Here is a 72,089-nt window from a genome sequence, read left to right as displayed (position 1 = left end):
ATTAGGCCTGTGTGGTGATACAGAATCTTGACTTTGGTGCTGGAGGATAATCTTGCCATTTTCATGGCTATCTAGAAGCACACAAGCTGACAGAGAAAGCACAGTTTCCTGAACTTCAGATAAAGTAGCCTCACAGAAAACTCAGTGCCTTGTACAAGACTTAAACATAACCATTTGGTTAAAAGTAATTAATATGTTTCTTTTAAAGGCTCCATTATTGTCATACTGCAAGACCTGAAATTATTTAAGACACATTATACATATTACATTCTATAATTTCTATACTGAGTGCTATTCTGTGAAAAGGGAACAAAAATAAACAGGAATTGCTTCAGCATAAGAACAGTGAGCCTTATCTAATTAATATGCAGCTATTTAATTAGCCTAGATTTTTCATTAAAATTTGGCATAAGGGGGCTTCCTTGGTGGCTCAGACAGTAATGAATCTGCCTACAATGCAGGAGACCCAGCTTTGATCCATGGGTCAGGAAGATCTGCTGGAGAAGGGAATGGCAACTCACTCCAGCATTATTGCCTGAAGAATTCCATGGACAGAGGAGCATGGTTAATTACAGTCCATGGGGTCACAAGGAGTCGGACACCACCGAGTGACTAATACATGACCTCCCTCATGATTCAATTGCATAATCTCATACAATATCCAATTATACTTTTTCTATATTTAGAACATCGTAGTACTAGCCAGACACATAAAGAGGGAGGGCACACTTCATCTTAACAGGTTGGGAAGCTGAAGCTCAGACAGCTTAAAGGACTACAGCCTGGTCTCAGAGCCAGAGAGCTCTTGTCTGCAGCTGGGACTGGCCCTAAACCTGAGCTATTCATCTAAAAAAAATTTTATCACAACTCCTTCCCCATTATAGATACCTTTATAATGCTAATTAGTTGCTTAAAATGTCTGGGAGACAATGTGCTGTTCTATACAGAGCATAGGATTTGGTATTTGATGGATGAGGGGCTCCTATTTTAGCCCCACTTCCTGAGAACGCGGTGACCTAGATACCACTTACTTGCTCTCTATGGAGCCAGTTTTCCTTATTTGTCAAATTGGAGTAAATATCTGACATGGAGTTGGTGGAGTCCCAATGTGATGTGTGTGGAATACACAGACACAGTAGGTGGTTAACATGTGGCCCACCCACAGTGAGGCTGAAATTGTCTACTTTCTGAAGTACAGGATGCAGTAATGACAGCATCGAGTAATGGATCCGTGTTTTGACAGATTAACTAGATGCGTGAGGGAGGCTGGAAGGTGACTAATCCTTAGGGTTTCCTTACTATGACGGGAAAGGAACTGAGGGATGGCACTACAGATTTGCTGGACAGAAATCCAGATTTTAAGGAAGAGTGGATATTACCCTTTTATCTGTATAGCTGTCTTTGGAAAAATTTTAACTTATTTCTGGTATTGGAGAACACCAGAATAACAAGGTTGTCATGTTTTAGTGTGAGAGATCAACTCCTTGGAAAACGCCACACTTATAAAGCAATTATTCAGATTATTTAATAATCATTCTAAAAAGCTTTAAATTTAAATAATTTGATTTGAAAGTATGAAACCTTTCAAACACAACTGTAAAAAATAAGCATTTCTTAAACCTGGAGGTGCCATGTCAGTGTTTGAATATGGTAAAATAATTTAACTGGTAACTTGGTCAGCTCTACTCTCCAGGCTGAGAATACTGGTCACCTGGCTGGCCTTGCCCCAGCTAGTTAGGGCACAGGTTCCACATCAGGAGAGACAAAGACGAGAGGTTACTGTCTCTGCTGTTTGTAAAGTAGAGGTGTCATTCTGACATCCTGAGAGGGGTGGCTGAGAGATTTTTCCCAGGGACAAGAGACAGCTCTTAAGGGTAGAGTTCTGACATTATTTTAAAAAGAGTGAAGTTCAAGCCTAAGGTATTCTTGAAAATAATGGAGATTTTGATGGTAAGCAATTAAGAGGCTAGTAGCTCTAGCAGAGCAGCAAGATAATCCATAAACCAGCTAGTTTACCAAAAGGAACCAGAAGAGACAGCTAAGGAGTCCTCCCAGGAATCTCAAACACTGGCCTCAGAGACTAGCTAACCTCGCAAAGGGACCTAAATTTAATGGATCAGAGTGTGGAACAATTTATGTTCTACACAATGCAAATAAGGTTAAGTAATGGAAAATAGAACAGCTGGCTTGTAAAATAGCTTTGTGATTCTTTAGAAAGTTAGTTAGCAATTGACTCAGTAATTTTCCTCCTAGATATATAACCAGGTGAAATGAAAATAAAAAGAAATGAAAGTACTGATATATGTTTCAGGATGAATGCTAAGTAAAAGAAAGCACTAACAAAGCCCACATATTACACAAATATTTTTATGAAATATCCAGATTAGGCAAATTTAGACAGAAACTGCGCCTATAGTGCCACAGTGGCTGCCTATGGCATGGGGTGGCATAGGCTTGGAGTAATGGGGAGTGACTGGTAATGAGTGAGTTTGGGGGTGATGAAAATGTTCTAAAATTGACTGTGGTGATGGTACATGACTTTGAATATACTAAAAAATGGCTGAACGATACACTTTAAATGAACAAGTTGTACAGTTTGTGAGTTACTTATATCTCTCAATCTAGCTGTTTAAATGAAATGCATAGGCCTTACTTGGATACTGATACAGACATAAAAAGCTACTTATAGAGAACAAGATGGTGGAGGAGTAGGTGGACATGGAATACATCTCTCTCTGTGGATACATCAGGAATACGCCTTCAGACACAGAAATGCATGCAGAACACCAGCTGAGAGCGGACAGGAGTACCTGACCAGTGGAAAAGAATAGATAGAACCACGCAAAACTCAGTAGGACAAAGGAACTAGGGGGAAAACAGGAGTGTTAGTAGGACTGGCCCTGCCCTTGGCGGGTGGGGGAAATGAAGCAAGGGTCTGATCCCATCAGGGCAACTGTCTGAGTCAGAGGAGAAACATTGAAGGCTGAGAGTGAAACAGCTGACCTGTGGCAGCCTAAATGGAATGAGAATCAGACAGTCCTTGCCACAGCCTGGACAGTGATGCTTGCCTCCTGGAAGGCACCACAGCTGGGAAGTGGAGTTTAGGGGTTGTGGAGCAATCCCAGGGCAAGGGCTGCTGTTGACTGTGGAGAGACAGATGGAGGGGATGTGAGGGAGGAGACTGTGGTGGGAAATGCCTGTGGAGGAAAGCTGGGCATCCGTGGATGCAAGGCAACACTGCTGAGTCACGTGTAGGGGGTGGAGCCATCACCATAGCCTCTCTCTCCCCACACGCCAGCATCGCAGCTGAATAGGGGCTGACCCATCAAACGCCTGATGCACTGAACCACAGAGCAGGACCCTACCCAAGGTGCCCCTTTAAGTGCCTGACATGCAGATCTACAGAGTAGGACCCCAGCCAGGGGGGCCCCTCTATGTGCCTGACGCGCAAAACAACAGAGAAGAGCCCCAGGCAAGGGAGCCCTCTAAGTGCCTGAACAGGCAGAGCTACAGAGAAAGACTGGTCAAAGAGGCCTTCTGACCATCAGCTACAAGAGGCTCGAAGAAAGACTATGATAGGGCCATAACTCCTGCAGCAGAGGCAGTCTGTGTCTCTGCACACTTGGCGCCGCCAGGGTCCCCGCAAGCCAAGCACCTTCATGCTCAACTCTCACTGGGATAGAGCTGCTACAGGGAAAAAAGTCTTGCGTCTATGCACACAGGGCTGCTTCCGTAATGTCCTACTCTGCAACCCTGTAGACTGTGGCCTGCCAGGCTTCTCTGTCAGGGGGGTTCTCCAGGCAAGAATACTGGAGCTTATTGGCCAATACTGGTTGCCATACCCTCCTAGAGAACTGTATTTCCTGCTGCCCTAGCCGCCAACTCCCCTGAGTACGTGGTGCTGCTAGAACCCCTGCAACCCAAGCAGCTGCACCACTTCCACACCTGGTCCCCACAGGGGCAAATCCAAGTCCTCCAGGGCAGCTTCAGGAGTAAACCCCGGTGGACGACCCACATGCAGAGGTGAAAATAAAACTACAATTGAAAACCAGGGGCAGTGCAGCTAAGGAAGAAGACTTAAAACCATCCCACCAGTTGTACAAGCTACAGATTAAATTCACACAATCAACTAGGCATACTCTGTGTCTGTGGAAAATATAAAAGGTCATTGAGAGCGCTCACAAAAGAAATCGCACTAGTTCTGATAGCCATGGACATTAGAGGCAAGAACACACAGGAGTAGGACCAGATTAGAATCTGAGCTGCCCCCACAGAAGGTCCAGAGATCAGCACAGTGTTGAGGGAATCCTAGGGAGGTGAGGTGGGCTATGACTGCCAGCGAGGGAAAGGACTCTGGCAGCAGTGACTCAAGAAAAACATTTATTATTCTCATGTTTTGACTTGTTCTGTAGATTCTTTTGGATTTTTTTTCTTTTCTCCCCCTCCGTTGTAATTGTTGATTTTATTGGCACTATGAAATCTAATTAAGCTTTTGAGCTTTTTTTTTTTTTTTTGCTCAGTCACATTTTTTATTGTTATAAACCTCTGCCTCTATGCCGGGCTTTTGCAGTTCTGTGGAGTTTCGCTTTTTTTTTTTTTCTTCTTTCAATTTTTTAAACCTATTATTATTTTTTCTACATTTATTCCTTTGTAGTTTTATTTTCATTGCTTTATTCCCCAACTGGCACCTTGCTTTAGTTCTGTTTCCCAGTTTATGCTTTAGTTAGTTTTGTTCTGGTAGATATAATTTTTGGTTTCCTTTGTTCGCTGGATCAATCATTGTACTTTTTGTTGGGCTGTTTTGATTTTGTTTATGGGTGTGTATGTATAGGTGTATATTCAGTCTCTTTTCATTGTTGTTATAGACCTCTGCCTCTATATTGGACTTTTGCAGTTCTGTGGAGTTTTCCTTTTTAATTTTTTAAAACCTATTATATTTTTTATACAATTATTCCTTTGTTTGCTTTTCTGTTCTTTCCCCCTTGCAGTTAAACTTTAATGTATATAAATCTTCTTCATCTACTTCTACTTAACTCTGCATATCTATACTTTCTTTCCTCTCAACATTGTTAGTTTTGTTTTCATTGCTTTATTCCCCACTTGGCACCTTGCTTTAGTTTTGTTTTCCAGTTTGTGCTTTAGTTAGTTCTGGTCTTAACTGGTAAATACAATTTTTGATTTCCTTTGTTCACCTGGGGCAATCTACTACACTTTTTGTTGGACTGTTTTGACTTTGCTCATGGGTGTATATAAATATGCCATTATTTTAATTATTGTTTGCCTGCCTGATTTTGTAATTGCCGTTTGTTTGGGGTTCATCTTTAGTTTCTCATTTTTGGACATTTGTTTGAATCTCACTTAATGTCATAACAAATCACTTGTGGAATCTTCATTCCTGACCAAAGATCAAGCCCTGAGCCTTTGGAGTGGGAGCACTGACTCCAAAGACCCTAGACTACCAGAGAACTAACCCTGCTGCTGCTGCTAAGTCGCTCCAGTCGTGTCCGACTCTGCGTGACCCCATAGACGGCAGCCCCCCAGGCTCCTCAATCCCTGGGATTCTCCAGGCAAGAACACTGCAGTGGGTTGCCATTTCCTTCTCCAAAGCATGAAAGTGAAAAGTGAAGTCACCCAGTTGCGTCCGACTCTTCGCGACCCCATGGACTGCAGCCTACCAGGATTCTCCGTCCATGGGATTTTCCAGGCAAGAGTACTGGAGTGGGGTGCCATTGCCTTCTCCCCACCTACCAGTAGAGAGTCTATACACCATAACTACTGAAGCCCGAGGGTCACAACTTCTTAGCCTTCAAGCCACAACTGGAGCTTGAAGAGCTTCCATGCTCTGCAATGAAAGAGCCCCCATGCTGTAACTAAAACCCAGTGTAGCCAAATAAATGAATAAAAAATTTTTTGTTTAAAGAAATTTGATTAGGAAGGAGAAAAGAGAGATAGAGTGTGTGAAGTGGAGGTGGGGAAAAAGAGGGCATGGAAGGGAAAATGAAACAAAAATACTGCAGCAGCAACCCCAAACCCAGTGCTACCAGTAATTACATGTGTGTGAACTAAACCCGGTGCCTAGTGCAACCCCCTTAAGTCTCCAGGACTTTGGTGAGTGCTGGTAGAAGAGTTTTCCTGCTGGTTTGCTGAGTGGGGATATAAACCAGCCTTTGCCACCAGCATGGGGTGGAGAGACCCTTATCACCCAGGAAGGGAGGGCACTGAGGCTTGCCAGTGCAGCCAGACTCCAGGACCTGGCACTTACCTAAGCTGATAGATCAACCTGTTGTTTAAACCACTTGAGTTGAGCTGGCTCAAACCAAAAGATTTGCCTCCTTCAGGAAGCCCTCTCAGCCTCCCCGCACAGAGCTCTCTGGTCTCCTGACGTTTCCTCCATCCTTGCCTCGGGGAACAAAGATTCTCTCCCTGACCAAACTCCACTTGGGCTCCTCTGAGCTCTTTTTCATGTCGGTCTCAAATTCCAGGCTTCCGTGTTCATCTTGACACTGTCCAGCTGGAGCAAGAATCTGGCTAATAAGTTAATTTAGCCAGAACCCCATAGCCTCCATATCGATCCCTCTTGCTATCTGATTGGCTTCTTCATCCTGCCCTGCCCCTCCCCATCTCTCATGATCTCTCAATCAACCTGGCCTGCCACCAGCAAGAATAAGGTTCAGTCTCTTTAGCTAGAACATCCCCCCTCCACCCCCTATTGTTTCCTCTCAGTAACTTTCCATCCACTGACTCCCCTTCCTACTCCTTGGCTATGTTTACTATGCTTAGTTGCTCAGTAGTGTCGGACTCTTTGCAACCCCACAGACTGTAGCCTACCAGACTGCTCTGTCCATGGGGATGCTCCAGGCAAGAATACTAGAGTGGGTTGTCATGCCCTCCTCCAAGGGATCTTCCTAACCCAGGGATGAAACCCAGGTCTCCCACATTTCGGGCGGATTCTTCATCAGCTGAGCCACCAAGGAAGCCCAAGAATACCTCAGTGCATAGCCTATTCCTTCTCCAGGGGATCTTCTCGACCCAGGAATTAAACCAGGGTCTTCTGCACTGCAGGCAGATTCTTTACCAGCTGGGCCACCAGAGAAGTGCTCTTTGGCTATAAATCCCACACCCCGCCTTTTTTTTTTTTTTGTATTAGGTGTGTGTACTTAGTTGCTTTGCTTAGTCGAGTCCAGTTCTTCTTGACCCCATGGACTGTAGCCCACCAGGCTCCTCTGTCCATGGGATTCTCCAGGCAAGAATACTGGAGTGGGTTGCCATTCCCTTCTCCAGGGGATCTTTCCGACCCAGGGACTGAACCCAGGTCTCCTGCATTGCAGGCAGATTCTTTACCTTCTAAGCCAGTTGGGTACAATTTCAACCCCACTGCAAGACTCCATAGCACCCCCTCTTGAAAAAAAATTCCTTGCGTCGTGAATAACTTATTTAAAAGAGTGCACGCTTGCCAACACCAGCCTTGGCCTTGTACAGCTACGAGTATGACTTGGGTCCCCTGGACACTGGACACCTGGCAGCCGGCCATGAGTTGGTGGACTTGGATAAGGAAGCAGAGGACAGGTGAGAGCTGGATCTGCCCCCAGTCTCCCTCCGCTGTGGAACCTGGCAGGAAGTGGGAGTTACTGATGGAGGGTCGACCTGCAAGGTTTTGGGGGATGAAGTAGATAACCCGTTCTCCCTTGATCTGCATCCATTCAACGTATATCAGAGAGCAGCCTGTATGTGTAGGATGAGCTTAAGAAGCCCTCCCAAGGACTGGACCTCAGGACAGATCTTTCCCTGAGATCCACTCACTCTTTTAAATAAGAACTAACCCTAGGGAGTATCAAATAGTGAGAACTCACACAAAGGAAACCACTTGAATATAAGACCCGGCATCACCCAAACACCAGTAGCACCGTGTGCAGGACGCCTCACTTAAACAACAAAACAAACATACAAACCAAATCATCAGCAGACAGGATTACCACCTCACTCAGCCTTGCCCATCAGAGAGAAAACAAACAAACAAACAAAAACTGAGCACAAATCTCACCCTATACAAGCTTACATAAACCACTGCACCAACCTGCAGTTCAGGTCAGTTCAGTTCAGTTCACTTCAGTCGCTCAGTCGTGTCCGACTCTTAGCGACCCCATGAACCACAACACGAAAGGCCTCCCTGTCCATCACCAACTCCCGGAGTTCACTCAAACTCATGTCCATCGAGTCGGTGATGCCATCCAGCCATCTCGTTCTCTGTTGTCCCTGTCTCCTCCTACCCCCTTATCGCTCCCAGCATCAGTCTTTTCCAGTGAGTCAACTCGTCGCATGAGGTAGCCAAAGTATTGGAGTTTCAGCTTTAGCATCAGTCCTTCCAATGAACACCCAGGATTGATCTCTAGAATGGACTGGTTGGATCTCCTTGCAGTCCAAGGGACTCTCAAGAGTCTTCTCCAGCACCACAGTTCAAAAGCATCAATTCTTCGGCGATAAGCTTTCTTCACAGTCCAACTCTCACATCCATACATGACCACGGGAAAAACCATAGCCTTGACTAGACAGACCTTGGTTGGCAAAGTAATGTCTCTGCTTTTTAATATGCTATCTAGGCTGGTCATAACTTTCCTTCCAAGGAGTAAGCGTCTTTTAATTTCATGGCTGCAATCAGCATCTGCAGTGATTTTGGAGCCCAAAAAAATAAAGTCTGACACAGTTTCCACTGTTTCCCCATCTATTTCCCGAGAAGTGATGGGACCAGATGCCATGATCTTCGTTTTCTGAATGTTGAGCTTCAAACCAACCTTTCCACCCTCCTCTTTTACAACCTTAGGAGGGCAGAAACCAAAAGAAGAAAGAATTCAACCTTGAAGCCTGGGAAAAAGAGACCTCAAAAATAAATTTAAAAAATAATGAAAAGGCAGAGAAATACTACACAAATGAAGGAACAAAGCAGAAAAACAGAAATCCAAATAAATGAAGAGGAAATAAGCAAACTACCTGAAAAAGAATTCAGAATAATGATAGTAAAGATGATCAAAAACCTTGAAAACAACATGGAGAAAATGCAACAATCAATTAACAAAGATCTGGGAGAATTAAAAAACAAACATACAGAGACAAACACATTACTGAAATTAAAAATACTCTAGAGAGAATCAATAGCAGAATATCTGAAGCAGAAGAACGAATCAGTGAGCTGGAAGATAAGAATGGTGGAAATAACTTCTGAAGAACAGAATAAAGTGAAAAGAATGAAAAGAACTGAGGATAGCCTCAGAGACCTTTGGGGCAATATCAAATGCACCAACATTCAAAATTTAAGGGTCCCAGAGGAAAGAAAGGGTATGAGAAAAATTTTGAAGAGATTATAGTTGAAAATTTCCCCAATATAGAAAAGGAAATAGTCAATCAAGTCCAAGAGGCACAGAGAATCCAAGACAGGATAAACACAAGGAGAAACATGCCAAGGCACATACTAATCACACTAACAAAGACTAAACACAAAGAAAGAATATTAAAAGCAGCAAGGGAGAAGCAACAAGTAACATAAAAGGGAAACTCCATATGCTTAACAGCTGATCTTTCAGCAGAAACTGCAGGCCAGAAGGGAATGGCAGGATATATTTAAAGTACTGAAAGGGAAAAATCTATAACAAAGATTACTCTACCTGGCAAGGATCACATTCAAAACTGATGCAGAAATAAAAAGCTTTCAGACAAGCAAAAGTAAAGAGAATTCAGTACCACAAAACAAGATTTACAACAAATGTTAAAGGGACTTATATAGTCAAGAAATCCAAGAGGAGGAAAAAAGCTCTACAAAATGAATGCCAAACAATTAAGAAAATGGCAATAGAAACATATATATGAATAATTAGTTTAAATGTAAATGGATTAAATGCTGCAACCAAAGACACAGACTGGCTGAATGGATACAAAAACAAGACCCATATAAATGCTGTCTACAAGAAACCCACTTGGACCTAAAGACACATATAGACTGAAAGTGATAGGATGGAAAAATATATTCCATGCAAATGGAAAGCACAACTAAGCTGGAGTAGCAATCCTCAGTTCATTTCAGTTGCTCAGTCGTGTCTGACTCTTTGCGACCCCATAGACTGCAGAACGCCAGGCCTCTCTGTTCATTGTCAACTCCCAGAGTTTACTGAAAATCATGTCCAGTGAGTTGGCGATGCCATCCAACCATCTCATCTTTTGTCGCCCCTTCTCCTCCTACCTTCAATCTTTCCCAGCATCAGGGTCTTTTCAAATCAGTCAGTTCTTTGCATCAGGTGGACAAAATATTGGAGTTTTCAGCTTCAAAATCTATCCTTCCAATGAATATTCAGGACTCATTTCCTTTAGGACTGACTGGTTGATCTCCTTGCAGACCAATGGACTCTCAAGAGTCTTCTCCAACACCACAGTTCAAAAGCATCAATTGTTTGGTGCTCAGCTTTCTTTATAGTCCAACTCTTTACATCCATACATGACCACTGGAAAAACCATAGCTTTGACTAGATGGATCTTTGTTGGCAAAGTAATGTCTCTGGTTTTTAATATGCTGTCTAGGTTGGTCATAACTTTTCTTCCACGGAGAGAGCGTCTTCTTATTTCATGGCTGCAATCACCATCTGCGGTGACTTTGGAGCCCAAAAAAAAAGTCTGTCACTGTTTCCCCATCTATTTGCCATGAAGCGATGGGACCGGATGCCATGATCTTGGTTTTCTGAATATTGAGCTTTAAGCCAACTTTTTCACTCTCCTCTTTCATCAAGAAGCTCTTTAGTTCTTCACTTTCTGCATAAAGGGTGGTGTCATCTGCCTATCTGAGGTTATTGATATTTCTCCCAGCAATCTTGATTCCAGCTTGTGCTTCATCCAGCCCAGAGTTTCTCATGATGTAGTCTGCATATAAGTTAAATAAGCAGGGTGACAATATACAGCCTTGATGTACTCCTTTCCCTATTTGGAACCAGTCTGTGTTCCATGTCCAGTTCTAACTGTTGCTTCTAGACCTGCATAGATTTCTCAGGAGGCAGGTAAGGTGGTCTGGTATTCCCATCCTCTTGAAGAATTTTCCAGAGTTTGTTGTGGTCCAAATAATGAAAGGCTTTGATATAGTCAATAAAGCAGAAGTAGATATTTTTCTGGAACTCTTTTGCCTTTTTGATATCCAGCGGATGTTGACAATTTGATCTCTGGTTCCTCTGCCTTTAGTAAATCCAGCTTGAACATCTGGAAGTTCGCAGTTCATGTATTGTTGAAGCCTAGCTTGGAGAATTTTGAGCATTACTTTACTAGCACGTGAGTACAGTTGTGTGGTAGTTTGGGCATTGTTGGCATTGCCATTCTTTGGGATTGGGATGAAAACTGACCTTTCTCAGTCCTGTGGCCACTGCTGAGTTTTCCAAATTTGCTGGCATATTGAGTGTAGCACTTTCACAGCATCATCTTTTAGGATTTGAAATAGCTTTGCTGGAATTTCATCACCTCTACTAGCTTTGCTCATAGTGATGCCTCCTAAGGCTCACTTGACTTTGTATTCCAGAATGTATGGCCCTAGGTTGATGATCACACCATAATGATTATCTGGGTTGTGAAGATCTTTTTTGTATAGTTCTTCTGTGTATTCTTGCCACCTCTTCTTAATATCTTCTGCTTCTGTTAGGTCCATACCACTTCTGTCCATTATTGTGCCCATCTTTGCATGAAATGTTCCCTTGGTATCTCTAATTTTCTTGAAGAGATCTCTAGTCTTTCCCATTCTATGGTTTTCTTCTATTTCTTTGCACTGATCACTGAGGAAGCCTTTCTTATCTCTCCTTGCTATTCTTTGGAAGACTGCATTCAAATGGGTATATCTTTCCTTTTCTCCTTTGCTTTTTGCTTTTCTTCTATTCACAGCTAGTTGTAAGGCCTCAGACAACCATTTTGCCTTTTTACATTTTTCTTGGGGGTGGTCTTGATCTCTGCCTCCCTTACAACGTCATGAGCCTCTGTCCACAGTTCTTCAGGCACTCTATCAGATCTAATCCCTTGAATCTGTTTGTCCCTTCCACTGTATAATCGTAAGGGATTTGATATGGGTCATACCTGAGTGCTCTAGTGGTTTTTCCCTACTTTCTTCAATATAAGTCTGAATGTGGCAATAAAAGAATGATCTCTGTTCGCTTCCAAGGCAAACAATTCAATATCACGGTAATCCAAGTCTATGGCCCGACCAGTAATGCTGAAGAAGTTGAAGTTGAACAGTTCCATGAAGACCTACAAATGCTTCAAGAACCAACACCCAAAAATGATGTCTTTTTCATTTTAGGGGGCTGGAATGGAAAAGTAGACAGTCAAGAAATACCTGGAGTAAGAGGCAAATTGACCTTGGAGTACAGAATGAACCACAGCAAAGGCTAATAGAGTTTTGCCAAGAGAATGCACTGGTCATAGAAACTCCCTCTTCTAACAACACAAGAGAAGGCTCTACACATGGACATCACCAGATGGTCAACACTGAAATCAGATTGATTATTCTTTGCAGTCAAAGATGGAGAAGCTCTATACAGTCAGCAAAAACAAGACCAGGAGCTGACTGTGGCTCAGATCATGAACTCCTTATTGCCAAATTCAGCAATCCTTATATCAGACAAACTAGACCTTAAAATAAAGATTATAAGAGATAATGAAGGACACTACATAATAATCAAGGGATCATGCCAAGGGGAAGACATAAGAATTGTAAATAACCTCAGATATGCAGATGACACCACCCTTATGGCAGAAAGTGAAGAACTAAAAAGCCTCTTGATGAAAGTGAAAGAGGAGAGTGAAAAGGTTGACTGAAGCTCAACATTCAGAAAACAAAGATCATGGCATCTGGTCACATCACTTCTTGGGAAATAGATGGGGAAACAGTGGAAACAGTGTCAGACTTCATTTTTTTGGGCTCCAAAATCACTGCGGATGCTGAATGCAGCCATGAAATTAAAAGACGCTTACTCCTTGGAAGGAAAGTTATGACCAACCTAGATAGTATATTAAAAAGCAGAGACATTACTTTGCCAACCAAGGTCCGTCTAGTCAAGGCTCTGGTTTTTCCAGTGGTCATGTATGGATGTGAGAGTTGGACTGTGAAGAAAGCTGATCACCAAAGAATTGATGCTTTTGAACTGTGGTGCTGGAGAAGACTCTTGAGAGTCCCTTGGACTGCAAGGAGATCCAACCAGTCCATTCTAAAGGAGATCAATCCTGGTGTTCATTGGAAGGACTGATGCTAAAGCTGAAACTCCAATACTTTGGCCACCTCATGCGATGAGTTGACTCACTGGAAAAGACTCTGATGCTGGGAGGAATTGTGGGCAGGAGGAGAAGGGGACGACAGAGAATGAGATGGCTGGATGGCATCACCGACTCAATGGACATGAATTTGGGTGAACTCCGGGAGTTGGTGATGGACAGGGAGGCCTGGCGTGCTGTGATTCATGGGGCTGCAGAGAGTTGGACACGACTGAGCGACTGAACTAAACTGAACTGAACTGATGGACCCAACATACTAGCACCTCAATATGTAAGACAAACACTAACAGATATAAAAGCAGAAATTGACAGTAACATAATAATAGTAAGAGACTTTAACACCCCACTCATACCAATGGACAGTTTATCAAAACAGAAAATTAATTAAAAACCACAAGTCTTAAATGATACATTAGATGAGATGATTCTCACTGATATCTTCCGGACATTCTGTCCAAATGTAGAATACACCTTCTTCTCAAGTGCACATGGAACATACTGCAAGATAGACCACATCTTGGGCCACAAATCAAATCTCAGTAAATTTAAGAAAACTGAAATCGTGTCAAGCATCTTCTCTGACCACAGCGCTATGAGACTAGATATCAATTACAAGAAAAAAACTGTAAGAAACAAAAAAAGATGGAGATTAAACATGTTTCTAAGTAACCAAGAGGTTACTGAAGAAATCAAAAGGGAAATAAAATCTAGAAAAAATGACAATGAAAACACAACTCAAAACCTATGGGATGCAACAAAAGCAGGTGTAAGAGGGAAGTTTACAGCAATACAATCCCACCTAAGAAACAAGGAAAAACATTAAATAGACAAAGTAACTTCATACCTAAAACAACTGGAAAAAGAACCACAAAAATCCAAAAATTAGAAAAGAAATCATAAAGATCCGAGCAGAAGTATCTGAAAAAGAAATAAAAGAAACAATAATAAAGACAAATAAAACTAAAAGCTGATTCTTTGAGAAGATAAACGGAATTGACAAACCTTTAGCCAGACTTATGGAGAAAAAAAGAGAGAAGAATCAAATCAACAAAATCAGAAATGAAAAAGGAGAGTTTACAACAGTGATGCAGAAATACAAAGGATGATAAGAGACTATTATGAACAACATATGGCAATAAAATGGATAACCTGGAAGAAATGGACAGATTCTTAGAAAAGTTCAATCTTTCAAGACTAAACCAAGAAGAAATAGAAATTATGAACAACACAATTACAAACACTGAAATTGAAGCTGTGATAAAAAAAACCTCCCAAAAAACAAAAGCCTGGGACCAGATGGCTTCACAGGAGAATTCTATTAAACATTTAGAGAAGAGCTAATGCCTATCCTTCTAAAACTCTTTCAAAAAATTGCAGAGGAAGGAGCACGTCCAAACTCTATGAGACCACCATCACCCTGATACCCAACCAGACAAAGAGACACAGAAAACTACAGGCCAATATACTGATGAACAGAGACGCAAAATCCTCAACAGAATTCTAGCAAACAGAACTCAGCAACACATCAAAAAGCTCATACACCATGATCAAGTTGGGTTTACTCCAGGAATGCAAGGATTCTTCAATATACAGAAATCAGCCAATGTGATATACCATATTAACAAATTGAAACATATAAAACCGTATGATCATCTCTATAGATGCAGAAAGCCTTTGACAAGATTCAGCACCCATTTATGATTAAAACTCTTCAAAAAATGGGCATAGAAGGAACCTACCTCAACATAGTAAAGGCCATATATGATGAGCCTACAGCAAACATTAGTCTCAATGGCAAAAAACTGAAAGCATTCCGCCTAAGATCAGGAACAAGACAAGGGTGTCCACTTTCACCACTCATGTTTATTCAACATGGTTCTGGAAGTCCTAGCTACAGCAATCAGAGAAGAAAAAGAAAGAAAAGGAATCCAGATCAGAAAAGGAGATCTCACTGTTTGCAGATGACATGATACTGTACATAAAAAAAACCCTACAGATAGTATCAGAAAATTACTAGAGCTAATCAGTGAATTTAGCAAAATTGCAGGATACAAAATCAGTACACAGAAATCACTTGCATTTCTATATATTAACAATGAAAAATCAGAAAGAGCAATTAAGGAATCACTCCCATTCACCATGGCAACAAAAATAATTAAATATCTAGGAATAAACTTAAGGACACAATAGAACTGTATACAGAAAAGTATAAAACACTAATGAAAGAAATCAAAGACATAAACAGATGGAGAGATATTCCATGTTCCTGGGTAGGAAGAACCAATATTGTGAAACTGACTATACTATCAAAGGCAATTTACAGGTTCAATGAGACCCCTATCAAATTAGCAAGTAATGGCATTTTTCACAGAACAAAAAATTTCACAATTCACATGGAAACACAAAAGCCCAAGCCAAAGCCGCCTTGAGAAAGAAGAATGGTACTGGAGGTATCAACCTTCCTGACTTCACATTATACTACAAAGCTACAGTCATCAAGACAGTATGGTACTGGCACAAAACAGAAATACAGACCAATGGAACAAGATAGAAAGCCCAGATATAAACCCATGCACCTATGAGTACTTTATTTTTGACAAAGGAAGCAATAATATACAATGGGGCAAAGACAGCCTCTTCAATAAATGGTGCTGGGAAAACTGGACAGCTACATGTAAAATACTAGAGAAGGGCATGGCAACCCTCTCCAGTATTTTTGCCTGGAGAATCCCATGGACAGAGGAGGCTGGTGGGCTATAGTCCATGGGGTCGCAAAGAGTCAGACATGACTGAAGCGACTTAGCACACACACACGCACTTGTAAAATAATGAAATTAGAACACTTCCTAACACCATACACAATGATAAACTCAAAATGGATTAAAGACCTAAATGTGAGACCAGCTCTTAGAGGAAAACACAGGAAGAACACTCGATGACATAAATCAAAGCAAGATCCTCTATGACCCACCTCCTAGAGTAACAGAAATAAAAACAAAAGTAAACAAGTGGGACTTGATTAAACTTAAAAGCTTTTGCACAGCAAAGGAAACCATAAGCAAGGTGAAAAGACAACCCTCAGAATGGGAGAAAATAATAGCAAACGGAACAACTAACAAAACAAGCAGCTCATACAACTCAACACCAGAAAATCAAACAGGGGCTCTGCATCAACCTAGAGGGGTAGGATGGGAGGGAGATGGGAGGGAGGTTCAAAAGGGAGGGGATATATGTATACCTGTGGCTGATTCATGTTGAGGTTTGACAGAAACTAGCAAAATTCTGTAAAGCAATTATCATTCGATTAAAAAAAAAGAGGAAAAAAAAGAATATAATAAGTTAAAGCACAATAAAAAAAAAAGACTTAACAATGCTAATTGTTTTGAATAAAATAAACATTTGCCTGAATCTGGAAAGCCACATTCAGTTGGAACAGAGATCAGAGAGAAAACAGAGCAGAGGCTCTAAGGTAGTGTGAATGGCTAGGAGTAAAATGTTCAAGGATACTCCATTTCCTATGTTCTTTCCTAGTAGCTCCTTGACCACAGACCTCAGTTCTGCCATTTTCTGCATCATTTGACTAGAAGAAGTGATGTATTCAATGAAGCTAATGAATTAAATGAGAGAAAAAATTAAGAAAATATAAAGGCAATTTTAAGATCACAAGCTATACCCTCAAGAAGTTGAACTGAACCTCAAAATAGAATTTTCAACAAAATTACAAGAGGATAAGTACAGGGATCAAATCTGTAATCATCATTTTTCCACAACCCTATCTGAAAAGAACTGAGCAAGGGACACTGTGTGACAAGAGAAAAAAAATCCATAATTGTTCTGCTTTGTACCAATTTATTCAACAGTGTTTAACATCCATGAAAACCAACAAAATGACCAAATAACTGGAGTGGCCATAAAGACATGAGGGGACATTAAATGTACTATTTTAACCACCATAGTAGATAGTCAGAAGACACTAAGTCTATAAATCATATAGCTGTTTAAGCGTATTATAGAAATTTATAAGGTTACTTTCAATGAGTACCAATATAAAAGTGTAAACTCCCAAAATAATAGAAACAGAATCTAAAAAAATAAAAATATTTTTGAAAAAAAGCCACTTATAGCAATTTTGTGAACATTCCCTGAAATGTGTGCTTATGATGTGTACACTTGTTTTTGCATTAACTTTTTAATACAGATTTTACAGAAGAGTATCATTGAAGTGGAAAACTCCTAAGTGATTGTTTCCTGACTCAGTAGACACAGTAACACGGACAGAGTAACACAAGCTCTTTTTATTGGCTCTAAAGCTGTCACGAGAACCGTATTTACAAGTATAGTACAAGTATGGTAGACACCTTCTCAGAAAGGTATGGGGTCAGATGATGTGAATTTAGAATTTTTCAGATTTTAGGCAGCCTGTATTATACAACATCCTCAGTGAAGTCTGTGAAATACCACCATAATCAAATCATTTCCCTAAATTTCTCTCTGAGAAATATACAAGAGGGATGAATCAAGACTGCAGAGAACCTCACATCAGTTCCAGTCATACTTGGCCGCCAGATGAACTCTGAAATGAAAACACTATCCACAAAACCTTAAAAACTTTCTATATCTCCAAACTGCAGACAAGGGGACTTATGCTGTGTAAGTTCAACTTCCAGCTCTCCTTTAAGGCTGACAGGTGAAATGAGATGATGTATATGGCAACTGTAAAACATGATGTAAACACAACTTCATATTACCAGTTATTTAAAAGTAAAGCCTGTTAATATTTAACATCTCAAGAACAGAAATAACATTTAAATAGATTTGTGGAGTATCAACATACAACAAAAACAAAACACAAAAGCAAAGTGCAAAACCCTCCCCCATCCTCCAAGGCTCAAAGAGCAGCTATCCAGCTGTAGTCTACTTTCCTAAATTTTTTCAGTTCCTTTTCTTCTGATTTTGACAACTGATGTATAATGTCTTCTTCTAAATCTGTGTTATTTGCATCCTGGATCTTTTCAGTGAAATTATTTTCTTCATCCGAATCATCACTTTCTTTTTCTTCTTCCATATCGACATCATCAGGATTTTCTTCAGCACTTTAACAGTAACAGAATAAAATGCAATTACTATTGAAAAATATTTCTAAACAATAACTTTCTAATTTAAGAAACTTATGAAAAAAATCATATGAACAAAATTAATGAAAATTCTTATTACTGAATACACTTTTATTTTATTTATATGACTTAGTAATTCTATATCCTATAAACTCAGGTTAAAGCTGGAAGAGAAACACAGGGAAAGAATATTCTGATCAATGATATCACAAACCATCCTGTTTCTCAAAACAGAGTATCTGAACACATCTAATGAAATGCCTTACCTCTTAGTCTCCTTAGACAGCAGCAACGATTTTACAAACATGGAGCAGAGGAAAGAAGCAGATGGCAGGACATGGGCTGGAGTGCGAAGAAGCTAGAGTAAAACAGAAAGAGGACATGCCAAGGCTTTTATCAACACCAGGTTGTGTTGATGAAAACCCAAAGAACTCCTACTTTTATGCAAACAAGCCCTCCTCCGACCCCATCAGAAGTCCTAAATTTTATGTCATTTAGTTTGAGAATTAAAGTTGCACAATATACAAATGATTATCCAAAAATTATTTGTTACAGATTGATTATACAAAAATTCCAACTTTAGTTAAAGTGCTTTACTGCATTTAACCCATGTCACATAGGTATAAGCAATTAATTTATACTATTAGTCTCAGTATTATAATAAACTTATGTAATTAATAATTACTTACCTCACTAATTGCAGGTATATTTTCTGTTAAGGGCAGCTGTACCAGCTCATTCTCCAAAGCTTCATTTAACTTGTCATTCTGTTCTTGCTGCCTGTGCTTTCCCAATAAGAAATAAAATGGGGTTGTTGGAAGACTTTCTTCTGCTAATAGCTGTAAGGGTTAAAGAACAGGGAAATAGTTTCAATAAAAAAGGAGGAACTGCCTCTGATCCAAGTACTACAGTAATAAAATAACAGGGATGAAAGGAATTGTAGGTATTATCTTGTATGATTCTTTCACTTCACAAGTAAAACAACTGTCCATTTACTCTGAGAAAAGCCAACAATGGACACTTAGATGACAGAACAAAATGTACACCGACCACTACCTTCTTCCCCCAGTCCTACAAAAATAGCAGCAAAGGGGTTTTCAAAAGGGTACAAATCTACAGTAATAAAGAAACTGGGTGATGTGGAAAGTGGAAAGCAGGCTGAAGGGTGGTAACTAACCTAGAAGACCCAAGAGAACAGGATTCTAAGCTGGTGGTGGAGAAAGCTAAGAAGCATCCCAATTTATGCTGTGGTGGTGGTGGTTTAGTCACTAAGTTGTGTCCAACTCTTATGACCCCATGGACTGTAGCCTGCCAGGCACCTCTGTCCATGGGATTCTCCAGGCAAGAATACTGGAGTGGGTTGCCATTTCCTTCTCCAAATTTATGCTGTAGAATCTCACAATGCTCAAGAATTAATACTAATAGAACCGCTGAAAAAGGCTAATAAAAAAAAAAAGGAAGAAAACCAGTTAGCCAGGTTAAAGTTTATCTCGAGAGCTCTCAGATTTCCAGATCTCCTCCTCAGCCTCAGCAGAAGGCTGGCAATATGTTCTTTGAAGAGCAAAACAAAGTGTGTCTTTAGACTGGACAGCTTGGTGTGTGGAGGGTGAGGGTGGCTGCACAGCTGAAGGCAGCTGTTGTCCATAGTGGGTGCTTCTCACAACATTGGCAGTCAGGTGATGTCTTTTAGGCAAGAACTTGGAAGAAGTTTATCTGGGTAGTAACGACCAGTCTAAGAGAAAAAGTTCTAAAAGTAATGACTTCAGAGATTTTCTCCTAATAGCTCAGTCAGCTAGTGGAGACCAGAGGTCAAGTTCTATCCAGGCAAACTTTCAAACGGTAATCTTGCTCACTTTTAATTAAAAGCAGACAGCCAAGAATCATCAGACTCTGATGAAAATCTCCAAAACAGATCGAAAAGAAAAAACCTAATGGAAATAAACCATATGAGAGAGACAAAAAAAAACCCAAAAAACCCCCAAACATATATATAAGATCAGATGAAAAACAAGAAGAAATCTCTCATACTATAAAAAACAGGAAAAAAAGAATTAGTTTCTATATTACTATACTATATTCTTTCTATATAAAATACGATATATTTTACTTAATGTTTATTATCTGTACCTTCCTGTTAGACTATAACACTACAAATTTAGAACTTGACCCTTCCATTCAGATACGCCAAATGTCTAGAGCATACAGTAATGATCAACAAAAAAATACTAAATGAATTCAACGAATTTTCACAGAAAACTACGTCAGGTTACAGATAAAGTATAACAGTATCTTCAAGTTCTAAGACAAAATGATTTTCAACCTAGAATTCTACGTAACCAACCAATCAAATAGGAGAGAATAAAAACAAGTCCAAACCTGCAATGTCTTAAATTTATTTCCCATGCACCAACAGGGAGATATTTACCAAAGCAAAGGAGTGACCAAAGCAAGAGATAAACCACAGGATCTATTACAGTAGAGGTGACTGAATCCCCAGAATGGCAGCAAATGCGGATCCTAAGATGACTACTGTGCAGCAGGGTTTAGGTTTATAATAGGGCAATCAGTTCAGAATAAAGCAGGTCAGAGGCTCTTGAAAATATTTCTTCAAGACTCAGAATACCTAATATGACAATCGTGGGAGAGGACTCACACAACTAGGATAGAGTTTGGTGGTGAACTAGGTGGCCGCAATACAGGAGACCCAGGTTCGATCCCTGCATCGGGAAGATCCCTAGAGAAGGGAATGGTTGCCCACTCCAGTATTCTTGCCTGGAAAACTCCATGGATGGAGGAGCCTGGCGGGCTATGGCCCATGAGGTTGCAAAGAATTGGACATGACTGAGCGACTAACAGTCTCACTTTCACCAGATGAGAACAGGGAACTGACAAATGAAAAGAGAAGCAATCATTAACTCCAGACAACAGAAGCTGGTCACAAGAGGAAAAGCAACCTGTGTGCTACTGCATGGCTCAGTTATGAACTGTGTCAACATTTTTAAGGATGAACTGCGATCTAAGATAAATTTAACATTTATCTACACTGGAAAGATTAGGGACCGAACGCATGTGGGTGTATGTTGTATATTTGCGGGGAGGGGTGTGAAAGAAATTTCGACAATAGATCACAATTAGAAAATACCAAATCTAACGCCTAGATCTGAAAAATCCAGAATTAGCAATATAAACATGTTTCTTAGAGACAGAGAGGTAAATAAAAATTTCAACTAAAAAGTTGAGTGAGTATCTTTGTGGGTAATGGCACTTGGTGGTGAAGATTCAAGTTTTCTGACAAAAGTCTCATAAAACTATTTGATTCTTTGGATCACAAGCATATATTACTGATATTACAAATTAAAACTACATTTTCAAAGGCCACTATGACATCAAATGAAGCAAGTAGTTTCTAAGTGTATAATTTAAAACTCCACTTCAGGGCAGGTAAAACACTTTTGTTATAGCTGAGTTTTGAAAGATAACCTTATTTTTGCAGGGAGGCAATGTGCATGATCTGAGCTACAATGTGACCAGAACGTACCTGTTTGCTTGTGGGTGTGAGTTTCTCTTCTGGAGACTGTGTACTGAATGTCAATAAACTCTGAAAAGAGAGATCAATTAATGATGCAAAGTATAAACTGTAGATATTAAAGTTAGAAAATATGTCAACTTTTCATGCTGATATATATATATATGCTCACAGAAAATGTATTTAGTAACTGCTGTGACAGCTTAAGATTGTTATGAAAGATATATATATATATAAAATTAACTGATGGATCTAATTTAAGCCACTGATTTCTTTATGGTAAATCAAATAATGTTAAAAAAAGGCCATTCTAAAAAATACAATTCAAAATACTCTAATAATCTTTTAGATCGTATCTTTTTTACTGCTGTGGAATGAATGAATACAAGAAATAGCCTTAAAAGTGGGGGCTAATATACTCCCACCAGTAATATGACGGTACTGAGCATATTAGATGATTTGGCAGTGGGTTGAGGTGGGTAGGGAGAGAAGGGGTAACCCTTAATAAAACTACTTCACACATACTAAATGACCACCTTTTCTGAGGTAGATGGTTACCTGTGATTTTGTTAGGAAGTAAAACTGGGATCTGTTCAGCCACTGGTAAGCTTCTGAGGTGAATGATTCAGGGACATCTCGGGGAACAAACACTCCCCACAAGACTTCCTCTCTGCAGATATTCTTTTGAATATACAATGGCCTTGGCTCGCTAGGTTTAAATACAAACACTAGAGGAAAAAAAAACAGACAATAACATTTTGCCTGCAAAGGTTAGTTCTAGTCTCAGATTGGAGGAACACACTCACCCTGAGACTTACTCCATTGAGTAAATGGCCCAGGTCATGATTATTTCAGGCTTTGATTCAACAAGTATCTATGTGATGCCTACTATGTGTCAAGCAGGTTAGGAACGAGTGCTTTGAGGATGAAAAAGAGAAAGAAAAATTCCTATTTCTGAGAGCAGGGCCAACTGCAGAAACAGACACCAAAACACTACAGAAGTACTTTTTGTCTTAAGCTCTAGAACAGAGATCTGTGGAGCTTTAAGATCACAGAGAAGGAATGATTAAAACTCCTTGGGGTTTGGGGGGTGGTTTCAAAATCCTTCAAAGAGGTGAAATCTCTCTTGGATTTTAAAGACTGAGTAGGAGATGACATGCTGAAAAATGAGGGACGTCCTCAAGCTGGAACTCAAGGAAGGGCAGTCGTCAGGCAAATGGCTTCTGATCCAAAGTTAAGTTTAACTAACTCAAATTACATTAAAGATGTTAAAAAGAAAATTTTGGTAACAGATTTCTTCTGTCAAAGAATGTGTGTACTTACAGTCTGAACCAACAGAAGACTGAGTGATTGCAGCAATATTCTCTGAATTGGGATCAGGTTCCATAACTCTCACATTTAATTTCGTACTCCATTCCACTGGGGGGAAAAAGGGATTCACTTCTAAGAAAAGATTTACCAAAAGCTTTCTTAAAGTAGGTACTCAATATTTATTGGGACAATCAATTTTATTATTCTTAGGAAGAGGGATTTTGTTTCCAGATAATACACAGTCAACATACTGAAATTATCTGTGGAAATCTGCACTAAGATGAGGGGCAGGAAGCAAAAAAAACAGAGTATTTCTTCCACATACAATGAAATGGTTATTATTTCACTGCAACTATGGTCTGATGTTTTTCCACTACTGCTAAATGTGGGCAAAATGTTAACCAGAATCGCCACAGAGAATATAAAAAAAGATAAACATTCATTACTAAGCAACCACCATGCCTTACAAACATACTTGAATAAGTAAAATGCCACAGAGTCCATGTCTGTCAGGACTGTTAATAGGCTCCATTCACACTTAATGCTGACGGGGCACTGCAGGTTAATATGCATTATGAATTAGAGAAACTTGCCACAAATTGTAATGAGGATGGAGAATATGGAGGGCGGCAGTCATACACACTGAAGACAGTGGGGGAAAACAGCAAGGACAATGGAAGTTGATTTGTTGAAGATTAGGCAATTTATAAACACCGCTGACCTTGAATAACACAGATTTGAACTGAGCAGGTCTACACGTGTGTGTGCTCAGTTGTGTCCACTCTTTGTGGCCCCATGGACTGTAAACCTGCCAGGTTCCTCTGTCCATGGACTTTTCCAGGCAAGAATACCAGAGTAGGGTACCATTTTCTACTTCAGGGAATAAACCTTCTTCCAGGGATCAAAGCTGAGTGTCTTGCATTTCCTTACCACTAGTGCCCCCGGGAAGCCCTTTATAAATACAGTTGACCCTTGAATAACACGAATTTGAACTGAGGGGGTACATATATATGTAGACTCTTAAAACAGCAAATGCTACAGCACTGTTCAATCCAAGGCTGGCTGAATCCAGAGGGTTGTCCCTAAGTTATATTATACGTGAATTTCTGATTGTGCAGAGGGTCAATGACCCTAACTCCTACATCACTCAAGAGTCAACTGTAATCATCAAAGTCTATTATTACAGGCATAGCACTCCAAATTTCCCTATGTGCTGTGACACCACTTTATAGCAAAAAAATATCTTACATGCACAACTGAGCAGATTCCAACAGCACAGAATGCCATTTTCAGTGACACCAAGAAGATACTTGGAACAAGTCAATCTCCCAAAGCAAAGGTGCCTAGATTAAAACAAGGAAGGTAACAATTTAGTTCTACCACACTCGGTTACAAAGGACTGCAGACTTCCCGCCCTAAACTAAAACAGGAAGGTAGTAACAAGTTAGTTCTACCAGACTCAGTTGCCGAGGACTGCAGACTTCCCATCCTAGATTGAAACGGGGAAGTCAACAAGTTAGTTCTACCAGACTCAGTTGCAGAGGAGTACAGGCCTTCTCACCCTAGATTACAACAAGGAAGATAACAAGTTAGTTCTACCACACTCATTTACAAAGGACTGCAGACTTCCCGCACAGTACTCTTTTTGTGCAATGCAGACTTTTAGATACACACGTATGTTTTTGTTCATAACTATCCTGCAGAAAAAGGGGCTAAGGAGCACAAAAGGAAAGGTGTATTCAGCTATTTTGTTTTAGGAAAACAGATTTGACGACCAATTCTTTTCTAATATGCTGTACAGTGTAGTAATTGGCACATATAGAGAACATGTATGTGAAACATACCAAGTTACTTAAAACCTTTTATGTTTTTTTTTTTTGCCTCAAGAGGCAGATTTGCAATATGAATTGTGAAGTTTTATAAAGTAAATTCAGAACTAGATATGTTAGAAATTAGAAACAATTAGCCATTTTGTCCTCATGCTCAAGTGACCTGAAATAAAATGGAAGGTATTATTGTTAATTCCCTTCATTATTAAAGAGCATAACACTGCTTTTATGAAGATGCAGAGAAAGTAAACGTCTGGATCTACTGAGGCTTATTCATGGCATCTCCGGTTGGGTAGCACAGCCAAGAAAACTAACATACACGGTTCACAAACGCAGCATTTCCAGGCTTCCCAGTATTTGGGTGTGCTGCTGGCACCCCTGACACACAGGATACCTTTGGGGAGAGCATAAATTTTTATTAAAGTTTACGAAGAAAGACTTGTTTGAATTAAAAAAAAATCCAGTAGTTTATACTCTCCCAATTATTTACCTACCTTATTTTCCCAGCTCGTTGACAAAATGTACATTTAAGTTCCCAAGTCTCTGAATCCCATATTGTAACTATTTCTTCAAAACTAACTGCGAGTAACGAGCCATCTTCAGAGAAACAACAGTTAGTTGCTTGGTACTTATGATAACTACCCACGAAGTCACAGGTCCAGCCGACAGCCTTTTCTGTGGAAATGCAGAGCACAGAAATAGGATAATGCTAGATAACATTTTAGGGGATTCATCAGACACAGATTAAAACACAAGGAAGCAACAAAACACTTTCCTCCCCCAAACTGAGTTACAAATCGTTGTCTGATATGAAATCTGTGTCCCTTCCAAGAGGCCCTGGCCTTCCTCTAGCGGAACAGTAAAGGGAGTAACTGCACAAGGGAGTAACTTTGCGTTTAAACTCTTCCCTCATAGAATGGAGTAATTAGCACACAATCAACAATGTCATAAAAGAAGATTTGGGAAAGAAGGAATGTAAAAATGTTATTTCCCAAATCATTTGAAATTAGGCAATGGTCTACAGAGTAATAGTTGAAAAAAATCCTCCCAGAATGGATGTAATTTTTGTGAGTTAAACATATCGGTTCTTAAACTTGTATACTACATATGCACATACTATATTTAAGCAACTTACTGTATATATCAGAGTCATCTGTCAACATCCAGACTTTGAAGTGGCCATCTTTACTTGCTGTAACCAACATGGAGCTTTCAGATTTTTCTGTGTTACAGAAACAGAGTGCTGTGATGTGGTCCTCATGTGGCATGTTAACCTTTGTATTAAGAACAAACCTGGCAGGAAGGAAACCAATTTACTTTTATACCAGGACAATGTGATATACTATCATTGAGTATTAAGAATTCCTTCAAGTGGCACATTTTCCAACAGAATGTTTAATAGGCAACTTATATATTACCACCCAGAATGACCAACAATTGAGTGCTCTGTCACTAACAGACAAAAGACGCAAAGAGCTCCAGCACATTACCTCTGGCTTCGTGTAGCTTACATTAACACAGATGACTACGTAGTGTCAACTTACTGGTACAGAATGAGTATAAAATAGGGGTCTGTCAAAACATGATACCTGAAAGGTTACTACACTGAAGTACAGGAAAACTGCAGAACACATATACCCCACTATTTTGGGGAAAAAAAAAGCAAAAAAGGAAACGGCTATAAAGCCCCTCCTTCTCTGTGGCAAGAAGGTACAGAAACAACACTACCTATTTCAAACTGCCCAGGTCAGCATTTAATAAGTCACCCAAACTACCTCCCAAAGTTTGTTTCTGCCTCGACAGAACACTGGTATGAATGAAAGGAACTCATGCTAGCACTGTTTTCTAGAATATCAGGGCAGTGGTCCTGTCTAGCTGACAGAGTTTTTAGAAGTCCAGGTTATGAGAGGGGTATGGAGGGACTGTTTCCTAACCTGTATAATGAATGCAACAACAGGCTTATCGTGTGGTGAAGATTCACAAGATAACTGGCGCAGAGCACTCAGCCTAGTTCTTGACAAGCGAGGACTTGATAAATCGCTATTACAGCCACACTAACTGAAACTGGTGGGCTCCTTATCTAGTCGAAACTACACCACACCACACTTCCACCACCTACTACTGTCATTTTTCCCAAAGAAGGCAGTATAACATCAGTAAAAGAGCCAAGGAACAAAGACAGCCGCATTCTAATCCTGGGTCTGCCTGGAATTAGGCGTGTCCAATGAAATGACTCATAACTTGGAGGACACCACTGCTTTCTCAGGAGAAAGCTTAAAGGCTTTATTAGAGGAGTAACACTTCCTTCATTTCTCTTAATATAAATGCATCAAAAAGACCAATAATTGAATCCACAAGCTAGAAAGTCAAATAATTTTCTGCTCTGAAATTAAACAGCTATATAGGTAATCTTACCCTTGCGTTTTCTTATTATACATCCACAGTTTCATTTGCAATTCAAGCTCAGCTTCCTTTTCTTGACGTTGTTCCACTGTTGCAAGCCAATTACCATAGCAGCCAAATGCAGCCTTAGTTAGCTCAATTTGGATCAGACCAGAATCATTGATATACTCTTGCTGTATAATATCTAACTGATGGGTTAAAAAAAAAATCCAAAATCTTTATTAATGTAAATACATAAATATAAAGCATTCAAGAATATTAATTAGCCACATCATAGATACCTTCTGCAATCTACAGTAACAGGCAAAAATGAACTAACCATTACTTATGGTTATCAAAACTGCCATTAAAAAATGAAGCATATTATATAACACAAATTCAGTGGTGATAATTTTTCAATGATCTTAAATTTTAGTAATGATTATGCTCCACTTATAGATCTTAGAACAGAATCTTAGATTACAGTAATGTTTTTCTTTTGTTTCAAATTGTTTTACATAAAATCTCAAGACTAGATTTCACATCACTAGAAACAAAGAGAGCAAAAATAAAACCTACAATTTTTCAGGAGTGAAAAAAGAACAATACTGTAAACAGATGAGCATTTATAACTGCTTCCTTTATTCTATTTCCTCATCTACACCTACTTACTAAAAATGCACTCAGTGTCTACTATTTTCGGGCATTGTACTAGAAATGTACAAAGGTCAGTAAGCTTTCTTTCTCTGAGAAGTTAAAAAGTGTTGGAGGGAAAGAGACAAAGTGTTAGAGAGGCTGTAATAGAAACCTATAAAGGGTACTGTGGGGCACAAAAGAAAAAGTGGAAAGTCTAGACTGCATTTATTAGGATTGCGGAAAGTGTTCCTCTTCAATCTACACTGAAAATTTTATCTTCAGTATGCACATATGACACAGTTTTGCCACAAAACAGACATGCCTGTGTTGTCAATCCACATATTCTCATATCCCATCCTTGTGACTCAAAAGTAGAGATGTGTGTAACAGTTAATTAGTCTTGTCTGAAACAGTAAAATAAGAGCCTACACAACAGTGCTCACTGGCTCTTACAGGCCGACTTCATCTGCAACCGTGGCCTCCTTAGGATCATGCTGTAAACAACTGATAATACAATGTTTAAATAACACAGGCACAGCATCTTAAGAAGTCACAAAAGATACCTGACCCCAGTGGGTGCTATAAAAACTTTCATTAGTTTTAAGATTAGTTAATGCACCAAAATCTTACATTGTATAACTGTTTATCACTTTGGAGAGAATAAAACTGCAGGTGGCCAGGTTTCCCATTCAAAACCAAAGCTTTAGTTCTTGGGTCAATCATCAAACCGGTAAAGATACTTCTGTCTGCAAAAGAATTGATGAACAGTAGCTGAAATCAGAAAAATATTCACTTGAAGAAATGTACACCATTCCACAGCCAAAGGTCTGCAGTACCTTTCACGAGGCCTTGAATTACTGCAGATGCCTCAAGGTTTCGGTGAATGATTGTTATCTCTGTGGGTAAAAACAAACAGTTAAACATAAATGAGTCAAATTTCAAGGCAAAACAAAAAAAGGTGAATTTGTATTCTTCTGTTATGTACCAGAATACGAAAGACAATTGAGTTATGTTCTTAGGGTGTGATTGGAGAGTCAGGACTATAGTCTGTTATTTAAGAGAAAAACTAGGGGTGGGATGAGGGCTTTCCAACCCACTTTCATTCACTGTTGGAACCTCTAAGTTTTCTGCTGTGACTATGACTACACTGAAAATGTTAATTCAGAATCTTACTTGCCCCAAAAGAGATGGTCACAGTTTACTCTGAAATGAATCACTGCACTAATGGGTTGGTCGGCCATGCTCTCTGTTGAGGGGAAACAAGGCAGTGGGCTATGGGATTCACATCTCAGCTGAGTTATAACGGGATGACTAAAGGCGTTGGAGGAATCACAAGACTGCCTCCATTTCTGTCAAAATCCCACACTGAGATAACAGCTCTCACACTGAGATAACTATTATACCAAAGGAAACTCTCGTAGCATTCTTACCAACATGCCATTATACTGCAAAAACACAAACGCCCGTTTCAAACCCTTCTTTTACTCCCCCAGGCATCCCACAGGAAGAAGACCTTTAAATGTAAGCGGCACAATAATAACTAGATGCCCTTAGCCCTATACTCTCACAAAAACCGCTCTGGGAATGCAGGATTCCGGTGGCGTCTAAGGGCAAGAAAAGATGAGACGTGGCGGAGAACAAAATGCTGCTTAAATCCCATGCTATATTAGTTTGCTATCTTCCATTCCCTACAGACACTACCTAACTTATGACGTTACACAAAATCACGTATCCTCACAACAACAAACTTAGACTTACTGTTATCGGAATGTGAAGTACAGAACAAATCCCCGGCTGGTGACACTGAGATATGTTCAATGGTAGCTCCCAAGCGGGGGAGGAACTCCTTATTCTTCTCTGCTGCCTCACGCCACTCTACGAGGACAGACTCACGGCCACCGCTCAGCAGACTGCTGCCTTCTCATCCACCCAAAGAAATGAAAAAGATAGAGAAAAAAATAGGAAGATATAATCAATGTTGTGATTTTTCCTATGTTAGAGAAAAACTATTTAAAAAAACATGCAAACAAGTGTCTTTATATCCTTTAATAAACTTGCAAGACAAAAGATTTAAAGATCACTGATTCAGGGATTTTTTTTTTTCCGGTAATTTGTGACTACTTCATTGCTGACCAATTCTGCCAATAACTAGAAAAACTGGGTAACACAAACATCCTCGAGGCCCAAATGGCTTCACTAGTGAACTTTTCCAAACATTTAAGGAAGAAATAAACCAGTTTTACTCTCTTCCAGGTAACAAAACAGAAAGAACACTTCCCAATTTCTTTTGAAGACCAGCATACTTCAGCACCAAAACTAGTACACTATAAGAAAAGTGCAAGCCAACTTCTTAACAGGCAAAAACCACCAAATGAAAGCAGCAAGCTTAATCCAGTGATACACTAAAAAGACAGGACATCACTGCAGGGTAAAGTTTACTGCAGCAATGTGAGGTTATTTTAACATTTGAAAAATAAACCAATGTAATGAACTCTACGTAGAGAATAAAGGAAAAATAAATCATCAGTATTTTATTATAGATGCCGAGAACGTTAATGATATTATTCTAGACCCATAATAAAAAGTCAGTAACCAAGTAGTGAGACCTTTAAAATTTCACCAAAACACCTACAGAAAATCTACAAGTAATTTAGTGGTGACACACTGAAAACCTTCCCCCTGTGTTGGGAACACCATACGGCTTTTATTCAACATTAACCTGAGGTCCTAGAGCACTGAAATAAGAAAGGCTTAAAGATGAGAATGAAGTAACAAATTAGAGGCTAACAAGGTGGCTGAACCTAGAATCTGTTATAGTTAAGTCAGAAAGAGAAAAACAAATATAGTATATTAACACATAAATATGGAATCCAGAAAAAGTGATATGATGAACTTACTCGCAGGGAAGAAAAGGAGATGCAGATGGAGACAGAATGGACTTGTGGCCACAGTGGGGTAGGGAGAGAGGGGGACGAGTGGAGAAAGAGGCGTCGACATGAGCGCACTCTTGGGTGTGAGATGGATAGCTGGAGAGAAGCTGCCTGCAGCACAGGGAGCCTGGTGTGCTGCTCTGTGACAGCCTGGAGGGCTGGCATGCGGGGCAGGGGAGGGCGGCTAGGGACGGCATGGGTGTACGTGCAATTACACCTGATTTGCACTGTTGTATGGCAGAAACCAACACGACATTGTAAAAATTAAAAAAAAAGAAGAAATTAACATGTGATACAGTATTATTAACTGAAGTACAGATTTTGTTCACATCTCACAAAATTTTACGCTAGTGTCCATTATTTGTTTTCATACCTTATTCAAGACTCTACACTGTATTTAATTATACTGAGCAGTATCAGCTGCATGCAAAAAATTCTGGTGAATTCTCTTTTCACTTTTATTCTATTACAAATATTTTGTAATTTTTCTTTTTATGGCATCTTAGATATACCCCTCATTCAAAAGTGGACATTTAATTTCCAAATACATGAGATTTTTTAAAATAGCTTTGCTATTCATTTTCATTTAAAAGATTCTCTGCAATCACCCTCTGCTGTTTCACTCCTCTAACTTTATTGAGGCTTTCAATGGCTAAGTCTAAGCTCTCTCTTGGTAAAGGTCACACTGCACTTGAAGAAAACATGTGGCTTATTTTCAAATATCTTTTGATATTGATCTCTAACATAATTCCACAGTAAAAAGAGAACAGACTGTATAATATCAACACTTTATGACTACAAAATTTCTGCACCTGGTCTTATGTCTGGATGTATCTCCTAGTTTACAGTCTATGGGAACTTGAACAAAATTTGTATCCTACTGCTGTGTGAAAATTGTATTCATCTTAATTACGTCAAATTGGTTCATAGTGCTTTTCAGGTCTACTATATTCTTGTACTCCTCTGTACATTCATTCTAATAATTTCTGAGAGTTTGATGTTGAATCTCTAACTAAAAATCTTAATTTATCGACTTGAAACAGACAACTATAATATATATGGTGAAACTACATGTATGTTTTGTATTCTCCAGGTCTCCTGTAAATGTGTTATCTTATTTTCATAATTTAAAAACGACAGAAATTAGATGCTCACAGACAGCATGACTGGGTTGAAAGCGGAGCCAACAGTTTATACAGTTACTATTTGCCCTAACTTATAAACAGTTCTAAAAACTGTTTGCACAGACAGCTAATTTCTTTCTTCAATTAACTCTTATACTTATTCAGGGTCAATTCTAACATTTCACTGACAACCATGTACTATAGTACTTCTTGTTTACAAACATTCATGTGATTTAAAAAGATGACATCAAGAATTCAACTCTCTATTAGCCAAGATGATCTGCAGTACCTCCTGTATGAAAGCCCTGGTTCACAGTAGAGGCACCTGGCATTGTTTTTTCCTTTGAGTGCCAACTAATCTAACGATGCCTTCTTCCCTAAACCCCACCGGAAGAGGCTGATCCTGAATGTTCCAGGGCTTAAGGATAAGTAAGGCCATCAAAAAAGCTATGACTAATAACTAGCTTGACAGGAGGTGGGCAAGATGGGTAAGAACAACAAAAGAGAAAAGTCACAATGGCAGTATTTATCAGTTGATCTTGGTCCTGATTTGAGCAGGGGCCACAGCAGAGAAAAACAAACTGGGCAAAAGATTACCTTGGGTCAGAGAAGAACAAAGATGCTGCCTGGAACATTGGAGACGCGTGTACACACAATGCCACAGACGCCCTCATTTGTGCTCTGGGGGCTGGGGTAGGGTGGGGTTAAGATAGACAGCCTATGTCTTCCTTCCACAGGGCTAACACCCTCTCTGTTCTCCTTTTGTTCTGAGCTCCCGGATGTCGCGGCTGCACTCCTGCTGTACTACTCTAAGTGTATCAGGCTGGGTCCTACCCTTCCGCATACCACTCCCCAACCCCCAAAATCAAAAGCACAAGTGGGCTGAGGATACCTTCTACTTCCCAAGGCTCCAGTGAGTTAAACCCAAGAAACCCTGTATCCAGAGCACACAGTACTAAGACCTGTCCTGGCCATCTCTAGGCAGACTTGCAGGAAGAAATCCACTTTCTCCAGGTACATCACCTTCTGGAGCATCTAGCACCCCCTCCCCTGCATTGTTTGGAACCAGTCAAAATATAATGACATGATTTTCAGCAAACAAGTGTAGAGATGCTAAAGTAACCAAAGATAAAATGTACCCCAAATTTCTGTTGAAGGTCATCCTATTTCCAAGGGGGTATTTTTACTCATTATAGCCACTCTTATGCAGCTTAAATGGAGTGAAGGACTGAATTAACTTCAAACAGTGAATGTGGTGATCTTTTAGGTAAAAAAAGAAACTTTTGAACTATATCTAGGTCCAAATCGAACTTATTATCCTTGTGACCTTTTAAGCAAGTCAGTTCTCAACTATAAAGCTCATTTATGGCATCTGTACAATGAGAATAAAGGTGCCTATTATTTTTGGAGTCAATGATTAAATGAGATAACGGATGTGAAGCATCAGCAGTCACTTGCTCTTGATAAACTGTAGTCAGACTCATGGACAACAAACACTTGACAATGTGCACATACATTAAAACAAAAAAATTATACAATTTAAATAGGTGTGTATTAACAGGAGGTTTTATGACAGGTGTACACTTTGATACTCCGAAGGGCTCTAAAACCTTAAGCAAATGGTACTGTGCAATAAGCATTGTCCTAACTGTGCCTGCTGCTGCTGCTGCTAAGTCACTTCAGTCGTGTCCGATTCTGTGTGACCCCATAGACGGAAGCCCACCAGGCTCCCCCGTCCCTGGGATTCTCCAGGCAAGAACACTGGAGTGGGTTGCCATTTCCTTCTCCAATGTGTGAAAGTGAAAAGTGAAAGTGAAGTCGCTCAGTCGTGTCTGACCCTTAGCGACCCCACGGACTGCAGCCTACCAGGCTCCTCCATCCATGGGATTTTCTAGGCAAGAGTACTGGAGTGGCTTGCCATTGCCTTCTCCGAACTGTGCCTAGAACACGGGTAATATATAGGCGCTTAAAATTCATTTGGCCCAGGCAATTCTGTCTTTCAGCCTATAAATACAGTGAATTAAAATACTTGGTTCACACATTTCAAAAGTTCATTTTAATTATTAAATCTGCACTTACCTGTCACTGAAAAAGCCAAGTCCATAACCAAATCATGATGCCAATGTAAACATGTATATGTGTATTTCTTTTCATCATCAAAATTCCTCCTGTTGGAGAAAACCAAAATTCTTAATTTGGTAAAAGGGGTATGTTTCTCAAGCTCACTGGTTTTAATGTGCAAAAAGAAAATTTTCTATTTCTAAACCAGTCACTTCTGCAAACAAGGGGCCATCACAGTATCCTACTAGTTCAATATTCACTGTTGTTAACTCTTTCCATTTTACTTAAAGGCTGACAGAAAGCTCTCTTACAGATAAAACACACTTTTTTTTACTCCTAGGGCCAAGGGTGGAAATGTTAAAATCGTCAGTCTGTGCAACGAAGAGTACAGTAAGGTAAGAAAGGGAGGACGCCAGCAAAGCCTCTTCTCCACTATTAGCTGCTGCTTTCAGCTCTGTGCTTCTCCCTGCACCCAGGTACACCCCTGTTCTGCAGGGCTAATCCAGAAGCAAGAAATGACTCTTCAAGAGTAAACTGACCAGAGACGGATTTTGCCATCCTTGTGACCAGTTGCTATGCAATCCTCCTTTGGGTGACATGCCACACATGTAAAGTTGTTCCTAGCGTGTTTCTTATTTCTTGCTGATGATAAGGTAAACCTAGAAGAAAAAAATTTTACCTTGATTATTAAAGACTTGCTGGGTGTGATATAGTTAAGTAAAAGGGAGGTCCATCCTTATCAAGCCAAACTGGTGAGCTCTCAGAATGCACTGAATATAAATGTATGATTTTTAAGAAAAACTGTGACCAGGAATCATGAATTGTTAAACATATATTATTACACAATATAAACTTCATGTGAATAACATTCTGATATAATAACTTAACGATGGAGGCCACCGAGAGTGAAGTAAAGAATGGACAGTCCTTTTCATGGTTTTCTACCTGGCCAAAGTTTGTTAAAATTTCTTGTTTAAGCTAAGTTTTTAGTATGGATAAGCCTCAGAAATTATATCTCAGACAACTGGATAATCTGTTCAAAGATGTCAGGATCCTTATTATACTGCAAAGGAAAACAAATGTTAATCCTAAGGCAGGGTTAAAGAGGACAGCATCATTTGTGTGACTTCTCATGCTTAGCACTATGTTGCTGTGTGCTGTGCTCAGTCCTGCCTGACGCTTAGCAACCCCACAGACTGTCGCCCACCAGGCTCCTCTGTCCCTGGGATTTTCCAGACATGAATACTGCAGTGGGTTGCCATTTCCTTCTCCAGGGAAACTTCCCAATCCAAGGATCAAACCCCCATCTCTAGTATCTCTTGCATTGGTAGACCGATTCTTTACCAATGTGCCACCTGGGAAGTCCCATGTTTAGCACTAGCCTCTTTAAATATATTATCTCATTCATCCTTACAATTCTATTCAGTTTAGTTCAGTTGCTCAGTCGTGTCCAACTCTGCAACCCCATGGACTGCAGCACACACCAGGATTCTCTGTCCATCACCAACTCCTGGAGCTTACTTAACTCAGGTCCATCGAGTTTGTGATGACATCCAACCATCTCATCCTTTGTCGTCCCCTTCTCCTCCCACATTCAATCTATCCCAGCATCAGAGTCTTTTCCAATGAGTCAACTCTTCACATCAGGTGGCCAAAGTGTTGGAGTTTCAGCTTCAGCATCAGTCCTTCCAATGAACACCCAGGACTGATCTCCTTTAGGATGGACTGGTTGGATCTCCTTGCAGTCCAAGGGACTCTCAAGAGTCTTCTCCAACACCACAGGTCAAAAGCATCAATTCTTCAGCACTCAGCTTTCCTTACAGTCGAACTCTCACATCCATACAAGATTACTAGAAAAACCGTAGCTTTGACTAGATGGACCTCTGTTGGCAAAGTACTGTCTCTGCTTTTTAATATGCCGCCTAGATTGGTCACAGCTTTTCATCCAAGGAGCAAGTGTCCTTCAATTTCATGGCTGTAGCCACTATCTGCAGTGATTTTGGAGCCCCCCCAAAATAAAGTCTGTCACTGTTTCCACTGTTTCCCCATCTATTTGCCATGAAGTGATGGGACCAGGTGCCATGACCTTAGTTTTCTGAATGTTGAGCTTTAAGCAAACTTTTTCATGCTCCTCTTTCACTTTCATCAAGAGGTTCTTTAGTTTTTCTTCGCTTTCTGCCACAAGGGTGGTATCATCTGCATATCTGAGGTTACTGATAGTTCTCCCAGCAATCTTGATTCCAGCTTGTGCTTTATCCAGCCTGGCATTTCACATGATGTACTCTTCATATAAGTTAAATAAGCACAGTGACAATATACAGCCTTGACGTACTCCTTTCCCAATTTGGAACCAGTCTGTTGTTCTATGTCCAGTTCTAACTGTTGCTTCTTAACTTGCATACAGATTTCTCAGGAGTCAGGTAAGGTGATCTGGTATTCCCATCTTTTGAAAAATTTTCCACAGTTTATTGTGATCCACACGGTCAAAGGCTTTGGCATAGTCAATTAAGCAGAAGATGCTTTTCTGGAACTCTCATGCTTTTTTTGATGATCCAACGACAATTTGTTGGCAATTTGATCTCCAGTTCCTCTGCCTTTTCTAAATCCAGCTTGAAAATCTGGATGTTCATGGTTCACGTTCTGTTTAAGCCTGGCCTGGAGAATTTTGAGCATCACTTTGCTAGCGTGTGAGATGAGTGCAACTGTGTGGTAGTCTGAGCATTCTTTGGCATTGCCTTTCTTTGGGATTGGAATGAAAACTGACCTTTCCCAGTCCTGTGGCCAATGGTGAGTTTTCCAAATTTGCTGGCATATTGAGTGCAGCAATTTCACAGCATCATCTTTTAGGATTTGAAACAGCTCAACTGGAATTCCATCACCTCCACTAGCTTTGTTCACAGTGATGCCCACTTGACTTCGCATTACAGGATGTCTGGCTCTAGGTGAGTGATCACACCATTGTGGTTATCTGGGTCACGAAGATTTTTTTTTGTGTAGTTCTTCTGTGTATTCTTGCCACTTCTTCTTAATATCTTCTGCTTCTGTTAGGTCCATACCCTTTCTGTCCTTTATTGTGCCCATCTTTGCATGAAATGTTCCCTTTAATCTCTTAATTTTCTTGAAGAGATCTCTAGTCTTTCCCATTCTATTGCTTTCCTCTATTTCTTTGCATTGATTGCTGAGGAAGGCTTTCTTATCTCTGCTTGCTATTCCTTGGAACTCTGCATTCAAATGGGTGTATCCTTCCTTTTCTCCTTTGCTTCTAGCTTCTCTTCTTTTCTCAGCTATTTGTAAGGCTTCCTAAGAAAACCATTTTGCCGTTTTGCATTTCTTTTTCTTGGGGATGGTCTTGATCACTGTCTCCTGTACAATGTCATGAACCTCCATCCATAGTTCTTCAGGCACTCTATCAGATCTAAATCTTCAAATCTGTTTGTCACTTCCACTGTATAATTGTAAGATATTTGATTTAGGTCATACCTGAAGAGTCTAGTGGTTTTCCCTACTTTCTTCAACTTAAGTCTGAATTTTGCAATAAGGAGTTCATGATCCCCATTTAATGGTATCATCCCCATTTAAAATGTATGTTAATCTGAAGTACAAGGAGGTTCAATGAACTAATCTGAATCATGTTAAGCCCAGATATCCGAAAGCCTATACTCATTCCTATAGCCATAAAATGAAAGAGGACCATCTAGAAAAAACTTTGGAAACCACATCTCAATTCTGACAGCAGAGTCTATGTGTGGATGGGGTTTTAGGGAGACAACCTCCCTAGGATTTTGTGCCTAATAATTTTAACTCACTGTGGATTAAAAATTCTACCTTTATATCTTATGGTTTCATAATTTTATATGGTATAGAAATATTTTTGGGTCACAGGATGAATAAAATTAAGATAAATAAAATTACAATGAACTCTTGAGTAAATAAAATAAAGCTATCAAAAAGGAATTCTTACCTTGTTGTTGTTTTCTTTTTGAAAAAATAAACAGACAAGTAGAAGTCCCGAACTGCAGCAACATACTCCCCCTGGTATTGCAAAGAGAAGACAACATTCATAAAAACAGTTAATACCCTTTAAAAAGAAACATTCTCATCACAATAGTTAGCACAGCAACAAAACTGCTTTGCTGACTAAGAGTGTATTAATATGAAATGATATATTACAGTTTAACAATGGAAAGGACGTGCAGTAGCTTAGTTGACTCCTGTGACCCCCGTGGACTGAAGCCCACTAGGCTCCTCTGACCATGGGGATTCTCCAGGCAAGAATACTGGAGTGGGTTGCCATGCCCTCCTCCAGGGCATCTTTCCAACCCAGGTCTCCCACACTGCAGGCAGATTCTTTACCATCTAAGCCACCAGAGAAGCCCAAGAATATTGGAGTGGGTAGCCTATCCCTTCTCCAGGGGAACTTTGCGACCCAGGAATTGAACTGGGGTTTCCTGCGTTGCAGGCAGATTCTTTACCAGCATGATTATTGTATGAAAAGGATACTCCTACTTTTACAATAATCAGAAAATTAAAGATGAATGTAGGTCCTATATCCTAAAACTAGACTCTTGAACTTTAAGTATAATGATTATAACTTTTCTTTATTATGGCAAAATTTATACACAATAAAGTGCAATGTCTGACATGTATATAACCAACCTAACTACCACAATCAAGATTTAGGACATTTTCTTTGCCTCAGGAGTACTCCTCTGTTCTTTATTCCAGTCAATCCCCAATGCCCCTACTCCTGCCAGCTATCACCATAGCTTACCTTTTGGCCTGTTCTGTAACAGAATGGTAAATATTAGGTTGGTGCAAAAGTAACTGTGGTTTTGCATTGTTGAACTTTGCCATTTGATATCGGAATACATTCTTAAATAAATGTGGTTATGTTATACATCATTTTAATGCATATTTCTCACTATATGTTTTTTGCTAATGACTTACTGATTGCTGTTTATACTTGTTTTTAGACTATAGAAATGGTATTAGATGAAAAGCAAATTTACATGATTCTCTTATTTGAGTTCAAAATGGATCATAAAGTGGCAGAGACAACTCACAACATCAACAACACATCTGGCCCAGGAACGACTACTGAATGTACAGTGCAGTGGTTGTTAAAGAAGTTTTGCAAAGAAGACAAGAGCCTTGAAGATGAGGAGGGTGGGAGTTGGCCACTGGAAGTTGACAGTCACAACTGAGAGCCATCGTCAAAGTTGATCCTCTTACAACTACACGAGACGTTGCCAAAGAACTCAACGTCAACCATTCTATGGTCGTTTGGTATTTGAAGCAAATCGGAAAGGTGAAAAAGGTCAATGAGTAGGTGTCTCATGAGCTGACCAAAAAGAAAAAAAAAACTCTATATATCTATATATACTTATTATTCTATGCAACAACAACGAACCATTTCTTGATCTGTGACATACGAGGAAAAGTGGATTGTATACGACAACCAGCAATGACCAGCTCTGTCGGTGGACTGAGAAGAAGATCCAAAGCACTTCCCAAAGCCAAACGTGCATCATAAAAAGGTTGTGGCCACTGTTTGGTGGTCTCCTGCCTGTCTGATCCACTACAGCTTTCTGAATCCTGTGAAACCATTACATCTGAGGAGTATGCTCAGCAAGTTGATGAGATGCAATGAAAACTGCAATGACTGCAGTCATCATTGGTCAACAGAAAGGGCACAATTCTTCCCCAAGACAACGCCTGACTACACGTCACACGAACAACACTTCAGAAAATGAAAGATTTAGGCTATCAAGTTTTGCCTCATCCACTATATTCACCTGACCTCTTGCCAACCGACTACCACTTCGTCTGGCATCTCAACAACTTTTTGTAGGGAAAATGCTCCACAACCAGCAGGAGGCAGAAAATGCTTTCCAAGAGTCTGACAAATCCTGAAGCATGGATTTTTATGATACAGGAATAAGCAAACGGATTTCTCGTTGGCAAAAAATAAGCAAACTTATTTCTTGTGCTGATTGCAATGATCCCTATTTTGATTAATAAAGATGAGTTTCAGCCTAATTATAATGATTTAAAATTCATGGTCTGAAACCGCAATTACTTTTGCACCAATCTAACTCACCCCAACGGCAGCTCAGTATCGCCTTTCAGAGATTCACCCGTGCTCTTATACGCATCATCAGTTCCTTTTTATTGTGAAGCAGCACCCAGTGAACACGTATGTATTACGAATCGTTTATCCTCTAATTGATGCACTTTCTCGTACATGTCATTTTGTGGCCATGCTTTCATGCTGCTACCTATAAGCACAAGTGCTGGGTCACAGTAAAGGCACACGTTTACCTTTACCCCATATTGAGGCACCACTCAGTACCGTCACTATCTGTTCTAGTGGACGTGAAGTAGTCTCTCATTGTGCTTTTAATTTGCATTTAACTGATGACTATGATGCTGAAGAGTAACGACGTTTATAATGTTAAAACTGTTTTCTCTAAGAAATTAACCCTTTTTAGAACAAAGCCAAAATAATGTTACAAAACTTAAGACTAAAGAAACATGCCATCACAGTGATATCTAGGGGCTTTCTATGGTACTTGATTTGATAGCTAAATATTGTATGAACATCATACAGTTACTGTTTCAGATAAAAATCTAAGTATACACATGCTGCAGTGCTAAGTGAAGAAAAAAAAAGATAAAGCCCTCAGTTTGGGAAGTTATTTTATACATATTTAAGAAAAAGTCTAGAAAAAGATTCCTCAAATATTATCGCTTGTGAGATTTCTTTACTTTTTTGTAAAGGCATATTATTTATAGACATGGAGGTCATACTTTCAAAAGACATATATCTATAATCAAAGGATTTAAGTGGCTTTTACATGGTATAGGCTAAGAAGTACAGAAAAAATGTCAAACCATTGATTTTTCTGAACAATTACAGAGTTTATAAGAGCAGTAAGACTATATACAAACTAAGAATGGCCCTAAAATAATCTATACTGCAAACATATTTTAAAGCCCCAAGACAGTGTTTTTAGTTACTAACAAAGGCACCGTAACTCAAGGCAATATTAAATGACTGTAACATAAAATACTCAGAGGAAAGACTGCAGCAAAGAGATTTTATGTACACAAAAGAAAACCAACAAAGCACATTTTACCTTATTTCCAAAGGCAATGCACTTGGGTGACTGGTTTACGTAATCCAAAACAAAGGAGAGCTCCTTAGCTTCTACTTCCTGACTTGATGATTTTGGTAGTTTCACTGAAGCCAGCTGAAAGACATCTAGCCAAAGGCAGTTATATTAACAGAAAGCTTCTCAAGAGAACTCATGTGTGTTTGTTCATATAAAACCGTTTATCAGAACTCCAGAGTTCACTTGATGCCAAGATCATAATTCTAGGCTATCTGAACAAGCTGTACTCTTCATTTGAATATACAAGTTTTAACAGAAGTCTAATCTCACAACTCATTTATGTATACACAAAAGCATCATACATGTAGAAATTGGAAACAATTCCTTTTACTGCATTTTGCTTTCCAAAGTGCTGAAATGAGCTTTAAAATGGAGACAGAATATGACATACTGGGAAATGAGCAGCCATAAGCAACAAATCATCTGAGAGCTTTCAGAAATGCTATGGACTTGCCAGACATACACAGAATAAATCTTTTTTGTAAACTGGCATGCTTTTCTCTTTGCATTCTATTAAAATAGCTTCTCCTTAACAGGGAACAGTTATATTTCACTGCACTATTTCTTCCTTATTCTCTACCAGGGAAGCCCCCTAGACTTAAAAATACAAAGTCCTGTAACACACTGATCTACTATTTTCTTCTGTTTTCCAGTCTTTCTTACAGACTTTTCAGTCATCTCAAACTTTATATGCCTAAATCCTAAACCTGTATTTTCTTTTCTAAAGTTAAGTCTTCCCCAGCACTGCCCACCTCAACTGAGGAATCACGCGGTGAGTATGGGCGTGGCTGCCAAACAACAGTGATGAGCAAAGCCACCTAGAAGATAAAAATGCTCATTCCTAGACTGGACCTCAGACCCAGTGAACCGGAGTTTAGAAACATGAATTTTTTAATAAGCATACAGATTAAGAATTAAGACAGACATTAAGATGGAAAAGGAAATGGCAACCTACTCCAGTATTCTTGTCTGGAGAATCCCATGGACAGAGGAACCTGGCGGCCTACAGTCCATGAGGTCACAAGAGTCGGACACGACTGAGTGACTAAACAACAGTGACAGACATTAAGAATTCACATATTTATGTACAGGCAGAACCTAAATGCTGAAAAGTGCTATTTTCACCTGATAAGGCAACAATCATTTTAAGAAATATATTGCCATTTCCAGAACAGTTTTTGAAATGTCCCTTAAAGATGGTTTATGGGCCACGTAAGAAAATTCATAGCTTTTTATTCATGTCACATTTTTGATACATAAAACATTATTCCTTAACACGGTTGGTACCAAATGATTTCTAGCTAAAATAGAATTCGCTTTCACAGTTGCGACTATTCTCAAGTTACTTAAAAGTCCATGACATTAGCAATCTGCAAACTGTTTCAACAAAAGAAACAACCACCCCCCCAAATCCCAAAAATCTAACTACCAACACCCCCCAAAAAACAAACCAAAAATCTCCCTAAAACTTCCAAACCACCCTCACCATGGAAGGGATTACTTAGTTAATGAGTTGTGAGCCAATCTCGCTGACCACCTGGTTACAAATTTAAAGCTGCTCTGAATTTTGAATTCTGAATACAACTCTATTTTAAGGAGGACAAACACGGGTTGCACTGGGATTCTTAAAGTCTGAGATTAGAAAAATGCTTTGGATATATTCTTCATATCAATGTTGGGGTATTAAACTTACTGCTAGAGGATAATTACTTGCAACCACTGAAGATACTCTAGATTTCCTAAAATGCTCTGAAACATGGCAATTTCAGCGAATAATGTTCCAATGATAACAAAAATATAAAAATAATTTAGCCACTCTCTTAGCTGCTAATAATTTGTTTTCTATACCATTTCTTCCAGATCCAAGGTCAACAAATAGGTGGTGTTCGAGAATGGGTAAAATGACAGTGATGCTTAAAAACGACATTTGTTCAACAGCAAGATACACTGTAGCTCAAAACAGCTTTAAAATCAGAGTTAGGTTGTCCATTATCACAACCATATTTTAAATAATCATTCCCTCATCAATACTGCAGAAAGTAATACAAACCCTCCCACTAATGACTGCAATAATGATGACACCAATTTAAACACCAGCTCCAAAAACTGTTGACTTCAGACTAAAATGAAAATGTCAAATTTGAGACACTGTTTAAAAAAAAAAAAAAAAAGCCACTCAAAGCTATATAAATCAAAATAAATGAATTTACTATACCTGGTTTTTCTTTATTTGTTGTAACAAAGACAGAATCCTCAGCGCAGGAAAGAGTAAAGAGGGCATGAAGTTCACATCCAACTCTGAAGGTCTGAAAGATAAAGAGCACCATATTATTTATTCTGTCCACTCCCTGAAAAAGTTTTGTAACAGGAGCGATTTTTTAATCCATTTTGCTCACTGCTATATTGCCAACATCAGAAGAAAACTTGGCCAAGGGAGACAGTATGTATTTACTGAATAACCTTCTATGTGAATATCTCTAGATCTACCTGGTTCTTTTCAATGGGAGCACAGTATTCTATTGAATGAATACCCAATTTTAACTCAAGATTAAATTCAACTTTTTTCCACCATACAATGTTTAATGTTTATGTACCTGCCATTATTTCAACAAGAGATTCCTAAAGGTGAGATTGCTGAAGCAAAGGTATTCGTTTTCAGTTTCATATACTGACTATATGCAAAAATGTCTATTTCCCTATATTTTATCACTATATATTTTCAATTTGTAATTTGTCTAAACTGACAGGGAAAAATGTTGTGTTATCTCTTAATTTACATTTAACTATTAATAAGGTTAAGAACCTTTTCATGTTTACTGGCTATTTCTTTTTAGTGTATCACATATTCCTACTCTATACCAACTTTTTTTGCCTGGGGGTCACTAGTTTTTCCTTATTGGTTTTTGGTAATTTTGTGCATCACCGATAATATCTCTTGTAAATATGTTCTTTCACTGCTCATTTTTTGGTTAAAAAAGTTTAAAATTTTATATAGTCAAATTTATCTTTTATGATGCGTGAATTTCATGACATTTTAGGAAGGCTATCTAAAAGATGAGACCTTAGAGAAGTAACAAAATACATCTGTCTTATGTTGCCATTCCTCTTCACATAATGAAAATGGAAACTCAATCCACGTACCTTTATCAAAATGCCATCTATATAGTCCCAGAGTTTAATCGTGCCATCAGAGGAACAAGAATACAGCTAAAAGGGTAAAAACAGTACAAAACTGATTAAGTAAAAGAACTACAATAAGATTATCAAGTAACTTAAATGCAGATACAGAAGGCACTGCCTATTCATTCATCTATTATTAGCTTTAAAGATGCGAAGTCATTTATACTGTTTTTGCAAAATAAATAATCTTATCACAGCTCTTTGCGGAAATGAGACCTATCAAATTTTAATTAAAAGAAGGAAAAAAGTCAACCTTCTACTTTCAAGAGGGAGATGATAAGGTACTGAGTAATAAAAAACTCTTGAGAGCTGTGACTATTATTCCAGAGCCCAGTTCTTTACCAGCAGAACTCCTTGCACGGGTATCTTAGGAATGTAGGGTGGAACAGACAGTCAATTTCTACACTTATCCCATTGCAGACCTGTAACCAACAGTGTGTGGGCCAAACTTTGGAAACACCAGAATGCCTCATTAACGTTTTTATTTCTGTTTCAGTGGACTGAGTTTTACTAAGGTTACATGAACTTCTGTGTGCGCTATTATTATGAAAACAATTTACAAGAAAGATGGTGGAGGAGGACATGGATCTCATCTCATAAACAATGTAGTTCTAGGCTGTGACCCTATTTTAATAATTAAAAATAAGTGAAAAATATCCTGAATCAGAAAATCAAAATAGGTATTTCCTTGATTGTCACCTAGAAAGCTTCTCAGCCAAATTCAATTTAAATTATTCTGGCAACAGTAACGCCAATATTAAAATATTCAATTGTGAATTGTTTTAACACCTGTAGATGGTTGTTGGGATTGAGCTGGATTCCGGTCACCAGATTTCTGTGCCCTTGCAATATATGCACACATTCTTCTGTAGCTGTGCTATAAATTTTAATAAAGTCTCCAGAGACACAGAAGATATACCTGGAAATAAGAAAGAAAAACAAGATTCACATCCTCCATACAGTATAACCTGTCTATTGTCCATGAAAAATTAAAACATGCAATGGAGCTTTCATTCAAAATAAAAGTTCAAGAACTGTATACTCAAATTGTGCTGCTCACACCTATGGGGACATCTAAGACCATTTAGTTCATTAACTCTCAAAAGTAGATAATGATGCCAAAATCACATCTCTGACCCGTGCCAGGGGCAGAGGCTATATGGAATCATCCTGCAAAAACGGCTGACCTAACCAAGCTGCCTGCTCACTAATGGATGCAGAGACTATGTTATGCACTGTCAGTTACTATTCTGTGGTGGTGTGGCTAACAGCAGTCTTTCTTTGTCCTCCAACACTCCATCATTCATTGCGGACACCAGTTTACAAGTACGAAGTCAGAGATTCTCTACTCGGTGAGGTCTCTCATATAGCAAAGTGTAAAGACTTTATGGCAGTTCTTTTTCTTCCTGCCAAAATGCTGATTTTGCCTTTGTTTTTCTAGATTTGTGGCTTTCTTCCATATAGCAGAGGTTACTAAATTATTAACTGTGGTTAACCTGGGGTAATATTTGACTTTTTTCATAGTAGTTATAACCATAAGACAATATTTGCAGCTCAGAGCTGCAAATATTCTAGTACCTATCAAATAAAAGATGTTTGTTCTGTGCCTATTAGAACTGACACTGTACATGTCTAACATGGTGCTTCCACATATACTATAGAAGGTAAAAACCACAGAATCCTTAGACTGGACCTCTCTCTACTCTGTGATCCCAAATCATTTGATCTATTTTTGAATTGTGTTGAAATTGCTCATTTATCTAAATATCCATCTCCCTTATGTAGCCATAAGCTCCTATGGGGCAAAGGCCTTACTTATATTTGATTTTCAATGTCCAATCCAGTCTGTCAAACAGAACTTGCCCAATCTTCAAAGGTTTTATAAACTATTTAGATAAAATGAACCAGTGAAAGAATTATAACAAAACAAAATCTTCTATGCTGACTAGGGCTGCTATCATTTCTAAGACACTTGAGTTTTCACACATGCATCTCTGAAATCAAGATGCCTCTTCCAAGTGCTGTGACCAGGGGACTCAGCTGTGTTCAACTGTTTAATAAGATCAACAAAGAACAAGCAATGATGCAACCTAGGCCCATGGATGTCCCTGCGGCTGGCTTCTCCTCCCCATGCCCGTGAGTACCTAGGTTCTCACCATCGTCAGCCCAGACCACTCTTTTTAGGGCTCCCTTCAGTCTCCAGGTGTGGCCCTTCAATTCACTTTTCTTATTCATACCAGACTAATTTTTACAAACTTGACCATATTACTTCCTTAAATGAAGACTAAATTAAAATCCTTCAAGGTTTTTTCACTGCTTTTAGGATATGATCCAAATCCCTAAGTTTGACTCCAATCTGACTAGAACTTTTTCACTTGAACAGTAGGCCAAGTGGTTCGAAATTCCAACAACCTGCCCAACCCCCACCCCCCAAATCAGCATCAGCAGGTCCTTTAGGCAGTATTTCCTTGAGATGATGGTGGGTGAGGGGGTACTGAAAACCCACCCTAGCTGATTTCGATACTCTTCTCTAAAGGAAAGTCATTTCCTTTCTCCTTGCTCCACAGCAGGGAATGATGGGTTTAACTATCAAAATTTGAATACAAACCCCTAGAGGAAACACTCTAAGATTTTGCACTTTTGGCTATCCAGGGAGAATGAGAACATTTTCTTTGTCTTTAACATTCAGCTCAGGTGTCTTTCTACTGGAAACCTTCCCTCATTTTGTTGCAAGTCAGTGCCTGTCTTAACCTGCTTCTACAGGGTGCAGGGTTCAGCTCTACTCGAGCATTTTCCACAGTGTTATGAGAGACTTTCCCTAGCAGACTATGAGCTCCTTGAGGGGAGAAATTGTATTTACTTATTACAAGTAATAATGGAAATACAGTGTGGTAGAAAAGAATGCATTTTAAAAAAGTCAAACCCAGATGGGTTCAAATGTCAGTTTTTATCCATGTATGGGCTGAATGATGCTGGAGAACTTACTTAATCTCTCTAAATCTCACTGATCCCTACTCACAGGGTTATTATAAGGATTATTATAAGGGTACATTGAAACAATGTGTGCAAGTGCAAGCTTTGCACAGCCAGCTAACACTCAATTAATACTTCTGTAAAATGAGGATCACAATACCTAAACCATGCAGACAGGAATGCACATAAAGCACCACCACAGTGCCTGTCACGGAGGACTCAAGTCACCTTTGTTGATAAAGTGTTGAAGAAATTAATCATGCTTTTAAGCAGGAAACAGGATTTACATGAGGTTCTGAAGAATGTATGATTTAAGGGCTAGGAAAGAAAAACAATGCTGCTAAAATTCCACGATTCTGTTGTTTCACTTACTATTTCAGCTTTTTTGATAAACTCTTTGAAGTAAAATACAACATTTCCTTATTCCTCTTTGTATAAGTTAGCCAACTCCTTGTAGTAGCTTTTAGATAATATTCAAGTCCTCAGTGATTTCACTATAACCCTGTTAATTTGCTAGAAAACTGGCTTTAATTATAAGCTTGAATATATATACATCGGAGAAGGCAATGGCAAGCCACTCCAGTTCTCTTGCCTAGAAAATCCCATGGATGGAAGAACCTGGTAGGCTGCAGTCCGTGGGGTCGCTAAGGGTCAGACACGACTAAGCGACTTAACTTTCACTTTTCACTTTCACACACTGGAGAAGGAAATGCAACCCACTCCAGTGTTCTTGCCTGGAGAATCCCAGGGACGGGGGAGCCTGGTGGGCTTCCGTCTTTGGGGTCGCACAGAGTCGGACACGACTGAAATGACTTAGCAACAGCAGCATATATATACATGAAAAAAAGTATCTCTAAATCTTGACCAAGTTCCTATCTTGAATTTCTACCTAAACACCTGCTACATCCACATTTATTTTCAAGGTACTGTACACTCAAGAGGCCCAGTATGAACCCAACATCTTCTCCTTGTTAATCCTATTTGCTGCTGCTACTAAGTCACTTCAGTCGTGTCTGACTCTGTGAGACCCCATAGACGGCAGCCCACCAGGCTCCCCTGTCCCTGGGATTTTCCAGGCAAGAACACTGGAGTGGGTTACCATTTCCTTCTCCGATGCATGAAAGTGAAAAGTGAAAGTTAAGTCGCTCAGTCGTGTCCAACTCTTAGCGACCCCATGGACTGCAGCCTACCAGGCTCCTCCACCCATGGGATTTTCCAGGCAAGAACACTGGAGTGGGTTGCCATTGCCTTCTCCGAATCCTATTTGCTAAAGCACTCCAAAGCTTTGTCTTTTCTCTTCACCTTCAATAGTATCTTAATTTCGGCCAAAGTCATCTCTCGCCTGGATGCCTGCATTAGCCTTCGGAGCCCTGGTCTATAACCTTCTAGACTCTTCTCCCACCACTTCCCTTCACCCTATGCTGCAGATATACTGACCCCACAGGCATGATAACCCTCCTCCTATTCCAATTTAAGTTCTCTGCTTTGCTTGATCTCCCCGCCTCCTAATTTATCACAGAAGGAGCAAACTCCTACTTGTTTTGCAAGATCCTACTGCTGAAGGGCAGCTTTCTCACTGTAACTCCCTCTTCTATGCCAGCACTGTTCCTTGAGGATGCTTTCCTTCCCTCTCTCATCTCTCCACCATGTATTATACAGCCTCATACAGTTTTCAGATTCATATTCTGAAACACAATCTTATGTTATGACCCTGCCTGATGTACCTTATCTAGAGAACTAGAAAAATACACTCTCTCTGGACCAAACAACCACCAAGAACTGATTCTGTTTCCTTTCGAAACTGACACCCCCAGCTCTCTCCATACACCATTCCTACACAGTTCGCAGGCTTATATTGCTTCCCCATCCCGAATGCCTTCCATCTATACCCTCTAGTCAAAATACCATCCAGTCGCTCAAGTTGTGTCCAACTCTGTGCGGCCCCATGGACTGCAGCTTGCCAGGCTTCCCTGCTGTTCATCACCTCCCAGGGTTTGTCCCATCCCTGTCTAGCCTAAACATCACTTCCTCATCAACCTTCTCCATCCTTTCAGTCTGAAACACTGTTTCTTATGGGCTTCCAAAGTGCCACTGTATGAAACCTCTATTACTGGTTATCTTCTTGTCCTCATTAGGTTTGAAATTCTTGAAGGTAGGATTAATCCTGGAATCATCTTAGTTTTTGAAATCTCAGTTTGTTACAAACACATAGCTGGTAAACACTTAAAAATTAACTGCACGACTAAGGAAGTGAAAAACATTAGATCCCAATATAATGAATAAGTTGTAGAAATAGTACACTGGAGGAAGAAACTGGATATAAGTCCAAAGAGGCAGAACTTTGGCAATCTCTTGAAGTCTCAGTTTCCTCCTGATTCATAAGTTGAGTATCAAGAAGCCCTTTTTATTGTAAAGACCAAAAGATCTTTTTTTTTTGCCTCTAAGGCAATTTATAGAAGTTTCTTTAAGTCATGCATGCATTCAATAACTATTGCCATGCACCCATAAGTTACTGTGGCAATACAAAGTATGATATACAAAGTATATCATAAGATATACTACCTCTGCTTTTCCAAGACAGAAAGGGTGTTTGGGAAGTGTCTATCCCTGAGTGACTTGGAAACCTTTTTATATTGTGTCATTTCTAGATGATGTTCAGGATATAGCAATGATGGTAAGAGCTGACATATATTAAGCCATTCAAGGACAAGCACTGTTTGACATGCTCTATATATACTTTGGCCACCTGATGTGAAGAGCCATTGGAAAAGACCCTGATGCTGGGCAAGACTGAGGGCAGGAGGCGGGGAGGGGGGTGGGGTGGGGTGACAGTGGATGAGATGGCTGGATGGTACCATCGACTCAAAAGACATGAGTTTGAGCAAATTCCAGGAGACAGTGAAAGACAAGGAAGCCTTGGTGTGCTGCAGTCCACGGGGCTGCAGAGTTGGACACGACTGAAGGACTGAACAATTAAGGCATTTAATCCTCTTAACAACCCTATGAAATGAACTAGTAAATATTATTCCCGTTTACAGATGAGGCAACTGAGGCAAAGATTAGGAATCTCGCGAAGGGCAAACAAAAGATGAACCGGGCTTAGCTGCGCTCCCAGCTACACTGAACTCCTGAGCAAGGTCATCAGGGCTTACGTATGTATTCTCTCACACAGAATCCAGTATCAGTTTTTACGGAGAGCTCCAAAAAGGCTGCCAAAACGCATTTTTCAGGTGATAGGGAAGTGCAAAGAAATCGGAACCTGCAATCGTTCAGTAACCCAAGTCACGATCCGGTCCGAAAGAAGGCTGTTTACTCGCGGTTTTCCAAGAGCAGCGGCGTACACATCCGTGCCTGAACCATTTTCCAGCCTCTCTGCCTGGGGGCCCCCTCCACCTACCTGCAGGTCCGGGGAGCCGGGAAGCGGGCGCGCCCCAGCCTGCCGTGCCTCTGGATTAAGGGGCTTCTGCCTCCCCCTGCAGCACCCGGGCCCCGGCTCCCTCCCGCGCCCCGGCTCCCTCCCGCGCCGCCGCTTCCCCGAGGCAGACGCGCCGGCTGCCCAGTTCCCCCACCACCCGTGGACTCACGCCCCTCAGCCGGCCCGCAGTCACCCGTGGCCCCATACTTAGAATCCGCAGAGAACACCGCTCTCCTGAAGTTCAACTCGCTGCCGCCGCAACGAACCACGCGGACGCCCTCTTCCGCCACCATCTTCGCGCACGCGCAAGGACTCTCTCCCGCCGGCCCCGCCGCGAGCTTCCTCGACGGAAGCCGGTGGGTAGGGAGGCCGTCCCGGCCCAGAGGCCGCAGCGCGGGGGCATGCTAGGACTCAGTCTCTATGGTAGGTTTCTATGGTAAGACCCAGCGCCTGCGCCGCCATCTTTGGTTTGGGCAACGTCACAATCAGTTCGTTCGCTCAGTCGTGTCCGACTCCGTGAATCACAGCACGCCAGGCCTCCCTGCCCATCACCAACTCCCGTCACATTAGGACACGTGTAAAAGGTAAAAGCGAAACAGAGACATAGACACAATGTATTTATATTAGATTCCTCTAAACACTTGTTTGATGCAAAGAGATCCAACCAGTCCATTCTAAAGGAGATCAATCCTGGGTGTTCATTGGAAGGACTGATGCTGAAGCTGAAACTCCAATACTTTGGCCACCTCATGCGACGAGTTGACTCACTGGAAAAGACTCCGATGCTGGGAAGGATTGGGGGCAGGAGGAGATGGGGACGACAGAGAATGAGATGGCTGGATGGCATCACCGACTCGATGGACATGAGTTTGAGTGAACTCCGGGAGTTGGTGATGGTCAGGGAGGCCTGGCGTGCTGTAATTCATGGGGTCTCAAAGAGTCACTGAGCGACTGAACTGAACTGAAACTCTTGTTTATTATAGATACATTTCTCTCCTGCCTTGTTAACCCGACTCTAGTTTCTTCCGCTGGAAGAGAAAGGAGGCCCAAAGTGTCAAGTGACCTCCAGTCTTTTCCCCAAACCCCTCCAGTCTTTGCGTTCTCTTACCTCTGATTTGGTTGCTGCAAGATGACGCCAGCGTTTCGAGCCAACGGCTTGCTTGGTCGCGCAAATTGAGTTCTTGGGTGGAAAGGTAGCGTTCTATGTTCTGCGCAGCTGTTAGGAGCTCTCATTAGTCATCCCATAGTCGTGTACCTCTGAGTTGAGCGTACGTTCCGACAGAACCCTCATAGCTCCAAGAGCCTGGCTTTTTCCTCTGGACACCTGGCTCCTACTCCATTTCTCCCACATTCGTTGGATTTTCTCGGCTGTACCCTGGCTAAGGGCTTTAGCCTGGCCCCCTGGTTGCTGCTGTTTCGCGCCTGTTTCTGTGGTTTTAGCTTCCCCAGTTAGTCACCCGAATCCCTGAACTCTGACAATGTTTATGCCTCCAGCTCCATTCCCTTTTGTCAGCCTATATGTTACATATTCGTGGTCCCTATATATTAGGGGGTGCTTCTCTTCATTCATTCTCTCATTGTTTCGTTCATTCAATAAACATTTAGCAATCTCCTCTGTAACTCTTAAGTGTAAAGAGCCACGGACAGCTTAACTATAACAGGAACAGGAACGGTAACTGCCTTGATTGTGTAGAAAATTACCACATCCCTCCAGTCTTTCTGGAGGCAAATAATTATTGAGAGCCTTCTTTATGTGAGACACAATTCAAGACAGATGTGATCCCTGCCCTGTTACCTTCGATGGGAGAAAGACAAAAATGTTTAAGAAACGAAATGATCACAGATTGTACACTGAAGAAAATAAAATAGGAATGTAAGAGAATAGTTTTCTCTGAGGAGGTTTAGGCTTGACCTGATGAATATGTGTTAAGGTTGTGTAGTTTAAAAGGTAATATTTTAACAATTCAGTGGTAATACACATTTGGTATAAAATCAGTGCAGAAATAGAATGGTGCCTTTGATCCTATTCTCTGTTGCAGAAAGGGGGACCCCTTCCAGGGTTCAAATGGGGGCTGTTGTCTAACAGTGGGAAGTGAATTGTCCGAGGAGACTCACATGCTGATAAAGCAGAGGCTTTATTGGGAAGAGGCACCCAGGTGGAGAACTGTAGGTATGGGAAACTGGGAGGACTCTTTCGTCACATGGCCGATGGTTTTCTCTGTCCAATCATTCTGACTTAGGGTCCTTCCTGTTGGCTCATGTATTGCTCAGCCAAGATGGATGCCAGTGAGAAGGATTCTAGGAGGTTAGAGGACACGTGGTGTCTCCTTTTGCCCTTCCCTTAACTCTTCCAGTTGGTGGCTTATCAGTTCCATGTTCCTCAGCAGGACCTTCTGTTATAAAATAAGGCATGGAAGTAGTTACTATGGTGCCTGGCCCCGGTGGGCGGTTTCAATGTGTTTCCCCTAATATCTCCACCATGAAAAGTTTGGTGTATATGCTTCCTGATATTTTATAAGCATACGTGCACCTTACATTATTCTTCAATGCTTTCCAATGCACCAAGTTTTTTTTCCCCTGCCTATATGCTTTCATTGCAGTGTATAAAAATCTTACCTGCTTTTTAATAACTGCATAGTATTTCACAGAGTAAATGTAGCATACTTGATTAAATCATTCCCTCAAAAGTGGACATTTAGTCATTTCCATTTTTTTTGACACAAGAACAGTTTTATTGAAATCACTGAACACTTGTGCAGTACTCAATATTAGGATTTTGAGACGTTTTAGACAAAATCTATTTACCTTTAAACACATGAAGAAACCGGATCCTAGTTGGTGGAAGTTAATGCTTGTATCACACAGCTAATAGGAGGTAGAATCCTAAAATTTGCTTCCAACTTCCTCCTGTACCTGACCATGCCAGCTAAAGTGTTTTATTTTTGTGTTGCCTAAGTTTAAGGACCATAAAATCTGGGTTAACTTTACAACAATAATTTAAAAGATAGGAAGGGGAACTCATGTACACCTGGGGCGGATTCATGTCAATGTATGGCAAAACCAACCAATATAATATTGTAAAATTAAAAAAAAAAAGATAGAGAAGGATCCCATATTACACAAAATTTTAAATAGACTATTTTACTATTTATACAATGAAGGAAACTGACAATAGGACAGGCCAGTGGTCAGTCAACACACAACACAATGTGTTAACAAACAGCCAAAAGATTGATGGGTGTCACTTATTTCCTTCCATGTTACATATTGCTTTTTTTGGAGGGAGGGAGGAAGGAATAAAAAGGCAGATTGATTCAAACCAGCCCTATTAAATATACCAATTAAGTTTATACTTTCTTTTCTGAAATTAATATTTGAGTGGAACGTGTATTGATTATTCACATAACACTAGTTTTCTACTGCAGTTTAAGAATCTAGCAGTTGATGCTAAGGTTTAGGCAAATCCTGGAAGTCATTGCACTGAATGGTAGCTACTCAATTAACTGGAAAATAATACTGGGTAATTATCTCAAAGTATAAACTACAGATATTATATTAAAAAACATAGTAGAAAACTTTTCTAACTTAAAAGTATAAATGGTTAAGTCAACAGTACCTACTTACAAATTTCACAAAATCAGAATAAACACTCAACTTTTAGGACGGGACATTTCAGTCCTGCCTTTACCACTTAATAGGAGAAAGATCTTAAATAGGTGGGTCCTTTTGTTCAAGGGTGATTTCAAAACCAACTTACAATGTTAATATTATATCTTGGATCCCTGCTAAGAAGACTCTTCAAGGATCTTTCATACTAACTTGAAGTTGAGGAACATACAATTTGAGAAACTAAATGATACAGCCCCTCCCGCACACCCAGGTTACTTACAGTGAGTCTGGATCTGAACTTTAGTTCCTAGAGATCTCTCATCTCTTATCCTGAGATACTCAACCTGGGCTCTATAACAGGACACCAACCTGTGTTCTAGAGGGCACCATCTGGCTGATATTAATACCTAGACCTGCACAGGATTGAGTCAAAAAGCGCTTCAATTCACTTCATTCAAGAAAAGAAGAAAAATAACATGCTTAGTTTACATAGGCGGAAATGGCAACCCACTCCAGTGTTCTTGCCTGGAGAATCCCAGGGACAGGGGAGCCTGGTGGCTTCCGTCTATGGGGTCACACAGAGTCGGACACGACTGAAGTGACTTAGCAGCAGCAGCAGCAACCTACTCTGGTCACCTAGTAAATCTTGAATTGGCTCCCGCTACTGGTAAATAGAATACTTTTGCATTTGGTGCAGAAACCAACAAATATCAAGCCTTTACCCTGGCAGTTCAAACTATGTTTATTTGTGTGTAAAGTGCCAGTTTTATATACAAATAATAAGTAAACTTTAAAATCTGCTCAGAAGCAGTGAGTCTGATGTCCTCCTACAGCTTTGTGGCAGTTACTCTTTAATCTTTCCGGATCAAACTCGCTGGAGTCCCTACACTTGGAGGCCGAGAAAGCGGCTGTTAAGACCCAAAGTAAGTCCTGTTCAGCTAGCCTGCTTGCAAAAGCCAAACACGGACAAGATCTTTCAAGAATCCCAGTGGCTTTTGACTACTTTCCATCTAGGTGACCCCACTAGCATTAACAGGATTGATTTAGAGGTAGCTGCTGCTTCTAAGTCACTTCAGTCCTGTCCGACTCTGTGTGACCCCATAGACGGCAGCCCACCAGGCTCCCCCGTCCCTGGGATTCTCCAGGCAAGAACACTGGAGTGGATTGCCATTTCCTTCTCCAATGTGTGAAAGTGAAAAGTGAAAGTGAAGTCCCTCAGTTGTGTCCGACCCTTAGCGACCCCATGGACTGCAGCCTACTAGGCTCCTCTCTCCATGGGATTTTTCCAGGCAAGAGTACTGGAGTGGCTTGCCATTGCCTTCTCCGTCTAGCTACACAGTGCTAAAGATGCCATTAGTGAACATGATGGACAATTCATGGTGTAGCTCGTTGATATGATTCAAGTAGCTGATTTTTTTCTTTTTTGATGAGAAGGAAAAAAAAAAATCAGCAAGGTAAGAGCACATCTTCAGGTCACTTAGAAGTCAGCATCCAAGGTAAAGGTATTCTCTGTCGGACTTGACATCACTCCCATCTGATACTCGCCTACTCTCTTCTGAAAAAAGTTAGTCTTCCCCTCCGGTGAAATATTTTTCCATAAAGTCAAATGGATTTTCTACTCTGAAAATCTTGCTAAAGCCCAGCTCCAGCATAAGTCTATCTGCCACAAACTCTATGTACTGCTTCATCAACGTGCAATTCATCCCAATAAGCTTCACAGGCAGGGCCTCCGTGAGGAACTCCTGTTCTATCCTAACTGCATTGACGATTATTTCTTTTACTCTCTGTTCCGAGGGTTTGTGCAACAGGTGTTTGAACAGGCAGGCAAAGTCACAGTGCAAACCCTCATCTCTGCTAATAAACTCATTGGAAAACGTGAGGCCAGCATCAGTCCTTGTTTCTTGAGCCAGAATATCGACGCAAAAGAACCGGAAAAGAAGATGCCTTCCACTGCAGCAAAGGCTACCACACGTTCTCCATATGTAGCTTCTTTGTCCCCAATCCAGCGCAAGGCCCAATCTGCTTTCTTCTTCACACAAGGCATCGTCTCAATGGCGTTGAAGAGAAATTCCCTTCCTTTGGAATCTTTAATCTAAGTGTCAATAAGGAGACTATACATTTCAGAATGTATGTTTTCCATGGCAATTTGGAAGCCATAGAAACAACGGGCTTCGGTAATCTGAACTTCTTGGCTAAACCGCTCCACCAAGTTTTCATTTACTATGCCATCACTTGCTGCAAAGAAAGCCAGCACATGGGAAATAAAATATCTCTCCTCAGGCTTCAGGGCTTCCCAGTGCTGAATGTCCTTGGAAAGGTCCACCTCCTCAGATGTCCAAAAGGAAGCCTCAGCTTTCTTATGCTGCTGCTGCTGCTGCTGCTGCTGCTAAGTCACTCCAGTCGTGTCCGACTCTGTGTGACCCCATAGACGGAAGCCCACCAGGCTCCCCCGTCCCTGGGATTCTCCAGGCAAGAACACTGGAGTGGGTTGCCATTTCCTTCTCCAATGTGTGAAAGTGGAAAGTGAAAAGTGAAAGTGAAGTCGCTCAGTCGTGTCCGACCCTTAGCGACCCCACGGACTGCAGCCTACCAGGCTCCTCCGTCCATGGAAAATATCATGGTATTCGATAGGAAAGATGACAAGGCGGCGGGGGTTTTCTCTCAGAAGTGGTTCGTCCTCCACACTGGGGGTAGGTAGCTTAGGGTTCGGCTCAGAGGGCTCCTGGAAGATCCTCCTCGCGGTCTTGCTGGCCAGCACGCGGGTCCCGCTGAGGGCAGGGGGAGTGTTCTCCTTGTCCGCTGGGCAGAGCCCCTTCAGGGGCCAGAGCGCTGCTGCTGCGGGTCAGCAATGGCGGCGAGCGGGGCGCGGACGGAGAGCATGGTGGCGGGAAGGTCATTGCGGCGGGCTTGCGCGCGAGGCCCGAGAGCCTCTTTTTTTTTTTTTAAAGGGCACATAGTGCTATAGTACAAATAAATTTGACATAAATTTGTGACAGTATTGCTGTAGGAGATATTCAGAGGATAGGTATTGTGGGGTTGAAGGATATTTACTTTTTTTTAAATTTTGAAGTAGCGTTTTGTGGAATAGAGATGCGTGTTACTGGGAAAACCAAGAGGAATAATAACAGCCAAAAAAGGGAACTATTTAGTCTAAAGTTTCGGGAAAGTCCATAAGAAGAGGGAGTATTATGAGAGAGTATGATTTCTTAAAAAGAAATCAGGAAGGAAGAGGACTGGTGAAATAGTGCGAGGCAAAGAAAGTCGCCTGTAAATACTGCATCAGTGAGCGCCAATTGAAGGGTAGCAAGTGTCGGCAGCTCATGCGACGAGTTGACTCACTGGAAAAGACTCTGATGCTGGGAAAGGTTGGGGGCGGGAGGAGAAGGGGACGACGGAGAATGAGATGGCTGGATGGCATCACCGACTCTGTGGACATGAGTTTGAGTGAACTCCGGGAGTTGGTGATGGACAGGGAGGCCTGGCGTTCTGTGATTCATGAGGTCACAGAGAGTCGGACACGACTGAGCGACTGAACTGAACTGAACTGAAGTGTGGGCAGTTCATTGTTTAAAACTGAGTGTATTGTTGAGTCACTTTTTCAAGAGTTGCTAAGTGTTAAGAAGTCTAGTCCAGTGGCTAGGACCCCGTGCTCCCGATTCAGGGGGCCCAGGCTTGATCTCTAGTCGGGGAACTAGATCCCACATGCCACAACTAAGACCTGGCGCAGCCAAGTAAGTACTTTAAAAAAAGGAAAAGAAAAAAAGGAATTTCTAGGTATAATGAAAACTCAAATTTGGAAAACTCATCAGTGGACACAGGACTGGAAAAGGTCAGTTTTCATTCCAATCCCAAAGAAAGGAAAACTACCGCACAACTGCACTGATCTCACATGCTATCAAAGTAATGCTCAAAATTCTCCAATCCAGGCTTCAACAGTACGTGAATGGAGAACTTCCAGATGTTCAAACTGGGTTTAGAAAAGGCAGAGGAACCAGAGATCAAATTGCCAACATCTGTTGGGTCATAAAAAGCTACAGAGTTCCAGAAAAACATCTACTTCTGTTTTATTGACTACACCAAAGCCTTTCACTGTGTGAACACACTGTGGAAAATTCTGAAAGAGATGGAAATACCAATACCTTACCTGTCTCCTGAGAAATCTGTATGCAGGTCAAGGAGCAACAGTTAGAACCAGACATGAAACAACAGACTGGCTGCAAATGGGGAAAGGAGTATGTCAAGACAGTATATTGTCACCCTGCTTATTTAACTTATATGTAGAGTACATCATGTGAAATCTCAGGCTGGATGAAGCACAAGCTGGAATCAAGATTGCTGGGAGAAATATCAATAACCTCAGATATGCAGATGACATCACCCTTATGGCAGAAAGTGAAGAGGAACTAAAGAGCCTCTTGATGAAAAGTGAAAGAGGAGAGTGAAAAAGCTGGCTTAAAGCTCAACATTCAGAAAACTAAGATCATGGCATCTGGTCCCATCACTTCATGGCAAATAGATGGGAAAGCAATCGAAACAGAGACTTTATTTTGGGGTGCTCCAAAGTACTGCAGATGCTGACTTCAGCCATGAAATTGAAAGATGCTTGCTGCTTGGAAGAAAAGCTATGACCAATGTAGAAAGCATATTAAAAAGCAGAGACATTACTTTGCCGACAAAGGTCCATCTAGTCAAAGCTATGGTTTTTCCACTAGTCATATATGGATGTGAGAGTTTGGACTATAAAGAAAGCTGAGTGCCAAAGAATGGATGCTTTTGAATTGTGGTGTTGGAGAAGACTGTTTTGAGTCCCTTGGACAGCAAGGAGATCCAACCAGTCCATCCTAAAGGAGATCAGTCCTGGGTGTTCATTGGAAGGACTGATGTTGAAGCTGAAACTCCAATACTTTGGCCACCTGATGCGAAGAGCTGACTCATTTGAAAAGACCCTGGTGCTGGGAAAGATTGAGGGCAGGAGGAGAAGGGGACGACAAAGGGTGAGATGGTTGGATGGCATCACTGACTCAATGGACATGATTTTGAGGAAACTCTGGGAGTTGGTGATGGACAGGGAAGCCTGGCATGGTACACAGTCCATGGGGTCACAGAGACAGACATGACTGAGTGACTGAACTGAAATGTAATGAATTCTGCTCCTTAATATTTCTTTAGGATACTGACATTCATATATCACACCACAGTCTTTGTTGATTGGTTTACAAACACTAAAATAAAAGCAAAATTTTCTTAAGTGTTTGGAGGACTGGCAAGAACTAATAGAATATTAAGGGTGATAGAAGGTGGGTGTGCACTGTCTGAACAAAGTATCAGATACTTCCCTAGCCATTTCATAGAAAAGAACAAGGGAAGTTTGGCTCATTTGTTGAGAACTGAGCGTCTTTGACAAGTCCTTGGTTCTCTTCAGTGCTCCTCTTTTCTTTCTAGTCCTCTCCAGAATCTTATTTAAAAGTCAAGCATACTGGAGTGGGTAACCATTCCTTTTACTCGGATATCGTCGCAGCCCAGAATTGAACCTGGGTCTCCTGCATTACAGGCAGGTTCTTTACTGTCTGAGCCACCAGGGAAGCCCCAATGCCTCTGTCCATGGAAATTGTCCGGGCAAGAATACTGGATTGGGTTGCCATTTCCTTTTCCAGGGGATCTTCCCAACCCAGAGATTGAACCCAGGTCGCCTGCACTGCTGGCAGACTCCTTACCATCTGAGCCACCAGTTCAGTTCAGTTCAGTTCAGTCGCTCAGTCGTGTCCAACTCTCCGCGACCCCATGAATCACAGCACGCCAGGCCTCCCTGTCCATCACCAACTCCCGGAGTACACTCAAACTCATGTCCACAGAGTCGGTGATGCCATCCAGCCATCTCATTCTCCGTCGTCCCCTTCTCCTCCCACCCCCAACCTTTCCCAGCATCAGAGTCTTTTCCAGTGAGTCAACTCGTCGCATGAGGTGGCCAAGGTATTGCAGCTTCAGCTTTAGCATCAGTCCCTCCAATGAACATCCAGGATTGATCTCCTTTAGAATGGACTGGTTGGATCTCCTTGCAGTATAAGGGACTCTCAAGAGTCTTCTCCAACACCACAGTTCAAAAGCATCGATTCTTCGGTGATCAGCTTTCTTCACAGTCCAACTCTCACATCCATACATGACCACGGGAAAAACCATAGCCTTGACTAGACAGACCTTGGTTGGCAAAGTAATGTCTCTGCTTTTTAATATACTATCAAGGTTGGTCATAACTTTCCTTCCAAGGAGCAAGCGTCTTTTAATTTCATGGCTGCAATCAGCATCTGCAGTGAGGGAAGTCTTATTTCTCTAGAATAAATACCAATAAGTGGGACTGCTGAGTCAAATAATGTTTATGTTTTTAAGAAATTGCCAGGCTGTTTTTCCAATTTCAGTACAATTTTGCATGCTAATCAGTTAGTTAAGGAAGTTTTAGTTGCTTTACATCCTTGTCAGCATTGTGTTGTCAGTATTTTTAATTTAAGCCACTATAATAAGTTTATAGTGGGATTTAGTTATTATCTTCATTAATGACTAATGCTGTTGGGCATCTTTTCATGTGTTCATTTCCTATCCATATATTAATATTTTCTTTGGTGCAGTGTCTTCAAATATTTTATCACTTGTTTTATTGGTTATTTTCTTATTTTGGAGTTTTAAAAATTTTACATATATATTTAGACACAATTCGTCAGATACGTGAATTGTAAATACTTTATCCCAGATTGTGGCTTGTCTTTTCATTCTGTTAATAGTATCTTTCATAGAACTGAAGATTAAAGTTTTGATGAAGTACAATGATCAGTTTTCTTCTTTCATGGATCATGTTTTGCTGTTGTATTTAAAAACTTTTTACTTATTTCAAGTTTATGAACATATTTTCCTATGTTTAATGTGAAGAGTTTTATACAATTGACACTTGAACAACATGGGTTTGTTGTTGAACTATGGGTCCACTTATGTGCCGTGGACCAGTCTTGAACTGTGGGTCCACTTATATACAGGTGTTTTTCAACAAATAGGTTGGATTTTTTTTTTTAGGTTTGTGACAATTTGAAAAGACTCATGGATTCTCTGCATTGTCTAGAACTATCAAAAAAATTAAGAAAGAGGTATGTCAGGAATGTAAAAATGTATACAGATAATACACTTAACATAAAAATATCTATCACTGACTGTGTCATTGGTAAGCTTTTAGTTGGGGGCATCCCTTGTAGCTCAGTTGGTAAAGAATCTGCCTGCAATGCAGGAGACCTGGGTTTGATTCCTGGGTTGGGAAGATCCCCTGGAAAGGAAATGGCAACTCACTCTGGTATTCTTGTGTGGAGAGTCCCATGGACAGAGGAGCCTGGCAGGCTACAGTCCATGGGGTCACAAGAGTTGGACCCAACTTAGTGACTGGACCACCACCACCAAGGTTTCTAGCCAACAGTAAGCTAGGAAGGGAGAATGGAGGGTGTCCATGAAGACTGGAAACATGGAGAGTATTATTTTATTTTGTACTGATTGAGCATATAATTCAATTGGGAAATAACACTGCAAAAGAGAACTTTTGTTGTTATTTTTTGTGGTAATTTTTCTCAGATTATTAAAATGATATCTCCAAAATTAAAAATTCTTACTGAACGCTCAGATTTCAATTTGAGAGCCTAGGCCATAGGGAATAGCTTCATAAAGCTGTGAAATGGAATATTTCCTCCTTAGCCATTGGGGATTCCAACCTTCCAACTGTAAATTTCTGAGCCTGGGAAGAACAATGCCAGCTATCCAGCAGCCATCAGCCACTCCCCACGGTTAGCACTCAAGAGTGTGGGAGAAAGCACAGGTGCCAGCCATCCACCACACCCACCACTCTCTATGGTGAACAAATGAAGAGTGAAGGGTGTGAATAGTCGAAGCGGGATGCTGGCCTCAGATAGCTGAGATGCATATGGAAAGGATGCAAGCCCAGAGCTTGCATTTTCTCATACATAGAAGAGCGCTAAATTCCTTAACTTGAGATATCTGGTTCCCTTAATTAACAATAATCTGATGTTCTGACTATCTGCCCGCTTTGTTGCAAACTTCCTTTTTTTTTTTTTACTTTTTTTTAATCCTTTAAAAAATTTTTTTAATATAAATTTATTTATTTTAATTGGAGGCTAATTACTTTACAATATTGTAGTGGTTTCGCCATACATTGACATTAATCTGCACTGGGTGTACATGTGTTCTCCATCCTGAACCCCCCTCCCATTTCTCTCCCCATGCCCTCCCTCTGGGTCATCCCAGTGCACCAGCCCTGAGCACCCTGTTTCATGCATTGAACTTGGACTGACTATTCATTTCACATATGATAATATACATGTTTCAATGCTATTCTCTCAAATCATCCCACCCTCGCCTTCTCCTACAGAGTCCAAAAGTCTGTTCTATACATCTGTGTCTGTTTGGCTGTCTCGCATACAGGGTTATCGTTACCATCTTTCTAAATTCCATATATATGCGTTACTATACTGTATTGTTGTTTTTCTTTCTGGCTTACTTCACTCTGTATAATAGGCTCCAGTTTCATCCACCTCATTAGAACTGATTCAAATGTATTCTTTTTAATGGCTGAGTAATATTCCATTTTGTATATGTACCACAGCTTTCTTATCCATTCATCTGCAGATGGACTTCTAGGTTGCTTCCATGTCCTGGCTATTATAAACAGTACTGCGATGAACATTGGGGTACACCTGTCTCTTTCAATTCTGGTTTCCTCGGTGTGTATGCCCAGCAGTGGGATTACTGGCTCAAATGGCAGTTCTATTTCCAGTTTTTCAAGGAATTTCCACACTGTTCTTCATAGTGGCTGTACTAGTTTGCATTCCCACCAACAGTGTAAGAGGGTTCACTTTTCTCCACATCCTCTCCAGCACTTATTGCTTGTAGACTTTTGGATAGCAGCCCTTCTGACTGGCGTGAAATGGTACCTCATTGTGGTTTTGATTTGCATTTCTCTGATGATGAGGGATGTTGAGCTTCTTTTCATGTGTTTGTTAGCCATCTTTATGTCTTCTTTGGAGAAATGTCTGTTTAGTTCTTTGGCCCATTTTTTGATTGGGTCATTTATTTTTCTGGAATTGAGCTGCAGGAGTTGCTTGTATATTTTTGAGATTAATCCTTTGTCCGTTGCTTCGTTTGCTATTATTTTCTCCCATTCTGAAGGCTGTCTTTTCACCTTGCTTATAGTTTCCTTTGTTGTGCAGAAGCTTTTAATTTTAATTAGGTCCCATTTGTTTATTTTTGCTTTTATTTCCAATATTCTGGGAGGTGGGTCTTGGAGGATCCTGCTGTGATTTATGTCAGAGGATGTTCTGCCTATGTTCTCCTCTAGGAGTTTTATAGTTTCTGGTCTTACATTTAGATCTTTAATCCATTTTGAGTTTATTTTTGTGTATGGTGTTAGAAAGTGTTCTAGTTTCATTCTTTTACAAGTGGTTGACCAGTTTTCCCAGCACCACTTGTTAAAGAGACTGTCTTTTCTCCATTTATATTCTTACCTCCTTTGTCAAAGATAAGGTGTCCATAGGTGCGTGGATTTATCTCTGGGATTTCTATTTTGTTCCATTGATCTATATTTCTGTCTTTGTGCCAGCAACATATTGTCTTGATAACTGTGGCTTTGTAGTAGAGCCTGAAGTCAGGCAGGTTGATTCCTCCAGTTTTATTCTTCTTTTTCAAGATTACTTTGGCTATTCGAGGTTTTTTGTATTTCCATACAAATTGTTGCAAACTTCTATATAAGCTGACTCCTTTCCCTGCCTCCTCAGAGCAGTTTCTTAGGATACTTGAGAGACTGTCTCCCAGGCTTGAAGTCCTAACAATTTCCACCAAATAGACATACAGCTCTCAACTTCTAGGTTGTGTGTGTTTTTTCAGTTGACAAAATTAAAAAATTCCACAATTTAATGACGACTGTGCACAGATTTGCAGATGGTACCACTCTAATGGCAGAAAGCGAAGAGGAACTAAGGAGACTCATGAGGGTGAAAGGAGAGTGAAAAACCTGATTTAAATCTTAAAAAAACTGAATATCATCTCCCCCAGTCCCGTCACTTCATGACAAATAGATGGTAAACAGTGGAAACAGAGGCAGATTATTTTATTGGGCTCCAAAATCACTGCAGATTGTGACTGCAGTCATGAAATTCAAAGATGCTTGCTCCTTGGAAGAAAAACTATGCCAAAACCAGACAGCATATTAAAAAGCAGAGACATCACTTTGCCAACAAAGGTCTATACAGTCAAAGCAATGACTTTTCCAGTAGTTATTTATGGATGTGAGAGTTGGACCATAAAAAAGGATGAGTGCCGAAGAATTGATGCTTTTGAATTGTGGTGTTGGAAAAGACTCTTGAGAGTCTCTTGGACTGCAAGGAGATCAAACTAGTAAATCCTAAAGAAAATCAGTCCTGAATATTCATTGGAAGGACTGATGCTGGAGCTGAAGCTCTAATACTTTGTCCATCTGATGTAAAGAGCCAACTCATTGGAAAAGACCGTAATGCTGGGAAAGATTGAAAGCAGGAGGAGAAGTGAGTGACAGAGGATGAGATGGTTGGACAACATCACCGACTCAGTGGACATGAATTTGAGCAAAGTCCAGAAGATAGTGAAGGACAGGGAAACCTGGTGTGCTGCAGTCCACGGGCTCAGAAAGAGTCAGACATGACTTAGTGTCTAAACAAGTGCAAAATAAGCCATTAAGTAGAGTCTCAAGTCCTACCCACATAAAAACCAACTTATACAAAACACTGTACTTTTAAGTACTTGGCATTAATAAATATTTTATGGTAGTTATATCCCCAAGGATATTCTAGCTATTCATTACAAGCTTTTACTAAATTTTCCTTACTGTATATAAAGATGTAATTAGCTACACATGGGCTTCCATCGTGGCTCAGCAGTAAAGAACCCACTTGCCAATGCAGGAGGTGTGAGTTTGATCCCTGGGTTGGGAAGATCCCCTGGAGAAGGAAATGGCAACCTACTCCAGTATTCTTGCCTGGAAAATCCACGGACAGAGGAACCTGGCAGGTTACAGCCTATGGGGTCACAAAAGAATAACCTTGCTGCTAAACAGCAGCAACTGCAGCAACAGAGTGACCAGTCACTGACTCTGCTGAGGGCCTGATTTCATTCTTCTTTTTCTGAAGCTTCTCTGATCTTACTCCTTTTCATGTTTATTTTGGTTTTGTGTTTATAAGAATTTAGTACACTACGATGGACACACACACGCACACACGCACATATCCCTAGCCTATGTGTATACATATGTTTGGGGATGCATACTAAAATTGTTTCTTCAACTATTAGGGTGCACAATTTAACAAGATTAGAACCTGGTTGCTAAGAAACGAATGTGAATATAGATGACACTTTTGACATCTTTAGTACAGTATGTATTATTTTTAAACCTGCATTCTAAATTGGTTTCCCAAATACTGCAGAAATTTAAAAAGTTCTTCTTGTTTATGTACAACTGATGTTGTACTCTGCTTTGTTTCCTCATTTTTGAATTGATTTATGTTGATTAATTTATAATTCATAAAATCTGAATTAAATCAGATTAAATAATTATCCACTGATACATGCAATCATGAAATTTAATTCAACATGTTAGATGAATTGTCTGAAAATAAATTGTGGTTCTGCATTATCCAAAGTGATGGATTTCTAAAGCCTTTTATTTTATTTTTTTTAAGATACAGTGTTTTTCTACACCTTAGAGTAGAGACACAACATTTGTGAATTAATTTAGTTTAGAAATTTGACAATTAATTTTTGAAAACAAGTGAAAATATAAAAACATTAAACAATTATGAAATTGTGATGGTCTATTATATAAAATAGTTCATCCATTTAATCTTTTAAAAATCATCTTAATAGGTGTATTCAGTTCAGTTCAGTCACTCAGTCATGTCCGACTCTCTGCGACCCCATGAACCTCAGCACTCCAGGCCTCCCTGTCCATCACCAGTTCCTGGAGTCCACCCAAACCCATGTCCATTGAGTCAGTGATCCCATCCAACTATCTCATCCTTTGTCGTCCCCTTCTCCTCCTGCCCCCAATCTTTCCCAGCACCAGGGTCTTTTCAAATGAATCAGCTTTTTGCACAGGTGGCCAAAGTATTGGAGTTTCAGCTTCAGCAGAGTCCTTCCAATGAATATTTAGGACTGATTTCCTTTGGGACGGACTGGTTGGATCTCCTTGCAGTCCAAGGGACTCTCAAGAGTCTTCTCCAACACCACAGTTCAAAAGCATCAACTCTTCCATGCTTAGCTTTCTTTATAGTCCAACTCTCACATCCATACATGACCATAGGAAACCCATAGCCTTCACTAGATGAACCTTTGTTGACAAAGTAATGTGTCTGCTTTTTAATATGCTGTCTAGGTTGGTCATAACTTTCCTTCCAAAAAGTAAGCGTCTTTTAATTTCATGGCTGTAGTCACCTTCTGCAGTGATTTTGGAGCCCAGAAAAATAAAGTCAGCAACTGTTTCCACTGTTTCCCCATCCATTTGCCATGAAGTGATGGGACCAGATGCCATGAACTTAGTTTTCTGAATGTTGAGCTTTCAGTTCAGTTCACTTCAGTTCAGTCGCTCAGTCGTGTCTCTTTGTGACCCCATGAATCACAGCACGCCAAGCCTCCATGTCCATCACCAACTCCCAGAGTTCACTCAAACTCATGTCCATCAAGTCAGTGATGCCATACAGCCATCTCATTCTCTGTCGACCCCATCTCCTCCCGCCCCCAATCCTTCCCAGCATCAGAGTCTTTACCAGTGAGTCAACTCGTCGCACGAGGTGGCCAAAGTATTGTAGTTTCAGCTTTAGCATCAGTCCTTCCAATGAGATCACCCAGGATTGATCTCCTTTAGAATGGACTGGTTGGATCTCCTTGCAGTCCAGGGGACTCTCAAGAGTCTTCTCCAGCACCACAGTTCAAAAGCATCAATTCTTCGGCGCTCAGCTTTCTTCACAGTCCAACTCTCACATCCATACATGACCACGGGACATACACTAGACGGACCTTGGTTGGCAAAGTAATGTCTCTGCTTTTTAATACGCTATCTAGGTTGGTCATAACTTTCCTTCCAAGGAGTAAGCGTCTTTTAATTTCCTGGCTGCAGTCAGCATCTGCAGTGATTTTGGAGCCCCAAAAAATAAAGTCTGACACTGTTTCCACTGTTTCCCCATCTATTTCCCATGAAGTGATGGGATCAGATGCCATGATCTTCATTTTCTGGATGTTGAGCTTCAAGCCAACCTTTTCACTCTGCTCTTTCACTTTCATCAAGAAGCTTTTGAGTTCCTCTTCACTCTCTGCCATAAGGGTGGTGTCATCTGCATATCTGAGGTTATTGATATTTCTCCCGGCAATCTTGATTCCAGCTTGTGCTTCTTCCAGCCCAGCGTTCCTCATGATGTACTCTGCATAGAAGTTAAACAAGCAGGGTGACAATATACAACCTTGACGCACTCCTTTTCCTATTTGGAACCAGTCTGTTGTTCCATGGCCAGTTCTAACTGATGCTTCCAGACCTGCATACAGGTTTCTCAAGAGGCAGGTCAGACGGTCTGGTATTCCCATCTCTTTCAGAATTTTCCACAGTTTATTGTGATCCACACAGTCAAAGGCTTTGGCATAGTCAATGAATCAGAAATAGATGTTTTTCAGGAACTCTCTTGCTTTCTCCATGATCCAGCGGATTTTGGCAATTTGATCTCTGGTGCCTCTGCCTTGTCTAAAACCTGCTTGAACATCTGGGAGTTCACGGTTCACATATTGCTGAAGCCTGGCTTGGAGAATTTTGAGCATGACTTTACTAGCGTGTGAGATGAGTGCAATTGTGTGGTAGTTTGAGCATTCTTTGGCATTGCCTTTCTTTGGGATTGGAATGAAAACTGACCTTTTCCAGTCCTGTGGCCACTGCTGAGTTTTAAGCCAGCTTTTTCACTCTCTTCTTTCACTTTCATCAAGAGGCTCTTTAGTTCTTCTGGTCTTTCTGCCATAAGGGTGGTGTCATCTGCATATCTGAGGTTATTGATATTTTTCCTGGCACTCTTTATTCCTGCTTGTGCTTCCTCCAGCCCGGTATATAATTGTGTTTTAATGTATACTCTCCTAGTGACTTAAATTTTTTAAAGTTAATTTTTCCAGAGCAGTTTTAGGTTTATAACAAAAGTGAGAGGGAGGTACAGAGATTTTCCATATACTGTGCATAGAAGAGGGGAGGCTTCTGTAGGCATAGCCTCCCCTCTTATCAACATCACTCACCAGAGTTGTACATTTTTTTACCATGGATGAACCTACATTTCCACATTATAATCATGCAAGTTCCTAGCTTACCCAAGTGTTCACTCTTACTGTTGTATGTTCTACAGTTTTGAACAAATTTGTAATGACGTATCCAGCATTATAATATCATACAGAATATATTCACTGCCCTAAAAAATCCTTTGTGCTCTGCCTGTTCATCTTTCCTTCTCATCCCTACATCTGAAACCGCTGATTTTCTTATTGCTTCCATCCCTAGCCTTTTCTAGAATATCATAGTTGAAGTCATACAATATGTAGCATTTTCAGATTGACTTCTTTCAGTTGGTAATATTCATGTATTTCCTTCATTTTTTTTATAGCATGATAGCACATTTCTTTTTAGTGCTCAATAAAAATATTCCATTATCTGAATGTACCATAATTTGTTTATTCATTCACTTGCTGAGGATGTGATATCTTGGTTGCATCCAAGTTTTAGCAATTACGAATAAAGCAGCTATTACATCCATGTATAGGTTTTGGTGTAGATGTAAGTTTTCAACTGCTTTCGGTAAACACCAAGTATTGCTATTACTGAACAGCTTGGTAACAATATGTTTAGTTCTGTCAGAAACTTTCAAGTTATTTCCAAAGGGGTATACTAATTGGCAACCCCACCAGCAATGTATGAGGATTCCTATTGCTCCATATTCTTGTCAGAAGTTTTTGTTGTCAGTGTTCTGGATTTTGGCCATTCTGATAGGTGTATAATTTTATGTTTTAAATAACACATTTTGCTTCCTAATTCAACTGACATTGATTATTTAATATGAGACAGTGTCCTAGTTCCTGGGAATACAAAGATGGGTTAATAAGATATGATACCTATGCTAAGGATCTCATATGATATTGAGGAATATGGACACAAAAGTGATCATTATGTTACGGTGTAATCAAGTGCAAGTGTCGTATATACATGGTGATGTGGGTTTACAGAGTGCCCCCTGACCTGATCTGAATTTCTGAGGGAAGTGATGATTCACCTAATTCTTAAAGGATCAATAGAAGTAAGCCATGTAAAGAGACTCTGTAAAGAACGTTCCAGGTGGAATGAACAGCATAAGCAAGACCCCAGGTTTCCCCCATGATTTCTCACATGTGAAGATTGAGGAACTATGATTTGAATCTCCCCCCAGAGATCTTTTATTCTTCATGGTGCTCTGTAAGTGCATTTTAAAGAACAGATCAGTTATAGCATCCAATGACATAGGACCCGCAATAAATTCTCTATTTAAAATTTTTTTACATCAACCATTTGAAGAAAACTGACCCAGTGCTAGAGTGTTCACTGTTCCCTGGCCATCTAAGTCCCACCTAGCAATTGTTTTAGTCCTTCATTCCTTTACCTGACTCTGCTCTTCCTCAATACACACTACATTACACTCTGCTTCCAAAGGGGCCTGTGAGTCTAAATTCCTTCTCCTTCCCTACAACGCTCACCCATCCATCAGAACAGATCTCCCGTAAACTACTAGGAAGAAGGTTTCATATCTCATTGGATTCAGTCACTGTCCATTTTAGTATTTATTAATTTTTTTCTGTCTGGAGTGATTTATTTGTTGACTTTGATTTCAGGGCTTTATAATCTCAAATTACCTATTCAGAGTGCAATATTAAAGGGCCTAACTTGTTAGATTATTTTCAATTTGGGAAATAAATTATTTTCATATAAAGTCGTAGACATTCATATGGCAGAGGGATTATTTCTACAGTGGTAAATAAAAGCATGATATTTTGCATCAATGATTCCTGATGATCTATAGGTAAAATCTAGGCTTCTTGATCTGGCAATGAAGTTCAGTCCTGTTCAGTCACTCAGTCGTGTCCGACTCTTTGCGACCCCATCACAACAGACCTCCCTGTCCATCACCAACTCCGGAAGTTTACTCAGACTCATGAACGTTGAGTCGGTGTTGCCATCCAACCACTTCATCATCTGTTGTCCCCTTCTCCTCCCACCTTCAATCTTTCCCAGGATCAGGGTCTCTTCGAATGAGTCAATTCTTTGCATAGAGGGCCAAAGTATTGGAGTTTCAGCTTCAACATCAGTCCTTCCAATGAATATTCAGGACTGATTTCCTTTAGGATGGACTGGTTGGATCTCCTTGCAGTCCAAGGGACTCTGAAGAGTCTTCTCCAACACCAGTTCAAAAGCATCAATTCTTCGGCGCTCAACTTTCTTTATAGCCCAACTCTCACATCCATATGTGACTGCTGGAAAAACCATAGCCTTGACTAGATGGACATTTGTTGGCAAAGTAATGTCTCTGCTTTTTAACATGCTGTCTAGGTTGGTCATAAATTTTCTTCCAAGGAGCAAGCGTCTTTTAATTTCATGGCAGAAGTCACCATCTGCAGTGATTTTTTGGAGCCCCCCAAAATAAAGTAAGCCACTGTTTCCACCGTTTCCCCATCTATTTGCCACAGAGTGATGGGACTGGATGCCGTGATCTTAGTTTTCTAGATGTTGAGCTTTAAGTCAACTTTTTCACTCTCCTCTTTCACTTTCATCAAGAGAATCTTTAGTTCTTCTTCACTTTCTGCCATAAGGGTGGTGTCATCTGCATATCTGAGGTTATTGATATTTCTCCCAGCAATCTTGATTCCAGCTTGTGCTTCATCCAGCCCAGCATTTCTCATGATGTACTCTACATATATGTTAAATAAGCAGGGTGACAATATATAGCTTTGATGTACTTCTTTCCCTATTTGGAACCAATCTGTTGTTCCATGTCCAGTTCTAACTGTTGCTTCCTACCTGTATACATATTTCTCAAGAGGCAGGTCAGGTGGTCTGGTATTCCCATCTCTTTCAGAGTTTTCCAGTTTGTGGTGATCCACACAGTGGTGATCCACAAAAGGCTTTGGCATAGTCAATGAAGCAGAAATAAATGTTTTTCTGGAACTCTCTTGCTTTTTCTATGATCTTGGTTTTTCTATGGATGTTGGCAATTTGATCTCTGGTTCCTCTGCCTTTTCTAAATCCAGCTTGAACATCTGGAAGTTCACAGTTCACGTGTTGTTGAAGCCTGGCTTGGAGAATTTTGAGGATGACTTTACTAGCGTGTGAGATGAGTGCAATTGTGCGGTAGTTTGAGCATTATTTGGCATTGCCTTTCTTTGGGATTGGAATGAAAACTGACCTTTTCCAGTCCTGTGGCCACTGCTGA

The 72,089-nt window shown here is 40.4% G+C and overlaps 1 protein-coding gene and 1 pseudogene across 1 annotated transcript; both read right to left on the bottom strand.

The window, feature by feature from the left end:
• Positions 1–17,561: 17,561 nt before the first annotated feature.
• Positions 17,562–51,279, bottom strand: WDR75 (WD repeat domain 75). Its single transcript, XM_055398180.2, has 21 exons — positions 51,145–51,279; positions 45,339–45,468; positions 44,511–44,576; positions 43,585–43,675; positions 41,334–41,458; positions 38,156–38,226; positions 34,734–34,853; positions 34,213–34,301; positions 29,838–29,996; positions 28,916–28,975; positions 28,710–28,825; positions 27,477–27,652; positions 26,197–26,354; positions 25,556–25,736; positions 24,481–24,575; positions 23,245–23,340; positions 22,480–22,649; positions 21,934–21,993; positions 19,085–19,234; positions 18,662–18,753; positions 17,562–18,374 (listed from the first exon to the last, which is right to left on the bottom strand). Exons 1-21 carry the CDS (start codon positions 51,228–51,230, stop codon positions 18,170–18,172), a joined length of 2,496 nt encoding a protein of 831 aa, XP_055254155.2. The 5' UTR covers positions 51,231–51,279; the 3' UTR covers positions 17,562–18,169.
• Positions 51,280–56,023: 4,744 nt separating this feature from the next.
• LOC129538332 (ribonucleoside-diphosphate reductase subunit M2-like) lies at positions 56,024–57,426 on the bottom strand (annotated as a pseudogene).
• Positions 57,427–72,089: the final 14,663 nt, after the last annotated feature.

Source organism: Moschus berezovskii, chromosome 2 (genome assembly GCF_049115385.1).
Source record: "Moschus berezovskii isolate FMDL1 chromosome 2, NW_MosBer_1.0, whole genome shotgun sequence".
Classification (NCBI taxonomy): Eukaryota; Metazoa; Chordata; class Mammalia; order Artiodactyla; family Moschidae; genus Moschus; species Moschus berezovskii.
Note: the sequence above shows the minus strand (reverse complement) of the source record. Positions and strands in the feature narration are given on the sequence as shown.

Coding starts and splice junctions, on each gene's coding strand:
- WDR75 (XM_055398180.2), bottom strand. CDS start 51,230: ATGGTGGCGGAAGAGGGCGTCCGCGTGGTTCGTTGCGGCGGCAGCGAG. Junction 22,650..23,244: donor GTCTTCTGTTGGTTCAGACT/GTAAGTACACAC, acceptor TTTTTCCTCTAG/TGTTTGTATTTAAACCTAGC. Junction 19,235..21,933: donor TCACACCCACAAGCAAACAG/GTACGTTCTGGT, acceptor TAACCCTTACAG/CTATTAGCAGAAGAAAGTCT.